The following is a 60,948-nucleotide window of genomic DNA, read 5'->3' as shown; positions in this document are numbered from 1 at the left end:
TCGTAGCAGTCAAGGGGTTAACGGCGGAGCGAAGAGGTTTATCTTCTCTCCGTCGTTAGAGCGAATCTGCGGCTGTGTATTACAGTCGTTGCTCCGCTCCTGATAGCCGTGTCTGCGCGCTGTCACACAGGACGAGAATGCTTGTCCTAATACGCGATGCATCCGCCGCGCAGGACGAGTATTCTCGTCCTGTGCCGGAACTAGTTAAAGTCGCTGAGCTCTTCAGTACGATCCACGCTACTACTAATGATTGTCTGCGGAGATTGCATGGCTGCCTGCTTGATTTTATGCACCTAAGGGTATGTTCACACGGCCAAATTTCAGACGTATACGAGGCGTATTATGCCTCGTTTTACGTCTGAAAATACGGCTCCAATACGTCGGCAAACATCTGCCCATTCATTTGAATGGGTTTGCCGACGTACTGTGCAGACGACCTGTTATTTACGCGTCGTCGTTTGACAGCTGTCAAACGACGACGCGTAAAAATACAGCCTCGTCAAAAGAAGTGCAGGACACTTCTTTGGACGTTTTTGGAGCTGTTTTCTCATAGACTCCAATGAAAACAGCTCCAAAAACGGACGTAAAAAACGCCGCTAAAAATGCGAGTTGGTAAAAAAACGTCTGAAAAGCAGGGTCTGTTTTCCCTTGAAAACAGCTCTGGATTTTCAGACGTTTTTGTTGACTACGTGTGAACATACCCTAATTGCAATGGGTGTGATGGAAACACCTGTACTCAATAATTAGAAGGGGTGCGCTCACACTTGGCCATATACTCTGCCTGGACTTATTCGGAACAGAATGGTCAAATCGTTGTTCGTTGCAGCGATCAGCACAAAATACTGCAGTTTTGTGGTAGTCGCAGCAATAAAATGCAATGTGTGAATATACTCTCAAAGTTTATTCACGCGGGCAGGTTTAGTGTTTTGTTTTTTTTAAACCGCTGCCAAAACATTTGCCGCAAAACTTGCCAGTGTCAATACGCCTTTAATATCGTTTTTGAAGGACACAAGCACTCGATAGTTTACCACACAAGCCACGATATAATGGCTCTATCCTTTATGACACTATGTATAATCAGTATTTTGCTTTTCTGTTCAAATTTAATGAAAAAACATTTGTCAGCTGCAAATTGATCCATATTTATTTGGGTGGACTATGATCGAATGCGAAGTCCATTAAACTAATGTTTAAATAGTTTATTGTATATACACATTAAGTACAAAGACACTGTCAGAGTGATCACCTAAGTGGGACAAAAATTGGCACATACAAGGTATACCTGGTTCCAGTTAAATGCCTCCTGTTAAACTAAAAGCATCTTTAAGGCCCCTTCACATCACGTTTATTGCAATAGGTTTGACATATACGGAGGGAAAGACTTCTGCTGTACACGTTGAACCTAGGCTGTGACGAATGCATTAACAGTGGCATCCGTTACCATAGACTATAATGGTATACGTTAAACAAAGACGTCACAAGAGTTCATGACGAATCCGTTAAACGGATCCCATTATAGTCTATGGGTGCTGGATGCCACTCTAAGGGTATGTTCACACGCTGAGCCAAAAACGTCTGAAAATACGGAGCTGTTTTCAAGGGAAAACAGCACCTGATTTTCAGACGTTTTTTGAGCAAGAAGTGTCCTGCACTTCTTTTGACGAGCTGTAATTTTACAGCTGTCAAAAGACGACGCGTAAATGACAGGTCGTCGGCACAGTACGTAGGCAAACCCATTCAAATGAATGGGCAGATGTTTGCCGACGTATTGGAGCCGTCTTTTCAGGCGTAAATCGAGGCATAATACGCCTCGTTTACGCCTGAAAGTAGGTAGTGTGAACCCAGCCTTAGGCAACCGTCACAGGTATTAGTCAGCCACAGACTAATATGGTCTCCGTTTAACATATAAGTCATGAAAAGTTGTATTCTATTCCATTAAAAAAAAAAACAAAAAAAAAAAAACATACGAGTGTATTCCAGCCCGACGAAGGCCAAAAGGACACACTCCTGCCCTCCCTCGGACTAATGGATACACATATAGCGTGTACACCGGGATGTTTCCCGACGTACACACTAAACAATATATCTGGTTTTGACATACACAAGCTGAAGTGTTAGGGAACATAATTATTTGCAACCCTTTACCATCGTCTCCTAATGGCTCCTGCTGACCGGAGAGCAGGGCTGTCGAGCTGTACACCACACGTCAAAGGGCTGAGAAGCGCTGGCCTCTGGTTCACAACAAAGACCAGGTATGCAGTATATTAGGGAATACAAAATAACGTATGTCCCTAATACTTAAGATTGTGTATTTCCAAATTGGCAGTAGATTGTTGAGCATACAATGTTCTGCTTTATTAATGGAAGGAACTAGAAGCAGGATCTGGTAAAGCAAATTGTACAGTCATAAATTATGTAATAAAATCAAATCTAGTTTTACATCAGTCTCAGTCGGTCAGACTTTCCTCATGTTATGTGGATTGAAAACGGCTTCACTTCATCAACCCTATTCTTATGAACTTGGAACGCCGGAGTGACCCATCGACCACATGAGCACTGTTCGCCATACCAGTTGAAGGAACCCAGTTTGGAGTTACACTTGGGGCAGAGAAGCTGTAAGTATTACAAAAGTAATTTATGCATCAAATACAAAGGATATAGGTAAGAACAAAAAACATGTAAGCTACCTTTAGGTTGGAGTTACACATTGGGGGGGAATTTCTTAAGACTGGCGTTTCATACGCCAAAACGCTGGAGAAAGATGTGCCTAATTAAGATTAGCACGCCTTTTAATAAATTAGGCCCATTTCTGGCTATCCGTGCACCAGAAAGTAAAATCTACAGCAGCTACAAGCTGGTGTAGATTTGCACCAATTTCTTTTCTACTTGTGTAGTGATTTTAAGAAATTCCCACCATTCAGATTTGATGTACTTTTTTAGAACTAGATAAAAAAAATAAAAAAAATAAGAAGTATACGGCTTGGTTAACAAGGCTAATTTTTCTTGGCGGGTCCCGCCGAAAAATCAGCCACAGAGTTATTCCTGCCGTCAGCATGAAGATTTCTAGTTCCATTCTCTTCAATGCGAGGTTTGGGCAGAATCCACCCTAAGATCAGGCAAGACGCTTCTTTTGTCCACTAGCTAAAAAAAATTAGCTAGCGGGAAAAAGAAGCATCCGCCTCCCAATGAAATTAATGGGAGTCAGAATCCGCCGCAAACATTCCTCTGTATAAACATGGCCTAACTATACTTTTGCTTCCTTTTGTATCCATTCTTTGCTTGGACACAAAAACCTGCATTAAAACAGCATCCATCCTCAGAGGTCCTTCACACAGGCTGTCTGGCGGTTAAAACTTCTTGAAAAGACACACGTAAAAATGCATTTTTAGTGGTGTTTTATATTTAGTGTCATTTTTGGACACGCGTTTTGGAAATCTGTGAGCGAAGCCTTTGAGAAAAACACCATACCTAGTGCATGCTGCATTTGGTATCCTGTCGTGTTTAGGATGCACTCCACACCTTGAAACGTCAAAAACATATAAAAGAGCAGAATAAGGCTTAGTTCACATCTGCGTTGGGGTCCCGTTCGGACGTTCCGTCGGAGCTTTCCGTCAGAACGGGACCCTGAACAGACACAAACGGAAACCAGAGGTTTCCGTTTCCATCACCATTGATTTCAATGGTGACGGATGCGGTGCCCGTGGTTTCCGTTTGTCTCTGTTGTCCACCGGACCCGTCGTTTTGCCAGAAAAATAGCGTAGTCGACTAGCATTTCTAACATGGTAATGTTAATAAGGAATTAGTACTTATTTGAAATAAACCTACAAATTAGAGGTTAACATTGCATATGAATGATTGCTTACCCATACGTGCTGTTTGAATGGCTGACAGGTGCCCTCCCGACGCACGTTTCAGCGTGTCAAGCCTTCATCTAATTTGTAGGTTTATTTCAAATAAATACTATTTCCTTATTAACATTACCCTGTTAAGGATCTGTAGATCATCATCATTACATCCTGGTATTGGTCCTACCATTTGCTTCCTGCTGTGTACGATGGACATTGCTCTTTTTATACATATTTACACTCCGTTATAGAAATTAGGCCTTATTTACACGAGCGGATTTCACATTGGGGCAATTCAGACATTCCGTGTTTTTCACGCAGCGCATGCCCACTGCGTGAAACTCACTGCATGTCCTATACTTGAGCGTTTTTTGCGCATCAAGCACCCATTGAAGTTAATGGGTGCGTGAAAATCACGAACATCACACGGACGCACGTTCGTGTGCTGTGCGTGATTCGCACAACAGTTGCTCAAGAAATTAAGAGAAAAAGAAAACCACCACCTTCATTTCATTGATACGTCAAAACCACGTGACATAAGGATGCCATACGTGCAAAAATAACGCAGACACACACCAAACACTGATGACACACGGAACTGCAACGCGCGCAAAATGCTGCGGTTTTTTACATGCGCAAAACGCACACGTTCGTGTAAATAAGGCCTTAGTTTGGCTGTGCTGGGTCTGGTCAATAACTGTGTGACTCAATCTACTTCTATGATTATTTATGTGAATTTATCATATTTTACCATAGACTTTAACTCCTTAACGCCGAAGGACGGATATATTCGTCCTCAGCAGCTGCTAGTTCGATCAGGAGGACGGATATATCCGTCCTGTGATGGCGCGGGTACTGAGACTGTACCCACGCGATCAGCGGCAGGAGCACGGCTGTTATACTCAGCCTGGCTCCTGCTGCAACTGCCGGAATCGAAGCGCGCTCCGATTCCGGCAGTTTAACCCATTAAATGCCGCTGTCAATAGTGACAGCGGCATCTAATGTGTTTGACAGAGGGAGGGAGCTCCCTCTGTCACCCGATCGGCGCCCCCGCAAAGAAATCGCGGGTCGCCGTCGGGTTTCCATGACAGCCGGGGGTCTAACAAAGACCCCCAGGTCTGTCTTCAGCAACTGCCGGTTAGGCGATGCCGGAGGCATGACCTAACAGATTGCCTGTCAGTTTTACACTGACAGGCAATAATGCTTTGGTATACTAAGTATACCAAAGCATTATACATGCGATCGGCACATCGCATAGTGAAGTCCCCTGGTGGGACTTTAAAAAAAAAATGTCAATCAGTTAAATAAAGTTTGTGGAAAAAAATAAAAATAAATTACAGTCAAAATCAAATAAAACTACTTTTTTTGCCCAAAAAGTGGTTTTATTCAGTAAAAGTGTCAAAACAAATCACACATACACATATATGGTATCCCCGCGATCGTAAAAACTTGACCAACAAATTGAACACATTAATTAAACCGCCGCATGAACGGCGTCCAAAAAAACAACGGCAAAATTCTCTCTTTTCTCCCATTCCCCCCATAAAAAATAAAATAAAAGTTAATCTATAAGTCCTATGTACCCCAAAATAGTACTAATGAAAACTACACATTGGCCCGCAAAAATCAAGCCCACATACGGCCACATCGACGGAAAAATAAAAACGTTACGGCTCTTGGAATGCGGCGATGCAAAAACAAGTAATTTTTTTCTAAAAGGCTTTTTATTGTGCAAACGTAGGAAAACATAAAACCTTTACATATTTGGTATCCCCGTAATCGTGCCGACCCATAGAATAAAGTGAACATGTTATTTACGCTGCATAGTAAATGGCGTAAACTTATAACGTGAAAATCAATGCTGGAATTGCTGCTTATTTTCAATTCTCCCCTAAAATAAAGTTAATAAAAGTTAATCGATATATTATAAGCATCTAAAAATGGTACAATTACAAAATACAACTCGTCCCTCAAAAATCAAGCCCTTATACGGCTATGTCGACGGAATAAAAAAAAAGTTACGACTCTTGGAATGCGACCATGAAAAAACAAAAAATAATCCTTGGTCATTAACGTGCAAAATGGCCCGGTCATTAAGGGGTTAAAGTAAAATCTGGCCGCAGCGTTATTTTTTTTTGGGGGGGGGGGGGGGGGGGGGGGGCGATAACGTGCAACAAACGCCACCGAAAACTATAGTAAACACTGTGTGAATCCAGTCTTCTGAAGATGAAGAAATGCATATATATATATATATATATATATATATATATATATATATCTATCCGCTGAGGACACCTGTATTCAGGGGAATACCCTCATCTGCTATCATGCCCACCACAGGTAATTAGTCTATTAAGGGAATGTTGATCATTTTTGCACGGTTGGTCACCTTACTCTTTGATACTATGGTACAATAGGGAGGAGAATCCTAGGTTATCCCTGCTTTTGATGTGCTTATTTAACATTACTACAGTGACTGTGACCTAAATCCTGTTTGGTGTGACCTGTATTCACCTGGGACCGTTTTTACTTATGTTTTTTAATTGTTTTTGTACCATGTACAATTGTAGGGGGGTCATTTTGTCCTCAGAGCGGGGACTAATAAAGTATATATTTTTTGATTTATTTATTATTGATTAGTTCAATAGACAATATTGGTTTTGTGAATTACTATTAGGCTCAATGCTCACGTTGCGTATTTTCCGGTGGAAAATACGCAACAAAAAACCCGCAAGAAATTTGCTGGAAAAGAACGCACCTGAAGGTGCGGTTTTTGATGCTTTTTTCGGCGTGGTTTTTACATTTTGATGCGTAAGTCGCAGCGTTTTCATGATGCATGTTATGGTGCGATTTTCCTCTGCACTAGGCAGATAGCATTCACAAGCGGAAACGCAAGATAAATTGACATGCTGCACATTTTAAAATACGCACCGCAGCTCAATTTACGTGCAGAAAAAAACCTAAAAGTGTAGATGAGATTTCTTAAAATCTTATTTACTTTGCTGGTACTGTATTACACTGCTGATTTGTCGCATGAAAATCTGCGCATCAAATCCGCACGTAATATGCATCATGACTGAATTTAGCTATGCGGATATTGCAGAATATTTAGGAAAATATGTAATGGTTTGCCATATTTTAAAACCTACCTTTTATCAAGTGGTTCTACGAACCCTAAATGACTAAAAAGCCTTTAACTCCCTGTTGCTCTTTATGGTTATCAACCATATAATGTTAAAAAGTAAAAACAAGATCCCTTAAAACTTGTTTATCCCTATTTGTGGGCCGCAGGTTACAGATCAGCGTTGCTCATCATTCCTAAGCCATGTACCCTCTATTAAAATTAATTTCCAGTAACCCCAAGATCCTACACTGTGCTGTACTTACTATAAGCACAGCACGAGGACAGTGTAAAGTACACCTAGAGAAATGGCATGTACCCCATGGGACACGTGTACCACAGGTTGAGAGCGCAGGTGACAGATAAAGGAAAACTGGACAGGAGAATGTACTTTGGGTCCATAAAAAAAATAAACTTTCAAGTCAGATGTGGTTAGTGAGGATGGTGCATGTATGAGTGTTTCTATAAAGCTCCCTACATGTTACATTTTACAAATACAGTATATGCTTCAGCCCAGAATCAATTCAAACTCTAACGTGCTGCCCCTAAATAAGAACACATAAATGGGCTTACAGGTTCTAGCTTTACCTGTCCGTCCATTACTCCCAGAAGAGCGTCCTCCATCCATTGCACTGGCTCCACAAATAAAGAAGTGCACTTTGTAGGGTCTGAAACTTGTAATGCTGCCAGTTTTTTATGAACAAATGCGGCAGGTCCGTCACCTAATGCATGATTCAAGATGCTTCCTGCCCTGAACAACGAACGTCTGGATCAACAGAAAAAACGGATATAGACGGACACAAATACACACATATAGTTAATATGCTTAACCTAAATTACAATACATGAAGTTCATCTAAAAAAATAACTTAATACAAAAGAAAAGCAATTCAATGACATTTAATTAAAGAGGCTCTGTCACCAGACTATCTCCTATTGCATGTGATCGGCGCTGCAATGTAGATTACAGTAACGTTTTTTGTTTTTTTTTAAACGATAATTTTTGGCCAAGTTATGAGCAATTTTATATTTATGCAAATGAGCCTTTCTAATGGACAACTGGGTGTGGTTTCTCTTATTTCCAACTGGGCGTGTATTGTGTTGTTACCAACTGGGCGTGTTTACTTGTTTTACTAGCTGGGCGTTGTGGAGAGAAGTGTATGATGATGACAAGTCTAAAATTACGCGCTGATCAATTTTATAAGGCATCTTAATCCTTGTTGGAGCACCGGTTTCCTGTTCGTGTATCCTGGTATTTGGAACTTCTAGTGTTACATAATAAAATGTTAGCTTCCTACTAGAAGCTTACTGAATAAGTCTTCGGGCTCATTCTGACGAACGTGAATAACGTCCGTGTGCTGCGCATGGAAATCACACGCAGCACACGGACCCATTGATTTCAATGCGGCCGTTCACAGATGCAGGAGTTTTCACACATCGAGAGTGCACTGCATGAAACTTACTGAATGTCCTATATTGGTGCGCTTTCACGCACCTACGTGCCCATTGAAGTCAATTGGTGCGTGAAAACCAAGCACCGCACACGGATGTACATCCGTATGTGGTGCGTGATTTGCGCATCAATTAAATTGAAAAGAATTAAAAAAAAAAAAAAAGATGTGCTTTGCCAGTGCGGGAATAACGCAAGCCACTCGGAAAGCACACTGATGCATAATGCAACACACACGGATCAGATTCACGCACGTGAATCTGATACGCTCGTGTGAATGTAGCTTTAGGGTATGCTCACACGTAGTTTTTTCAGGCGTATTTCTTAGCGTAAACGCCTCAAAATACGCCAAAGTACACTAGCAAAATTCCTACAAACAGCTTCTCATGGAAGTCAATGGGAAATACATGAGGTGAATTTTTACGCTGCTGAATGTAAAAACCGCCTCGTAAAAAGAAGTCTCATAAAAAGAGGCAGCATGTTACTTCTTGAAAAAAAAGCTTAAAAAAAACGCCTTGAAATCAGAGGACGTTTTCCTTTGAAAACCGCTCCGTAATTTTCAGCCACTTCTTTTTCTACGTGTGAACATACCCTTACACATTGATCTCCGTAATCAAACAGTATGCAGTAAGCTTCTCCCGAGCTTATTTGACCACGACACATGAACCACGCCTTTGGCTCTTAAAGTGGTATTTCCAAAATCATAAATGATCACCTATCCGCAGGATAGATGAAAAATTTCTGATCGCTCATGATCCCACCACAGAAACCCCTACTGATCGTGAGAACGCGGGTGCCGAACCCCCAGATCTTCCTCACTGCTCGACCACAGTAAGGGAGGACATTGAATGGAGCAGCGGTCGAGCATGCATGCTGCCACTCTATTCGAAGTCTACGAGAATGACAGAAACGGCAGAGTACAGCGCTCGACTGTTTTCGTCATACCTATACACGGTGAATGGAGCGCAGGGCGCATGGTCATTACCACGATCGGTGGGACCCCAGCGATCAGAAAATGATCAACTACCCTGTGCATAGGTGATAAATGGGTATTCCCAAAATCATAAACCAAGTACAAAAATCTTGGAGCCAAATAATTTTTTGGGGGTCATCAAATTAAATAAAGAAAGCGTTTACATAGTGATTACTATTAAAGGGGGTTTTACTTTCGAGACATTTCTGACATATCCACAGGATATGCCATAAGTGTCAGATAGATGCGGGTCCCACCCATCTCTGGAACGGAGCACCCTAAACCCCGTTCTACCTTTCTGTGCTCTGGCTGACTCGTGTGATTCCCGACCATGAAGAATAAAAAAAGTGTAGCTCTCTGTATCTGACATTTATGGCATATCCTGTGGATATGCCATAAATGTCCCAGATGAGAAACTCCTATAACTCCACTCTGTATGTGCGTACATTTTATAATCCATGTTGATGAAATTTTTTACCTGTATAATATATAAAAACCTAACCTGCATTTTCTGCATCTGAATAAGATGTCTTTAGTTTGACCCAAAGTGGCAGGATCTGAGGCAAAGAATTCACGTGGCACTTTCTGTAATTCTAAAAAGCAAACCAGAGAACTGCGGTTAGTAAAGTGACGCAAATATAGGAGGTTCCGTTCTAATTTTCTCTTTGAATGCCGCAATCAGCCCTTATCACGGCATTCAAGGAGTTAAGGGTAGAGATCAGTGTGTATAACAGCCATTTCCCCGCTACGGATTGCAGGGGCACACTTGCTGTGCCCGCGCAATCAGCATGACGTCTATGCTCGCTCGTCATCATGCGGCAATGTCCTGTCGCTGATGACGAGAATAGACGTCAAGCGTCGGCAACCATTTAACCCCTTAGTGACCACCAATACGCCTTTTTACGGCGGTCACTAAGGGGCCTTAGGCTAGGCTGACGCCTTTTCACGTCAGCCTAGTCTAAGTCCTGCACGGGTCTCCCGTGCAGGCAGGAGCCGGGGCTCTGCTGTCTGATGACAGCTGAGCTCCTGCTCCAACGCCCGCGATCGAAGTTTACTTAGATCGCGGCTGTTTAACCCGTTAAATGCCGCCGTCAATAGCGACCGCGGCATTTAACTTTGTTTACAGAGGGAGTGAGCTCCCTCTGTCACCCATCGGCGGCCCGCGAATGCAATCGCGGGTCTCCGATGGGGTGTCATGGCAGCCGGGGGCTTGATAAAGGCCCCCAGGTCTGCCCTGGACATATGCCTGTTAGCGCCGGAGGCACGTCCTAACAGATTGCCTGTCAGATTTACACTGACAGGCAATAATGCTCTGGTATACGAAGTATACCAAAGCATTATAGCAGCGATCGGAAGATCGCACAGTAAAGTCCCCTAGTGGGACTAATAAAATAAGTTATCAAAGTGAAATAAAGATTATTAATAAAAAGTACAGTAAAAAAATAAATAAAACAATTTTTCTCCATAAAAAGTGGTTTTATTTAGTAAAAGTGTAAAAAAAAAAAAAGTACACATATGTGGTATCGCCGCGACCGTAATGACTCCATTAATTAAGGTAATATGTAATTTAAACCGCAAGGTGAACACCGTAAAAAAAAAAAAAAAAAAAACCATGGCGAAATTGCAATTTTTTTCCATTGCCCCCCAAAAAAGTCATAAAAATGAATCAATAAGTCCCATGCACCCCAAAACAGTACCATTCAAAACTACATCTTGTCCCGCAGAAAACAAGCCCAGAAAATCACTACATTGATGGAAAAATAAAAAAATTACAGCTCTTGGAAAGCGACGATGCAAAAACAAATAATTTTAGTTCAAAAGTGTTTTTATTGTGCAAAAGTCGTAAAACATAAAAAAACCTCTACATATCTGGTATCGCCGTAATCGTACCGACCCATAGAATAAAGGTAACATGTTATTTACGTCGCATAGTGAACGGTGTCAATTTAAAAACGCATAGAACAATGGCGGAATTTCAGGTTTTTTTTATAATCCCCCCCAAAAAGGTTAATAAAAGTTAATATAAAAATTATATGTACCCAAAAATGGTGCCATTAAAAAGCACAACTAATCCCGCAAAAAACAAGTCCTCATACAGCTATGTAGACGAAAAAATAAAAAAGTTATAGAAAAACGAATAAAATAGCTTGGTCATTAGGGCCTAAAATGGGCTGGTCACTAAGGGGTTAAAGAGTAATTTTCATCTTGGGTTCATTTTATTTTATTATTTTATGAAAATTAAACCTATTTAGGCTTTTCCTGGCTTCTTTTGGCAGCTCCACGTTTTCTGGATGCAGGCGGGTTGTGGAAGATACACTCCCGTTAGTGTTACAAATCTGTAGCTTATTTTAACTTGCGCGCTCCAAATTCCACAGCAGTGCAATTTTTTATCTAAGTCCTAGTCCCTGACTGTACACAGAGGTGCAGGTCTTGTTAGAAGATAGAGCTCTGATAGGGTGTATTCTCATGTGTTGCATGGATTTTGGCTACGCAGTACACTACCGGTGCCAATCAGCACATGAGAATACACTTACTCTAACTGTAATCAGTACCTGAACATCCATCACATGACACACGAAAGGGGCAGCCGTTTTACCGCAAATCAGTGCAGTTTTGTAAAAGTTTACATAGTTTGAGGGTAAAACGATGTTCTTACCATGATGGTTCCCATTTGACAGCAAGCAGAGATTAGCAGTAGTGAGGAATTCAAAGTATATTGGAAAACTGTATAAAAGTTAATAATACAAAGAATTACTACAGTGTCCTGATAATGAATACACATGAAATCCAGCCTGGACGTCATGTGTACTCAGAATCCTGACACTTCTGACTCTTTTCTGTGAGATTTACAGCAACGGATACGAAATCTCGTTTACCTCGTAATCTCGCGAGATTTCATATCCGTTGCCGGAATCTCACAGAAAAGAGTCAGAAGTGTCAGGATTCTGAGTACACATGACGTCCAGGCTGGATTTCATGTGTATTCATTATCAGGACACTGTAGTAATGTTAGGGCTTGTGTATGTAGCTGCACATAGTGATATAACTATATCGCTAGTGCAGTGTAAATGAATGGAGAGGAGTGCATGATGCCGATTGGTCAGCGTCATACACTCCTCTGTACAACGCCCACTTGGTCGAAAGTAAAAGTACGCCCACTTGGGCATTAAGAAAGCTCATTAGCATAAACCAAGATCGCTCCTAACGTTGTGAAAATAGATCGTTTTTTTAAATAAAAAGCATTACTGTCACCTACATTACAGCGCCCATCTCCTTATATAGGAGACAGGGCACTTATAATGTGGTGACAGAGCCTCTTTAATGATACCTACTATTTTAATCTAATATGTACCTCCGTTGCTCTCTACATATGTTATCTATTATTAACCCCTTCCCAACATCCGCCGTCTATATACGGCGCACATCGGGTGGGGGAAAATGAAGCGGGCCCACGGGCTTGAGCCCGCTCCATAGAACGAGTATGGGTATTCTGGGTAACGCACGGGATCCCTCTCGCTTAACCCGTTAAATGCTGCGGTCAATAGTGCAGCAGAATTTAAGTGAATAGAAACAGGGGGGCGGCCTCCTGCAACGTTCCAACGGCCCCTACGTCACACGTCGGTGAGGTGCCGTTGGTTGGCACGGCAGCCTGATGAAGGCCCCCATGTTTGCCATCCTTGTACTCCTATGAAGCCCTACGTCTCATAGGAGAGCGTCAGTATCACGATATACCGCGATATAATAGTATTGCAGTATATCATGCAAGCGATCGCTGGTTCATGTCCCCTAGGGGGACAAGTAAAAAACAGTAAAATACGTTTTTTTAAATAAAAAAATAAAATAAATAAAATCCCTTTTCCCATCTTCTCTCAAGCACAATTTAAAAGAACACACATAAAATTTAAACCGCCAAAATAGTACAAATAGAGACAACAGCTTGCCCCGCAAAAAATAAGCTCCCATACCGCTCAAGGGGGAAAAAAAAGACAAAAAAAAAAAGTTATGACTACAATTTTATTTTTAACAATCAGTTTTTCCCTTGTACGAGTATTAAAAAACAAACAAAAAACAACAACTAAATTTGGTATCGCTGTAATCGTATCGACCCACAGAATAAGGCTAACATGCCGTTTTTACCGCACAGTAAACGCCATAAAAGCAAACCCCCCAAAAGATTGAGGAATTGCTGTTTTTTTCCTAATCCACCCCACAAATATATATATTTTTTTACAGTTTCCCGCTACATTATATTGTACAATAAATGGTACCGTGGAAATCTACAACTCGTCCTGCAAAAACAAGCCCTCATATGGCTCAATCGATATGTGGTGTTTAGCCATCTTGATACTCTCTTCATATTGGCATTCAGAGCAGAAAGGTCTGCCGTTGAGGAGGAGAAAGTTGTTAGTAAAGACACCTGGAGTTGATGCATGTGGGACACCGTCCAGACCATAAGCAACGCATCGTAATGGAGTCAATCAAAGCTTCCCCTTCACAGTACAAAAATGCACATTGGAAGATGTTCGTTGCAGTTTAATGATTTTTCAGGCAGGCTGCCATTCATTTTACCACGTAATAAAGCAATTCTTATATTGTCCTGCTCTTCTGTTAACATAGACTTTCACTTTGCTTTTTCCCCAAGGCCCATATAAAGTTGCGCATATTAAGTAGTAGTGGTTAAAGAGAACAACTAGTAATATGCAAATACGTTCTTTTCCAACGCTAAAAAATAAAATCCCTCCTAGTATTTACCGGGGTATTTCTGGGTCAGCTTCAGTAAGCGGTACTGTTTGTAGCTCGCACTGCTGATATCCACATCGCAACCCATTTCTTCAAATATTGATAGCTGGTTAACAAACTCCTCAAGGATTCTGAAAGAAACGTATAAACCCAATCATCAGTCTGGAAAACGTGTGTCATGAAATGTAGAAACATCAAAGTTCTTTTTTAGGCTATTCAATACAGGTTTGATTTTAAGACAAATAGACACAAGTCTACACGAGAGGTGCCCAGCGGTCACAGGTGACTTCTGCAGAACTGAATTGCTTCCGTGTTTCTGGCTCAATATGGAGCTGGCTCTGCTCATGTTCAGTCAGGGCTGTGACAAAGGCTGGTTAACATAGCCATATTTTTGTCCTGGAATCTTTTGTATGTATTTTGCCACCCCATCCCATTTTTTAGATAGATAGCCTTGTGAAAGTACCCCCCCCCCCTTCTTGATGTTTTTCCTGTTTTGTTGCATTACAACCTGGAATTAAAATGGTTTTTAAATTTGATTTTATGTAAGAGAACGGACAAAAACGTATACAGTGGAATGACAAAAAAATATCTTGTTTAAAAATACAAAACACACAAAGAACTTAAAAGCTGTGAGTGCGTATGTATTCACCCCGTTTTCTATGAAAACCCCAAACGAGGTCTAATCAAACCAAATTACTTCAGCCGTTACATCATTAGTTGAATACGATCCCCCTGTGTGCATTCAAAGTGTCACATGTCAGTATAAATACCCCTGTTCTGAAAGACCCTTGAGTCTACAACACCATTAAAGAGACTCTGTCACCAGATTATAAGTTGCCTATGTCCTACATAAGGAGATGGGCGCTATAATGTAGGTGACAGTAATGCTTTTTATTTTAAAAAAAACTATCTGTTTTCACCACTTTATTAGCGATTTTAGATTTATGCTAATGAGTTGATTAATGCCCAAGTGGGCGTGTTTTTACTTTAGACCAAGTGGGCGTTGTACAGAGGAGTGTATGGCGCTGACCAATCAGCATCATGCACTCCTCTCCATTCATTTAGTTAGCGCAATACAGGGCAATTCTTGAAGAAAACCTGTTTCAATCTGCCTGAGATTTGAGAATGGGACGGGGGCTTACCTTCCAGCAGGACAATGACCCTAAGACTGGGGCTAGACTTCTGTTTTGTAGTGAACGATAAATAGATGTCCATAGGAACGCACGGAGTAGATTTAAAATCTCTTCAAAATCGCTCCTGACAAGCGATTTGCTAGCGTTTTTGTTTTTTTTAATCGCTCCATGCTGGGGTTTCGGAGCTGTACTCTTGTCTGGAGCGATTTTGAAGAGATTTCCAAGCTGCTCAATGAATTCCTATAAGCAGCGATTTATTTATTTTTTCGTTAGATCAGTAGCCCTAGCTTAACCCGTTAGTGACCGGCCCATCGTGTTTCTACGTCGGTCACTAACGGACTTTATTCCGATGCCATAGACTTTTTACGTCGCGGCATCGGAATAAAATAGCGCCGCCGGGGGGAGGTTTAGCTCCCTGCTCTCAGCTGCCGGAGGTAGCTGAGGGCTTGGAGCAGTGACTGGGGACCGCTGTTTGCGGTCCCCATACCGGCGACCGCCGTTACAATAAATGTGCTGATGCAAATGAGATAAAAAAAACTGCTTCTTAGGCCCCCTGCTGCCACCGATCGTGTCCCCCGTCCCCGTCCCCCGTCCCTAACTGCCGGGAAAAAAGAAAAATGGCGCACGCATGCGCTGTCAGTCTAAGGCAGCTATTCTGCCTGTAAATAGAAACTGATCAGGGACCCTGATAATTGGTCCCTGATCAGATGGTCACTGTGATATACCTATCACAGTGACCATAGTGCCATATTTTCACAATACAGCACAGGATTTGTGCTCTTTCCCTCCCTCCTCTCACTGTAGTTGATCTGTGAGAGGAGAGAGGGAAATACTACACAAATCTTGTGCTGTATTATACTGTAAAATACACCACATACGTACTCGCCAGTGTTCCGATATTGTCCGTAATCACCCCAGATTACCGGTAATTACTTGTTATCTCCGTAATTTTTTTTTTTTTCGCTGAATTAGTTTTAGTTGCTGTAATTAACTGCGGTTTACCGTATTTTTTTCAGTTAGTGTTGTGTCTATATTATATTAAAAAAAAAAAATACAAAAAAAAAAAATACAAAAAAAATGTACTTGTTAGTTTAGTGTTAGAAAATAATGAACCGCTGAAGCCGCAGAATGTTCTCTGCAGAGCAGGCGTACACCTTGCTGTGCTCTAGCGGTTCCGGCAGTGATACGGACACTGCATCAGAAGCAGAACTTGGCTCAGAAAGCGACAAGTTCTGCTTCTGCCACTGGACCCCCCAGCCCTATGGTGGTGGACGCAGCGGTCACCGGTGAAGCGTCAGGAGCCGGGCCTAGTACTGCAGTCCCTCCCGCAATGTGGGATCCTGCAGTTTCTTTCTCGCCCCAAATTCCGCCATTTACAGCGACTCCAGGCATCAACTCTGATGTCACAAATTTTACCCCCTATAATTTTTTTAATTTGTTTATAGGCGATCAGGTCCTGGAACTAATTGTCCAGCAGACAAATTTATACGCCAGGCAATTTGTCACCCAAAATCCAAGCTCTTACTATGCCAGAGGATGGATCCCCACAACAGTCTGTGAAATGAAACATTTTTTGGGAATTACACTAAATATGGGGATAGTAAAAAAACCTTCTATCTGCTCCTACTGGGCTACTAGCGCTATCCATAGCACCACTGTATTTGCTGCGGTCATGACCCGAACGCGCTATGAGACTCTAATGCGCTTCATGCACTTCTCAGACAACTCCCAAATCCCCCCAAGAAGTGACCCAGGCCATGATCGCCTCAACAAGTTGAGACCCCTCAGAGACTTATATGCAAGTCATTTTGCATTAAATGGATACTAACTTTTCAAACATCTTATGCTGCTTTAATAGTATACCTGACATATCAATTTTGAAATTCACTTACTATTTAAAACTTTTTTGTTTTATCCATGCTAATTCTGTGTGAAGTTACTGCCACTAGGTGCCTCCCATCCTGTAATCTGCTGTCCACCCCCTGTTGTAAAGAAAAATCCGTCCCTAGTTACAGAGCAGAATTGACGGACTGCAGAAAGTATGGGTTTGTCTCTTCATAGAATGCCAATAGAAGTCTATGGAGAGGGGAGAGAAAGGCGAGGGAGAAGAGGGAGTCAGATATAGACATGCTGCCTATACAAGTCTACGGAGGGGGAGCAGGAGCAGTGTGAATAGGATACAAACAGACATGCTACAGCTTCCTGGTAAGTGCTAGATCTCACTCTAGTGCTGGATTCTCAGCTACATGCTATAGATAGAGAGGAGAGTAGGATTGTCCTATATGTGTGCTGTGTATAGAAGACGATAGCTCTGCCCGCTAGCTCAGAGAAAACTGGGAAAAAGACAGAGCCTGCAGAGGGGAGAGCTGCTAAAAAAAAAATGCAGAATGCAAATCATATAATGGACAGAAATAGTGTTTTTCCCTTATTTACACACATGACATTATTCTGAAAAGTTAGGTACGCTATAAGGAGTTAAAGGGAACCTAACCCTTTTTAACACCTTCCAGACATCCGCCGTATATATACGGCGGGCTCACAGGCTGGGCCCGCTCTGTAAGTTGAATGTGTCAGCTGTTTAACCCCTAACCCCCTGATCGTGTAACCCCTTACATACCATGGTCAAAAGTGACCGAGGCATCTAAGCCTCCAGAAACAGGGAAGTGGCCCCCTGTGACTTTGCATCAAACCCCCGTACTGCCATGGACAGTTGGCAGCACAAGACAGCAGCCACAGTGTTTGTGTGACCATGAGTGTTATCATTTCCTGCAGAGCGGTGTTCACTAAAAAAAAAAAAAAAACGTTTGTAGACCGAAAACAATAATTACTTACTGGTAATTGTTTTTTTGGAGCTCATGACAGCACCCATGCGAGGAGACCACCCATCCTAGGACAGGAAACCTGAGGAGATAAAAAGGTTCACACCCCCTCCACACCTCAGTGATTTGCAAGAAAGGAAGTACCCGGAGGAGTGAAAAAAAAAAAGTTCAAATGTTTCTTGAAAGATAAAACAAGAGGCAGAGATGAAAGTTATAGCCCTATACTGCCTAGGCCAGACCCTGACCTATAGACCTCCACATGGAGGAAAGGATAGAGACTTAACAGACTCTCTGTACCAAATAAAATCTATAAGGGAAGGAATATATAGGGTGCGGTCATGAGCGCCAAAAACACAATTACCGGTAAGTAATTACTGTCTTTCCATTGCTCGTGACAGCACCGATGCGAGACTGGACTAGTAGTCATCAGGGAGGGACAACAGCCTGCAGGACTTTGCTACCAAAGGAAGAATCTGCTCCAAAAAGAACCTGCGGACGATCATGTCTTAAAAAAAAAAAAATGGTATGTGGAGAAATCCACGTAGCTCCCTTACAAATTTGAGAAAGAAAGGCTCCTGCTTTCTCAGCCTAGGAAGTGGCCACAGACCTGGTTCAATGAGCTCCAAACCCACCAGTGGAGGAAGAGATAAGGATACATAAGCTAAATGTATTGCCTGCCAATGGATACTGTAGAAGCCTTACTACCTCTACGAGGTCCCTGAAACTGTAGGAGAAGATTTTCATCTTTCCTCCAATGAGATGTAACCTCTAGATATCTCTGAAGACATCTCTTGACATCCAGGCAGTGGAATCTTTCTTCCTGAATGTTCCCTGGGTCAGGAAAGAAGGAAGGTTGAATGACATCCTGGAAGGAAGGAGGGGAGAGGTTTAATGATCACCCTGTCATCCATTCCCTTAGTATAAGGGGGGTGAGCTGAAAAAAAGTCTGCATCTCAGAAATCCTCCTGGCAGGAGTAATGGCCTTAAGGAAAGTACATTTTATGATTAGTATTCTGATAGAAGTATTTTCATTAAAAAAAAAAAGGGACTCAATGCTGTGATCTGGACCTTCAGAGTAATGGGTCTATGTAGTTTGTCTATACCTACCTGTAGGAAGTCTAGAATGACTGGTATGTTAGGATCTGTCAAAGGGTCTTGTTCTGAACCTACAAACTTAGTAAAGGTGTTCCAAACTCTCAAGTAGAGGATAGATGTCACTTACTTCTTACTGGCAAACTGTGTCTACAACCTTGCCTCAAATACATTTTCTAGAGATAATTAACCTCTCAAATTCCATTTCATCTATTGAAGTTCGTTGAGATGGAAATGGGACCCTGAAAAAGAAGGAGGAGCTACTGATAGAGACATGAGCCAAGGGAACCAGGCTCTCCTGAGCCACCTTGGAGCAATCAGAGTCACTGCAGCTGTGTCTTCCCTGATATTCTTTAATACCCTGGGAAGCAGACAATGGGGTGGGAAGGCAAATCTCAATTCCTGACCCCAGGAATGACAAAGAGTCCACAGCTAGAGGATGATCTAGAGGGTTCATAGAGTAAAATTTCCCTACTTGCTTGTTCTCTCTGGTGGCAAAGAGATCCATCAGAGCAAGACCCCATCTGGAAACAATCTGCGTAAAAATATCTCTGTTCAAGCACTACTGGTCTTGCCTGATTCTGACTGCTAAGGAAGTCTGCAACATAATTGTCTGAATACATTCGGACATCCTTTCCCTGTAATAGGTGACCCTGCTTTATGGCCATCAGTCTCTTGAGATTTGAGGAGGAAGAGCTGGTCAAAAAATCCCATCTTCCCTGCCAGAGATCCTCTCCCAAGTGAGCCCCTCAACCCCGTGGACTTGCGTTTGCGGTGAGGCTGACCAGGTTGTGAACCGACCAGGGCATCTCAGACTGGAGATTCTCTACCTTTGTCCACCACAGAAGAGAGTCTCAATTTGGTGTCCAAAGAGAGGTAGGAACCACCCCAATAGTCAAGAATCTCCCCCTGAAGAGCCCACCTTTTTGCTGGGTTAGCGAAGGTCATAAGGCCTAGAATGGACATTGCTTTCCGGAGGGAGCACTGGTGGGAAATAAAGAGATTTATTACCCTGTTCTTTAGGGACTGGACTTTGATCGGGGAGAAAGCACTTCTGACAAGTGGAGTCTAGCTGAATTCCCTAAAGAAACCCTTGATTGTGGAGGGGGCTAGAGCTGATTTTCTCCCGGTTTATATTTGACCCCAGGTCCCAGAGGGTAGGAGCAGAGGAGTTGACAGTGGTTGGTCAAAGATTGGTGACAGGACAAAAATCAGTCGAAAGTCTAGATAGGATACTACAAATAACTCCTAGATTCTGACAAAGGCTGCTATTTCTGAAATTACCTTTGTGAAAAATCCTGGGGCCCTGAGAGACCCCAAAGGGAAGAGCCTTGTACTGGAGCTGGAGAAGGCTTCCATTTATCCAGACAGCCAGCCTTAAAAACCTCTGGGGGGACGCACGCATTGGTATATGGTAATGCACATCCTCTAGGTCTAATGTGGCCATTACACAGTGGGGAAACAACATACTGATAGTTGAAGCAATAGTTTACATTCTGAATCTTTTGTATGTTAAAAACTTGTTTAGGGACCGGAGGTTGATAACCCTGATACTTGCCATTGTTTCTTTATTAGAAATAGGGGAGGGGGGATTAAAAACCCTTCCAATCTCTGCCGGGGAACCGGGACTAGCACCCTCTTCTGATTCAAGGATTGGACTTCCTCTAGTAAGGCCTGTCTCTTGAAAATATCTGTTGGATTTTTTGTTGGGATAAACTGTCCCCAGGGAGAGAGAGAAACTCTAGTCTGAAAACCCTCTCATATACTCTCTAGTGCTCAGGGGTTGGTTAAGAGGTTTCCCCAGGCCTGAGAAGAAAAAAAAAAGAGAGAGAGCCCCCCCCCCCCCCCCCACCCCCCCGAGGCCTGACGTCATTGCTGACTGGTTTTATTTTTTATCCTGCTGGGAAAAAATAAACCTTTTACACTTTTTGTTAAAGGGAACCTTCCTTCCCTCGGAGGGTCTGGATCTATTTCAGAAAAAAAATAACCTGACTCCCAAAGGAAGCGAGAGAGTTCTCTTGGGTTCTTATCTTTTAGGTGTAGCTCTAATTGCCCCAACCAAACCATCATAGACCTAGCCACACAAGTGGCAGCAATATTAGGTCTTAAGGCTACCTGTCGAAGATTCCCAGGACCTCCTAAGGTATGTATCTGCTTTTCTATCCATGGGATCCCCTAAACTCCCCAAATATTCAAAAGCAGAGGGCCCATTTTCTCGACACTTTAGCTACTTGAGCATCCACACTAGGGACCTTATCCCAAGTAGCGGAGTCCTTTTCAAAAGGGATATTTCCTTTTTATGGAGGAAGGAATGAAGAACTTCCGGTCAGGATTCTTCCATTCTCTGTAAATGAGGGCTTTCACATTCAGATGTACTGGAAATACCCTTTTCTGTCTAGGAACTAATCCATCAAACATTAAATCTGACATGGATTTAGAGGATTCCTTGACATCCTCTAACCCCTTTGTTGTCCTTACTGCTTTTAGCAAATGTTCGGTATCTTCTGCCTGGAAGGCGGTACTACCAGACTGTTCTTCATCAGATGAGTCTGATTCAGAGGCTACTTCGCCCTCATCTGAAGCGGAGCCAAAGAACCCATCAGCAATAAAGGGAGCAAAGGGTGCACCTGAGGCACTAGCCTGAGAACTCTTCTTCTTAAAAGCTTCCAATGAAGAAGCTGCTTCATGCTTCACAATTTGTTTGATACTGTCTATTAAAGAAAGCGCCTGCTCAGCAATGACCCTATCCAGGCAGACTTGACAAAGGGCTTTAGAGTAAGAAGATCATAAAGACTTTTTACAAATTCCTCAAGTCCTGGCTTTACTAGAGCTGGACTTTTGACCACTTTAGTAGTCTATAAAAATACAAGGCATAGAGAGAAACCATTAAGATAATGGAAAAAGCATCTTACCAAATGTTCAGTGGATCCCATCATCCCACAGGACAAATACCAGACTCGGAGGCCTGGGGGCATCTGATGGGTCAGCGCTTCATGAATGGACATTGCCAGTATCAGGCATGGTGATTCACCACTGTGATGTCTCTGGTTTTACAGCTCACAGTGATTATAGGCTGAAAGCCTAGTTTTTGCAGAGGACCTGCAGGAGCTGGCTGCCTCCCTGCTGCCTATTTATATAGCGCCCAGCAGCACTGTGATACCTCCCACCTGTTACCGGCACGTCGGATGCCACTGGAAGTGATGTCAGCCAAACCGGAAGTGCCGTCAGCCAAACCGGAAGTGCCGTCAGCCAAACCGGAAGTGCCTGAGACGCATCCCAGACAGTCCAGCCCACACTGAGAATCCTACCTGCCCACAGCTTGTTTACCACTCTTCCTTCCAAGAAGGAAAGAGTCACCGGACAAGCATGCTGCCCGACCTAGCCGCAGTAGACATAAACAGACAGGAGGCAGCACACAGGGAAGCGGACTAGGTAAATAGGCTGCGTTTTACAACGACTTATTCCATACCAGGAAAGGAAGGCAAATTCATTTCAACTTCCAGTCCTCAGCCCCAGGTGAGAAGATAAATCAAAAAATTAGATACATATCTCTAATGGGAGCAGAAGCTCCCCAGGACAACCTATCCGGAGGACAGGAAACCGGAAACGGAGGTGTGGAGGGTGTGTGAACCTCTTTATCTCCTCAGGTTTCCTGTCCTGAGATGGGTGGTCTCCACGCATGGGTGATGTCATGAGTGACGGAAAAAGTGATGGATGACTTTATGCATTAGCCATAGTTTGTCACGGTAAAGTTATTGATGGGCCATCATAAATATGCCATTCTACACACATTTTTGTTTAGTGAAAACTATGCAAGAATATAGAATTGCATTAGTAGAGCTGTTCCATTGCGTGAATCAAATTTGTATGTTCTCCCTGTTTGTGTGGATATCCTCCGGGTACTTTGGTTTCCACACACACACACACTTTAAAACATTCTAAGGCCTTGTTCACACAGTGCAGATTTGATGCAGATTTTGCATGCATTTTTTTTCTCTGTACAGCGCAGTGGAACATGTTGGAACTATATAAGCAATAGGAAATAAATAAAAACCATTAATGTCCTTCACTTCTGTATTATATATATATATATATAAATTAGCATTTCAAGTATTACTTTTTGGCAGCCGTCTTTGAAAACAAGTTTGAGAGACGATAGCGTGCCTGTGGCTAAACATTTGGGGAAAAAATTATTTGCCAACTACCACTATTTCAGTAACATTATATTCTCATCAGGGATCATGCATGCAGGCACGCAGCCAGTACAGCAGTGCATGGAGGCCGTACTGTTTCTAAGGGCTTATTAAGACCAACGTATAATACGTCCGTGCTACGAGCATCGCACAGACCTATGTTAGTCAATGGGGCCGTTCAGACAGTCCGTGATTTTCACGCAGCGTATGTACGTGCTTTTCTGTTTACAAACATAAAAGCAGAGTGTCATAATTATGCCAGCTGCGTGAAAATCACGCAGCCACGCATCATATGCTGATGACACACGGACATTTTTCGGACCTTTTGCGCGTGCAAAACGCAGCAACTCGTGTGAATCCGGCCTTAGTGAGGAGTTGCATGACCTCCAAATCTTCATAGATATTCTTCTCTAGAAGTAATGATTCTAGGAGATAAGACCTCTGCACATAGAGTCTGATACAGCATGGCAAAAAAAATAATTCTGTAGGATTTGTGGAAATCAGACAGGAAAACTATGTATGTCTTCACATGAAATCAGAAGCAGACTGCGATCTACAGTAGAGGCCTCAAGGACCTCCATGTCAGACCTATTACAGTTTGGTACAAAATGGAACCATAATACGGCAGTGTGCATGAGCCCTTATACTGTGTTCAATATCGCAATGCATGTCAAAGTCTCCAGCAGAACCTACTTAACATCAGATTTTTTGTCTTGAAGTCTCCGGTAAGCGTCTTCAAACGTACATCTTGTGCTGTTCATCATGTAAGCTGCAATAACGGCAGCACTTCGGCTTACTCCAGCATGGCTGTTAAAAGAAAAACATGTACTGTGCGGTTAGCGTTGAAAAGATTACAGAGAAAGTACTAAAACTGACTATTGTCCCAAGTGGCTAAGGCTTGGTTCACACCAACGTCATGGCTTCTGTTTAAACAGGATCTGTGACAGATGTGGTAAATCCATTATAATCCGGTTGACAGATCTGTTACGATAAAAAAAAAAAAATTACACCATTGGCATATAACGGGTCTATCAAGTTTCCAATAGTTTTACTGGATAAAACAGCACAGCCTGTTACCCTATGCGGACTGTCACAAAGCAGTGGAAACCTGATGGAACGGAACATTGGTATCACAAGAGCCTAGAAATTCACATAAAAATCACATTTGTATACTTTGTGACACACAAAAGATCTTTTTTATTTGCAACGAAGTAATGTGACTTTAAAATTTTGTCTTAGAGTTCGCCACAGTTTTTTACGGCCGATTTGACATACGTTTGTGTGAAAAAAGCCTTAGACTAAATCCAGATTGTAAAAGGTATTCACTTGTAAGGGACAACGCTGCAATGCGGCACCTCTGAGGATTGTACCTGACAGCCCATACAGCAGATGTGTGATCTGAAATGGTATTATCTAAATGCCAGACTAATACGTTTTTGAAGTCTGATGTGCACGAGAGGTATGATGGAAGCAAAATTCTAAGTTTATAAAACTATATTTGGCAAAAAAACACAAATAAAATTTCTCAACATTTTAAAAGGGTTTTGCTATAAAATAATAAGAGCTTTAATAAACTGCAGTAATGATTCGGATTATGTTTACAATCCTACATAACAATATGTCATCCATAACCCCTAAGGACGCAACCACTTTTGGACCATATGACAGAGCCTCATTATTTAAATCTGACATGTGTCACGTTATGTGGTAATAACTCTGGAATGCTTTTACCTATCCAAGCGATTCAGAGACTGTTTTCTCGTGACACATTGGACTTTATGTTAGTGAAAAAATTTGGTCGATAAATTCAATATTTATTTGTGAAAAACACCAAAATTTAGAGAAAATTTGCAAACATTTGCATTTTTCTAAATTAAAATGTATCTGCTTGTAAGACAGATAGTTATACCACACAAAATAGTGACTAGTTAACATCCCCCATATGTCTACTTTATGTTTGCATCATTTTTTGAACATCCTTTTATTTTTCTAGGACGTTACAAGGCTTATAAGTTCAGCAGCAATTTCTCAAATTTTCAAGAAAATGTCAAGCGCCTATTTTTTTAGGGACCAGTTCAGTTCTGAAGTAGCTTTGAGGGCCTTATAAATTAGGAACCCCCACAAATCACCCCAAAACAGCATTTAGAAAGTTTCTTAACCCTTTATGCGTGTCACAGGAATTAAAGCAAAGTGGAAGGGAAATATGCAAATTTCATTTTTTTTGCAAAAATCCCATTTTAATCAATTTTTCCTGTAATACCAAAGGTTTTTACAAGAGAAACAGAACTGAATATTTATTGCCCTGATTCTTCTGTTTTTAGAAATATCCCACATGTCGCCCTAGTGTGCTACTGGATTGAAACACAGGCCCCAGTAGCAAAGGAGCACCAAGTGGATTTTTCGGCCTTCCTTTTCTTAAATATATTTCAGAAACCATGTCAGGTTAGAAGAGGTCTTGTGGTGCAAAAACAAAGAACCCCCCCCCCAAAAGTGACTCCATTTGGGAAACTACACCCCTAGAGGAATTCATCTAGGGGTGTAGTGATAATTTTGACCACACAGGTATTTCATAGATTTCATTAGATTTGGGCAGTGAAAATGAAAAATTACATTATTTTTCAATAAGATGTAGCTTTACCTCAGAATTTTATGTGGTAATAAACCACTGTATGAATACACATCAGGACTCAGAAGGGAAGGCACGCCATTTAGCTTATAGAGCGCAGATTTTGCTGGTTTGATTTCTCGGCACCATGTAGCATTTGTAAAGCTCCTAAAGGTACCAGTACAGTGGTAACCCCCCAAAAGTGACTCCATTTGGGAAACTACACCCCTAGAGGAATTCAACTAGGGGTGTAGTGAGCATTTTGACCCCCAAGGTGTTTCATAGATTTTAATTAGAATTGTGCAGTAAAAATTAAATTTTTTTCCACTAAGACGTAGCTTTAGGTCAAAATGTTTCATTTTCTCATCAAATAAAGGAGAAAAAGCACCGTAACATTTGCAAAGCAACTTCTCCAGAGTACGGCAATACCCCATATGTGGTAATAAAAGGGCTCAGAATGGAAGGAGCGCCATTTGGCGAGCAGATTTTGCTGGATTGGTTTTTCTGCTCCATGTTGCTTTTGCAAAGCCCCTTGGGTACCAGTACCGTGGAAACTCCCCAAAAGTGACTCCATTTGGCAAACTACAACCATTGAGAAATTCATCTAGGGGGGTAGTGTGCATTTTGACCCCACAGGTGTCTCATAGATTTTATTACAAATGGGCAGTGAAAATGAAAAATTACATTATTTTCCAATAACACGTAGCATTAGTTCAAAACTTTTCATTTTCTCAACAAATAAAAGAGAAAAAGCACCCCAACATTTGTAAAGCAACTTCTCCAGAGTAGGGAAATACCCCACATGTGGTCATAAACTGCTATTTGGACACACAGCAAGGCTCTAAAGGGAAGGAGCACCCTTTAGTATTTGGAGTGGAGATTTTACAAGATTTGTTTTTTTACACCATGTTGCATTGAGCTATAGTACCAATACAGTGGTACTCCAGGAAAAGTTACCCCATTTTGGAAACTAGATCCCTCAAAGAATTGTTCTAGGGGTGTAGTGAGCATTTTGACCGCACAAGTGTTTTGCAAAAATGAGTAAACAATAGATGTTGCAGATTGAAAATTGCTGTTTTCCACAGATATTCCATTTCAGTGCCCAATGTGTTGTGCCCAGCTTGTACCACCATAGACACACATCCCAAAAATTGTTAAGCGGGTTCTCCAGAATACAGTAATACCCCATATGTGGTCATAAATTGCCGTTTGGGCACACTGCCAGGCTCAGTTGGACCACCATTTGTCTTTTGAAGCGCAGATTTTGCTTGGTGTTTTACTGGTATTTCAGCTTATAATGTGGTGGCATATGTGAGCTGGGCGGAGTACATCAGGGTATATGTAAGCTGGGTGGAGTACATCAGGGTATATGTAAGCTGGGTGGAGTACATCAGGATATATGTAAGCCGGGCGGAGTACATCAGGGTATATGTAAGCTGGGCGGAGTACATCAGGGTATATGTAAGCTGGGCGGAGTACATCAGGGTATATGTAAGCTGGGCGGAGTACATCAGGGTATATGTAAGCTGGGCGGAGTACATCAGGGTATATGTAAGCTGGGCGGAGTACATCAGGGTATATGTAAGCTGGGCGGAGTACATCAGGGTATATGTAAGCTGGGCGGAGTACATCAGGGTATATGTAAGCTGGGCGGAGTACATCAGGGTATATGTAAGCTGGGCGGAGTACAACAGGTCATAATAGGATGATGTAATAATGGGGAGAATGAATAATCCATGGATTGGTGTGGTACGCTTTGAACCAATCCTTTATGCACAGGCCGGGATTATTGGGTATTATACAGAATATCTGCGCTCCAGTATTGCCTAATCTTTGACTTCTTCACTAGCCCTATAAGCAGCACAAGGCCCTAAAGTTTCCTCATCTCTGCTGCGTCTACGGGGTCCACCTGTGGGGTCCAGCAAATGACAATGTGAGGTATTTAGTGAAATTCTACTGGACCTAAAAAATGAGTCTGGGCCGTCATTTAACATAATTTTACATCATTGCGTTTAGAGAGTCATAACGTGTTATTTTTCCGGTGACGGAGCTGTGCGAGGCGCGTTTTTTGTGGAACGAGCTGTAATTTTTATTGGTTCCATTTTGGGGTACATGCAATTTTTTTTTATCACTATTTATTACATTTTTTGGGAGATGAGGAAACCAAAAAAAAGCCATTCTAGCACGTTTTTTTTTTTACAGTGTTCACCTTGCAGTATAAACAACATGTTAACTTTATTCTGCGGGGCGATACGATTACAGCGACACCAAATTTATATAGTTTTTTTACGTTTCACTACGTTCCCACAACAAAAATACTCTTTTCTAAAAAAATCATGTTTTAGTGTCGCCATTTTCTGACAGCCATTACTTTATTTTTTAGTTGATATCGCTGCGTGAGGGCTTGTTTTATGCGTGACGAACTGTAGTTTCTATTGGTACCATTTTGCGTTATTTGCAACTTTTTATTACATTTTTTTTGAGACAAGATGACCAAAAAATAAAATGCTGTCATTGTTTTTTATTAAAAATTTTTACGGTGTTCACCGTGCGGTAGAAATAATGTGACATTTTTGTAGATCAGGCCGTTCCGAACGCGGCGAAACCTATTATGTATAGTTTTTTTTTCATGTTTTCATTTTTTTTCTAATAAAGGAGTTGATCAGGGAAACAGGGCAAGTGTTGTTTTTATTAGTTAAAACTTTTATTTATCTTTCTTTCACATTTTTTACTTTTTCTTTTACACTGACCTGGGGACTTGAAGATCTGGTCTTCTGATCCCCTGTACGATACATTGCACTACTTATGTAGTGCAGTGTATTGTAACGGTCATTTATTATCTGACAGTTAGCCTATTAGGTCCTGCCTCGGGCAACCTGGAAGCCTAGCAACGGCTTCCTGGTTGCCATAGCAACCATCGCCATCCGCGATCTATCACGGGGGGGGGGGGGAGGTCCGGGGGGTACAGAGGGAGCTCCCTCCCTCTGTCAACCACTTCAATGCAGCGGACGCCATTGACAGCCGCATTGAAGGGGTTAAATGGCTGCGATCATCGCAGCGGGATGTCAGCTGTGTATGACAGCTGACAGCCGCTGAAGATAAAGCGCGCACAGCTCCTGTGCTCGCTTTTTCTACAGGGCGTGACTGTACGCCCGTTTGCGGGAACGCAGTTTGTATCTGGACGTACAGTCACGCCCAAAAGCGGGAAGGGGTTAATGACGACATGTCACTTTACATGACTGAGGTGCCCCAACACCATAGTGAAATAATTATGCAACGCTTGACACAGTTAGGGTATGTTCACACGCAAACTCAAAAATGACGGAAAATACGGAGCTGTTTTCAAGAAAAAACAGCTCCTGATTTTCAGTCGTTTTTTAAGCCACTCGCGATTTTCACTGCGTTTTTGGAGCTGTTTTCTATAGAGTCTATGAAAAACGGCTCCAAAAACGTTCCAAGAAGTGACCTGCACTTCTTTTTCGCTGCCTTTTTTTCCGCGACTGTTTTTCAAAACGGGCGCGTAAAAAAACGGCCAGTCTGAACAGAACGCCGTATTTCCCATTGAAATCAATGGGCAGATGTTTTGGAGGCGTGTTTTTCAGGTGCTTACGGCCCGAAAAACGGCCGAAAATAGGCCGTGTGAACATACCCTCAAGTTACACGTTACTACTATGGATGAAAGACCACCACATAGGATCGTAAACAGTGAGAGGTGAAGCAGCACGCAAACATGCAGTGCAAGAATGGCACACAATTGGTATGATAAGTATACTGAAAGTTGATTTTTTTTTGTACCATTGTTTGGCCACATGAGTCAGGTGGTTTATCCCAGAAAGTCCTGCCTAACACTGAACCACTTAGACTAAGTACAAAATGGATGCGCCAATCTGCAACAAAATGTGCATGTGAAATCTGCGGCAGAATCTGCACAGAAAAAATAATTGACACGCTATGGATTTGCAAAACCCATCCACATGTATTGTACGTTACTGCGGATTTTCAGTGCAGAAACAGCACAGATCTGCTTCATGTGAACTGGTCTTTACCAGCACCATTCATGTTAATATCAGTTATGGCTGGAGTTCCTTTCACATGTTACTTACCAATGCACCAGCACACATGATCCCGGCTTCTCCAGAGCATCTTTTAAAAACGCTAAACATTCAGGCAAACGGCTTAGAAGATCTGCACTGGAATCATCCAAAAGATGAATAAACTTCTTATGAAAGGAGTGTTGTAGGTCTTTTAGCTCAGTGCTGTCTACGGTCAGTATATGAGTAATTCCAGCCTCCTGTAAAGACTGCACGTCAGTAGCATCACTGACACTGCCAACATACAGACCTGGCAGAACGAAAATCATCTTGTAGCAACAATTCAGAGAACAAGAGAGTAACCTGTGAAAAACTGAAATTAAAAAAAGTGTATATTTAGTAAAGAGAGATAGAAGTTGTAAAGGGTTATAAGACATGCAACATTTATTTTTTAGTAGGGCTGGAAATTAAATAAAACCAAAAAAATACCTATCCTTGCCCCCGGCAATCCAGCGAGGATGCTCCGATGGTACTCCCGGTGGTTGTTTACATGCAGGTAGCATATGGCCACTGCAGCCAATCAGAGGGCTCAGCAGTCATGTGTGGTATTTTTGGCATTATGCCAGAAATATGATCATTTACCACTGAGCCTCGCTGTGCCCTCTGATTGGCTGCAATGGTTACATGCTACGTGTAAACAACCACCAGGAGTGGCGCCAGAGCGTCAGCGCTGGATCGCCACAAGGATAGGTGAGTATTGCTTTTTTGGTTTATTTCATTTCCAGCCCCTTTTATTAAAAAAAAACAAAAAAAAAAAAACAAAAAAAAACACACATCCCGTATAACCCTTTTAATATATATATATATACATAGCTTAAGAATATAGTTCTAATTACATTTTATTTATTTTTTTATCAGGGGTTCCACGGGGCTCTCTCAATCTGCAAGGATATGCTTGCAGTCAAAAATACCGGAACCCATTAATGTCAATTGGGATTGTAAGGATTTGCATAGATGTCATAGCTCCATTATAATCGGAAGCCATGACGCTAGTGTGAACAGAGCTTAAAGGCTCTGGACACCTTTAAACATTTTTTTCTTTATAGAATGTACTTAGACCAAATGCACACATTGCGGATTTGCGTGCAGCAAATCTGCAGTGTAATACAGTACCAGCAAAGTCTATGAGATTCCAGGTAACCTCATGTCCACGCTGCAGTATTTCTTGGGACGTAAATTGACCCGCGGTGCATATTTTCAAAACCGCATGTCAATTTATGTCGCAATTCCGCTTGCAAATTCTATCCCTGTAGTTCTAGAATAATACATAGCAAAGCCCGCAGCATGAAAACGCAGCTATTTATGCAGAAAAACGTAAAAAACGCACTGAAAAAAAAACATTTAAAAAAAAGCACCTTTTTCCTTTGAATTACTTGGTTTCCTGCGGTTTTGCTGCGTATTTTCCACAGCAAAATCCGCAAACGTGTGCATGTTGTCTTAGAAGAAAAAAAAAAAGGCACAGATTTGCAATTGGTTTTAACCCCTTAACGACGAAGGATGGATACATCCATCCTATGCAGGAGCTAGTTCCCGCATAAGGACGGATATATCCGTCCTCTGATCATGTGGGTACTGCCAGTGTACCCACGCGATCAGCAGCACGGCTGTTATACACAGCCTGGCTCCTGCCCCAATTGTCGGAATCGAGGCGCGCAATTCGCGCAGTTTAACCCATTAGATGCCACTGTCAAAAGCGACAGCGACATCTAATGTGTTTGATAGAGGGAAGGAGCACCCTCTGTCACCCCATCGGCACCCCCGCAAAGAAATCGCGGGGTGTCGTTTGGTTTCCATGGCAGCCGGGGGCCTAACAAAGGTCCCCAGGTCTGCCTTCAGCAAATGCCATGCCAGTTTTACACTGACAGGCAATGATGCTTTGATATACTAAGTATACCAAAGCATTATATCTGCAATCTAAAGATCGCAAAGTAAAGTTCCCTGGTGGGACAAAAAAAAAAAAAAGTTAAATAGTTAAATAAAGTTCATGAAAAAAAATAAAAATTGATTAGTAAAAATAAAACCAAAAAGTGCTTTTATTTAGTAAGGCTATGTTCACACGGGGTCTTTTGCCGAGTTTTTTGACGCGGAAACCGCGTCGCAAAACTCGGCAGAAACGGCCCGAGAACGCCTCCCATTGATTTCAATGGGAGGCGTCGGCGTCTTTTTCCCGCGAGCAGTAAAACTGCCTCGCGGGAAAAAGAAGCGACATGCCCTATCTTCGGGCGCTTCCGCCTCCGACCTCCCATTGACTTCAATGGGAGGCAGGAGAAAGCGTGTTTTCTGCCCGCGGCGCTCAATGGCCGCGGGCGAAAAACGGCGCGATCATTGCTATTCACACGGAGTATTTTGGGGGAGGAATATCTGCCTCAAAATTCCGTTTGGAGCTTTGAGGCAGATATTCCTCCCCCAAAATACTCCGTGTGAACATAGCCTTAAAGTATCAGAACAAATAACACATATAAGATATCGACGCGATCGTAAGGACTCGAAAAATAAAACACATTACTTAAACCGCCGGATGAACGGCGTCCAAAAAAAAGGCTAAATTATTTTTTTGCTCCCATTCCCCACATAAAAAATAAAAGTTAATCTATAAGTCCTATGTACCCCAAAATAGTACTAATGAAAACTACACCTTTCCTCGCAAAAATCAGGCCCACATACGGCCACATTGACGGAAAAATAAAAAAAGTTACGGCTCTTGGAATGCGGCGATGCAAAAACAAGTACATTTTTCCTAAAAGGCTTTTTATTGTGCAAACGTAGGAAAACATAAAACCTTTACATATTTGGTATCCCCGTAATCGTGCCGACCCCTAGAATAAAGTTAACATGTTATTTACGCTGCATAGTAAACGGTGTAAATTTATAATGTGAAAATGAATGCTGGAATAGCTGCTTATTTTCAATTTTCTCCTAAAATAAAGTTAATAAAAATGAATCCATATATTATAAGCATCTAAAAATGGTACAATTACAAAATACAACTCGTCCTGCAAAAACAAGCCCTTATACGGCTATATAGACGGAATAAAAAAAAAAAAGTTACGACTGCTGGAATGCGACCGTGAGAAAACAAAAAAGTATCCTTGGTTATTGATGCGCAAAATGGCCTGGTCATTAACCCCTTCTTTTGGATGCCGTTCATCCGGCGGTTTAATTTATGTGTTAATTTTATTGTTCGAGTAGTTACGATCGCGGGGATACCAGTTATGTGTATGTGTGATTTGTTTTGACACTTTTACTAAATAAAACAACTTTTTGGGGAAAAAAAAGTGGTTTTATTTTATTTTGACTGTAAGGGTATGTTCACACGGCCTATTTACGGACGTAAATCGGGCGTTTTTGACCCGAATTACGCCCGAAAATAGCGCCGACAAACATCTGCCCATTGAAAGCAATGGGCAGACGTTTGTCTGTTCACACGAGGCGTATATTTACGCGCCGCTGTCAAAAGACGGCGCGTAAATAGACGCCCGCGTCAAAGAAGTGACCTGTCACTTCTTTGGCCGTAATTAGAGCCGTTATTCATTGACTCCAATGAATAGCAGCGCTAATTACGCCCGTAATTGACGCGGCGTTCAAGCGCCTGCACATTACGGGGATGTTTTCAGGCTGAAACATCCCCGTAATTTCAGCCGTAACGGACGCCCTCGTGTGAACATACCCTAATACATACATATATATTTTTCATAAACTTTATTTAACTGCTTTACATTTTTTTTTTTTTTTTAGTCCCACCAGGGGACTTCACCATGCGATCTGCTGATCGCTTATATAATGCTTTGGTATACTTAGTATACCAAAGCATTATTGCCTGTCAGTGTAAAATTGACAGGAAATCTATTAAGCCATGCTTCTGGCACTTCCTAAGGGTATGTTCACACAGTGTTTTCTGACGTTTTTCGGGCCATAAACACCCGAACAATGGCCGAAAAATCGAAAGCAGAACGGCTCCAAACATCTGCCCATTGATTTCAATGGGAAAACGGCGTTCTGTTCCGACAGAGCGTTTTTCGCAATGTTTTCTACGCGTAAAAAAACGGCCACGTAAAAGAAGTGCAGGTCCCTTCTTGGGACGTTTTTCATTGACTATCAAAAAAAGCTCCAAAAACGGCCGTAAAAAAAAGTCTGAAAATCAGGAGCTGTTTTCGCTTGAAAACCGCTCCGTATTTTGAGACGTTTTTGAGTTTGTGTGCGAACATACCCTAATAGACAGTTGCTGAAGGTAGACCAGGGAGGTTTTGTTAGGCCTCCGGCTGCCATGGAAACCCAACGGTGCCCCGTGATTTCTTTGCAGTGCTGCCAATAGGGTGACAGAGGCATCTCCCTCCCGCTGTCAAACACATTAGATGCCGCTGTCACTATTGACAGCGGCATCTAATGGGTTATAACAGCCGTGCTCCTGCCGCTGATCTCGTGGGTACAACGGCAGTATATGGACAGTGAAGTTAGGGACTTCTCCTGGAGCGGAATCCCCGGCCACAGCTTCAGCCGAAGCTGTGGCCGGGGATTAGGGATTCAGCTCCTACAGGGAGCAACAAAATACCCTCCTCCTCACATGCACTTCTCACTGTGAGGAGAACAGAGCGAGCGGCAGAATTCACAGCAGTCACTCGGATCATGTATGAATAGCCCTATTTGGGGTCTATTGTTCCTACTGCGGGAGTTTTAAAAACAGATGAATTTCATCTATCAATTTTTTGGGTAAAACCCACTAAAAACACCCAGTGGAAGGTCACAGGATCCCCCAGTCCCCATTTTCACTTGATTTCAGAGTATGGAGAGCTTTGTCTGGTGCCTCGGCTTCTTTGCATTGGTTTCTGGCTTTTTCTCTGCTATTTTTGACTTGCTACCATGTCCTCACAACAATTGAACTGTGAACTGCAGCTTTGGCTGATTTCTTGTCAATTCGGACAGTAACCACAGATGTTGAACGAAGAACTGAGCAGGGTTTAAAAGGTGGCAGGGCTCTGCGAGAGACCAGGGACAGGGTAGATAGGAGACAGGCCAGTTTTACTCGAGTAGGGACAGAAGTCTGAGGAAGGGGCTCTTTGTGGGGTTAGGATATGCCCAGGGCACTGAGCGTATCAGACAGGGATTACAAAAGATGGCAGGGGGTGCACAGAAAGTAGTAGGAGTACTATGGGGAACGGAAAGTGGCAGTCTCAAGGGGTGCAGGGCACACTGAAGAGGATTTAGAATTTTATGTGTAGTGGGGGGCACAGATAGTGGCAGAGGCTCTGTGGGAGGAGGGGGAGAGGGGCATCTAAGGAGGCAGAGGTCAAGAGGGGGACCCAGGGAGGAGAGTGTAGGTGAAACCAGGGCCGTATTTAGAGTTGATGCTGCCAAAGGCACTTTTATTGCTGATGTGTTACGAATTGTTTATTTTATGTGGTTTTTTTCCCAGGTCGGGTTGTTGGACTACTTCGGATTCAAGGACTACTTTGATGACGGCAGTTTTTTTTTTTATTCTCAATCTTTTTTTTAATGTCTGTTTTTTTAAACGATATTAGTACTGCCTTAGTAATGGCCGCTGGCTGATTGTAGTGTTCATTACTAAGGCAGGGCTTCGTGTTAACCGGTGAGAAGGCCAACACTAACCCCCCATTATTACCCTGGTACGCACCGCGACCAGGGGTACCAGAAAGAGCCAGGTATGACCCAGTATCCGACCATCCGTAGAGATGGGCAGGTACTGGGCCGGCCACAGGCTGGTATTATAAGGCTGGGAAAGCCCAAAAACCGTGGCCCTTCCCACCCTGGTAATGTTACCCTTCTGCTGCTATGTTGTAGCTGGCTCGTTATGAAAAATAGGGGTGTCCCCCATTTTTCTTAACCAGTTAAAATAAAATAAAAAATAAAAAAAATCGGCCATGTGAATAGCCTCATTGGGGTGAAGTTTTTAATGCAATGGACGGCCGTTAAAAATAATAGCCGTCACACAGCCGAGAGAAACTGTAGCAGGAACAGAGCTTTACCAGAGGTGCAAAATGTCCAAACCCCTGGCAGCAAAAGGATTAAACTAAGCGACCAAAGAAGCCATTTCTCCGACTGGAAAACGGTTGGTAGAGACAGCGGTGAAACTTCAGGACTTTCATAACCTATGGAAATGATAGTTCACAAAACATTTGTCAGTGGAGGTTTGAACAGAGACTCCCACCAGTTACCAGAACAGGCAGTTTTATCCCCCATTGCTCAGGCAAGGTCTCTCCCCACCAAAATGAATGGAAACGACAAAAGTATCCGGTCAATAGGTTATACCACAAAGGTAATCCCTCCACCACAATGATGAATAGAGAACTACATCTAGAATACCTTCACAGCGCATGCGTCATATTCTGGACACTGTTAACCAATTAACCGGCACGTCGCATGTTCTGCTGTAACGCTTCCATTAACACCAGACAAGAGGCGGATGAACAGGACGGTCTATACGTGCGCCCACAACTCACCCACAGCAGCTACATCACCCTCCCAAACAACCCGCGGCTCTCACATGGCATTACCAGCCCTGAAAAGTCGCAGCCAGAAGCGCTCCTGTCACACGCCACTTCTCATCACGTGACGAGCATTGTCAGCCACAGGATTGGACAGAGCGCGGTCGCATTTAGAACGGAGGTACTCCTGGTTTCTGTGACGTAGAATTAAAGTTTTTGTTTTTTTTTGCAACGCATCCGCTTTAGGGGCGTGGCTTTGAGGATTACACCACATTAAGGGCGCGGTTTAGAGGATTACATTGGCAATGATAAGGGTATGTTCACACGGCCTATTTACGGACGTAATTCGGGCGTTTTTGCCCCGAATTACGTCTGAAAATAGCGCCTCAATAGCGCTGACAAACATCTGCCCATTGAAAGCAATGGGCAGACGTTTGTCTGTTCACACGAGGCGTATATTTACGCGCCGCTGTCAAATGACGGCGCGTAAAGAGACGCCCGCGTAGAAGAAGTGACCTGTCACTTCTTTGGCCGTAATTGGAGCCGCTATTCATTGACTCCAATGAATAGCAGCGCTAATTACGGCCGTAATTGACGCGGCGTTCAAGCGCCTGCACATGCCGGTACGGCTGAAATTACGGGGATGTTTTCAGGCTGAAACATCCCCGTAATTTCAGCCGTTACGGACCCCCGCCGTGTGAACATACCCTTAGGGTATGTTCACACGGCCTATTTACGGACGTAAATCGGGCGTTTTTGTCCCGAATTACGCCCGAAAATAGCGCCTCAATAGCGCTGACAAACATCTGCCCATTGAAAGCAATGGGCAGACGTTTGTCTGTTCACACGAGGCGTATATTTACGCGCCGCTGTCAAATGACGGCGCGTAAATAGACGCCCGCGTAGAAGAAGTGACCTGTCACTTCTTTGGCCGTAATTGGAGCCGCTATTCATTGACTCCAATGAATAGCAGCGCTAATTACGGCCGTAATTGACGCGGCGTTCAAGCGCCTGCACATGGCGCTACGGCTGAAATTACGGGGATGTTTTCAGGCTGAAACATCCCCGTAATTTCAGCCGTTACGGACCCCGTAACAGACTGAGAGCTACGTAATGGTAAGAGCAGAGTTCACAGCAGCACTGAATCTGCACGCTCATCTCCTGAAATACTCTGTGCTGCCTTAAACTCTGTGGACAGGTCAGGATCCTGTTTCTTTTAAATGCTGTTAGGGAACCCGCTCGATCCACTATATAAGGCTGCGCTACAGTGCAGCATTTAAAAGAAACAGGATCCTGACCTGTCCATCGAGTTTAAGGCAGCACAGAGTATTTCAGGAGATGAGGGTGCAGATTCAGTGCTGCTGTGAACTCTGCTCTTACCATTACGTAGCTCTCAGTCTGTTACCTCTCCTCCACTCCTGTCCTCAATAACACCTTCACATGATTGGCAAGTCACCACGTAATGGTAAGAGCAGAGTTCACAGCAGCACATAGTATTTCAGATCTTGTGCGGGGTGCTGCTGGAGAACCCGCTCGATCCACTATATAAGGCTGCGCTACAGTGCAGCATTTAAAAGAAACAGGATCCTGACCTGTCCACAGAGTTTAAGGCAGCACAGAGTATTTCAGGAGAGGAGCGTGTGATTGGCTGCAGAGGCCGCTGCAGCCTGTGATTGGCTGCAGAGGCCGCTGCAGCCTGTGATTGGCTGCAGAGGCGGTCACGTGGGATGAAGCGTCATCCCTGGAGGCCGGCCTTCTGACGTCATCCTGACATGCGTGACCGCCACTACAGCCTGTGATTGGCTGCAGCGGCGACATGGATGAAACGTCATCGCTGGAGGCCGGACAGGAGGAATGTAAGTATGAACGTATTTTTTATTTATTTTTATTACATTAAAATTTTATTTTCCGCGCGCCGAGCATGTACTGTCAAGGTTGCTGAAAGAGTTAGTGCAGCCCATTAACTCTATCAGTACCCTGGACAGTACCATGCTCGGCGCACGGAAATTACAGGTTCGGTCAGAACTAGTTCGGTCCGAATCGAACTTTTTCTTGAAATTCGGCGAACTAGCCGAACCGAACTTTTCATAAGTTTGCTCATCTCTAGTAGACAAATACTTTTTCCAGATTTGAATAAGTGGTGTTTAAAAGGGTTAAATGACTTTGGGCCACTCATTTCACACTGCCCTCTGTAGATAATACCACACACTGCCCTCTGTAGATAATGCCAAACCCTGCCCCCTGTAGATAATACCACACACTTCCCTCTGTAAATAATGCTACACACTGCCCCCTGTAGATAATACCACACACTTCCCTCTGTAAATAATGCTACACACTGCCCTCTGTAGATAATGCTACACGCTGCCCCCTGTAGATAATGCCACACACTCCCTCTGTAGATAATACCACACACTTCCCTCTGTAAATAGTGCCACACACTGCCCCCTGTAGATAATGCCAAACACTGCCCTCTGTAGATAATATCACACACTTCCCTCTGTAAATAGTGCCACACTTCCCCCTGTAGATAATGCCAAACACTTCCCTCTGTAGATAATGCTTCATACTTCCCACTGTATATAGTACCACACACTGCCCTCCGTAGATAATACCACACACTTCACTCTGTATATAGTGCCACACACTGCCCCCTGTAGATAATGCCAAACACTGCCCTCTGTAGATAATACCACACACTTCCCTCTCTAAATAGTGCCACACACTGCCCCCTGTAGATAATGCCAAACACTGCCCTCTGTAGATAATATCACACACTTCCCTCTGTAAATAGTGCTACACACTGCCCTCTGTAGATAATGCCAAACACTTCCCTCTGTAGATAATGCTACATACTTCCCACTGTATATAGTACCACACACTGCCCTCCGTAGATAATACCACACACTTCACTCTGTATATAGTGCCACACACTGCCCCCTGTAGATAATGCCAAACACTGCCCTCTGTAGATAATGCCACACACTTCCCTCTGTAGATAATGCCAAACACTGCCCTCTGTAGATAATATCACACACTTCCCTCTGTAGATCATGCTACACGCTGCCCCCTGTAGATAATGCCAAACCCTGCCCTCTGTAGATAATATCACACACTGCCCTCTGTAGATAATGCCACACACTGCCCTCTGTAGATAATACCACACACTTCACTCTGTATATAATGCCACACACTGTCCCCTGTAGATAATGCCAAACACTGCCCTCTGTAGATAATGCCACACACTGCCCTCTGTAGATCATGCTACACGCTGCCCCATGTAGATAATGCCAAACACTGCCCTCTGTAGATAATACCACACACTTCCCTCTGTAAATAATGCTACACACTGCCCTCTGTAGATAATGCTACACGCTGCCCCCTGTAGATAATGCCACACACTCCCTCTGTAGATAATACCACACACTTCCCTCTGTAAATAGTGCCACACACTGCCCCCTGTAGATAATGCCAAACACTGCCCTCTGTAGATAATATCACACACTTCCCTCTGTAAATAGTGCCACACTTCCCCCTGTAGATAATGCCAAACACTTCCCTCTGTAGATAATGCTACATACTTCCCACTGTATATAGTACCACACACTGCCCTCCGTAGATAATACCACACACTTCACTCTGTATATAGTGCCACACACTGCCCCCTGTAGATAATGCCAAACACTGCCCTCTGTAGATAATACCACACACTTCCCTCTCTAAATAGTGCCACACACTGCCCCCTGTAGATAATGCCAAACACTGCCCTCTGTAGATAATATCACACACTTCCCTCTGTAAATAGTGCCACACACTGCCCTCTGTAGATAATGCCAAACACTTCCCTCTGTAGATAATGCTACATACTTCCCACTGTATATAGTACCACACACTGCCCTCCGTAGATAATACCACACACTTCACTCTGTATATAGTGCCACACACTGCCCCCTGTAGATAATGCCAAACACTGCCCTCTGTAGATAATGCCACACACTTCCCTCTGTAGATAATGCCAAACACTGCCCTCTGTAGATAATATCACACACTGCCCTCTGTAGATCATGCCACACACTGCCCTCTGTAGATCATGCTACACGCTGCCCCCTGTAGATAATGCCAAACACTGCCCTCTGTAGATAATGCCACACACTTCCATCTGTAGATAATGCTACATACTTCCCACTGTATATAGTACCACACTCTGCCCTCCGTAGATAATACCACACACTTCACTCTGTATATAGTGCCACACACTGCCCCCTGTAGATAATGCCAAACACTGCCCTCTGTAGATAATGCCACACACTTCCCTCTGTAGATCATGCTACACACTGCCCCCTGTAGATAATGCCAAACCCTGCCCTCTGTAGATAATGCCACACACTTCCATCTGTAGATAATGCTACATACTTCCCACTGTATATAGTACCACACTCTGCCCTCCGTAGATAATACCACACACTTCACTCTGTATATAGTGCCACACACTGCCCCCTGTAGATAATGCCAAACACTGCCCTTTGTAGATAATGCCACACACTTCCCTCTGTAGATCATGCTACACGCTGCCCCCTGTAGATAATGCCAAACCCTGCCCTCTGTAGATAATATCACACACTGCCCTCTGTAGATAATGCCACACACTGCCCTCTGTAGATAATACCACACACTTCACTCTGTATATAATGCCACACACTGCCCCCTGTAGATAATGCCAAACACTGCCCTCTGTAGATAATGCCACACACTGCCCTCTGTAGATCATGCTACACGCTGCCCCATGTAGATAATGCCAAACACTGCCCTCTGTAGATAATACCACACACTTCCCTCTGTAAATAATGCTACACACTGCCCTCTGTAGATAATGCTACACGCTGCCCCCTGTAGATAATGCCACACACTCCCTCTGTAGATAATACCACACACTTCCCTCTGTAAATAGTGCCACACACTGCCCCCTGTAGATAATGCCAAACACTGCCCTCTGTAGATAATATCACACACTTCCCTCTGTAAATAGTGCCACACTTCCCCCTGTATATAATGCCAAACACTTCCCTCTGTAGATAATGCTACATACTTCCCACTGTATATAGTACCACACACTGCCCTCCGTAGATAATACCACACACTTCACTCTGTATATAGTGCCACACACTGCCCCCTGTAGATAATGCCAAACACTGCCCTCTGTAGATAATGCCACACACTTCCCTCTGTAGATAATTCCAAACACTGCCCTCTGTAGATAATATCACACACTGCCCTCTGTAGATAATATCACACACTGCCCTCTGTAGATCATGCCACACACTGCCCTCTGTAGATCATGCTACACGCTGCCCCCTGTAGATAATGCCAAACACTGCCCTCTGTAGATAATGCCACACACTTCCATCTGTAGATAATGCTACATACTTCCCACTGTATATAGTACCACACTCTGCCCTCCGTATATAATACCACACACTTCACTCTGTATATAGTGCCACACACTGCCCCCTGTAGATAATGCCAAACACTGCCCTCTGTAGATAATGCCACACACTTCCCTCTGTAGATCATGCTACACGCTGCCACCTGTAGATAATGCCAAACCCTGCCCTCTGTAGATAATGCCACACACTTCCATCTGTAGATAATGCTACATACTTCCCACTGTATATAGTACCACACTCTGCCCTCCGTAGATAATACCACACACTTCACTCTGTATATAGTGCCACACACTGCCCCCTGTAGATAATGCCAAACACTGCCCTTTGTAGATAATGCCACACACTTCCCTCTGTAGATCATGCTACACGCTGCCCCCTGTAGATAATGCCAAACCCTGCCCTCTGTAGATAATATCACACACTGCCCTCTGTAGATAATGCCACACACTGCCCTCTGTAGATAATACCACACACTTCACTCTGTATATAATGCCACACACTGCCCCCTGTAGATAATGCCAAACACTGCCCTCTGTAGATAATGCCACACACTGCCCTCTGTAGATCATGCTACACGCTGCCCCATGTAGATAATGCCAAACACTGCCCTCTGTAGATAATGCCACACACTTCCATCTGTAGATAATGCTACATACTTCCCACTGTATATAGTACCACACTCTGCCCTTTGTAGATAATACAACACACTTCACTCTGTATATAGTGCCACACACTGCCCCCTGTAGATAATGCCAAACACTGCCCTCTGTAGATAATGCCACACACTTCCCTCTGTAGATCATGCTACATGCTGCCCCCTGTAGATAATGCCAAACCCTACCCTCTGTAGATAATATCACACACTGCCCTCTGTAGATAATGCCACACACTGCCCTCTGTAGATAATACCACACACTTCACTCTGTAGATAATGTCACACACTGCCCTCTGTAGATCATGCTACACGCTGCCCCCTGTAGATAATGCCAAACACTGCCCTCTGTAGATAATGCCAAACACTTCCCTCTGTAGATAATGCCACACTCTTCCATCTGTAGATAATGCTACATACTTCCCACTGTATATAGTACCACACACTACCCTCTGTAGATAATACCACACACTTCACTCTGTATATAGTGCCACACACTGCCCCCTGTAGATAATGCCAAACACTGCCCTCTGTAGATAATGCCACACACTTCCCTCTGTAGATCATGCTACACACTGCCCCCTGTAGATAATGCCAAACCCTGCCCTCTGTAGATCATGCTACACGCTGCCCCCTGTAGATAATGCCAAACACTGCCCTCTGTAGATAATGCCACACACTTCCATCTGTAGATAATGCTACATACTTCCCACTGTATATAGTACCACACTCTGCCCTCCGTAGATAATATCACACACTGCCCTCTGTAGATAATACCTCACACTGCCCTCTGTAGATAATGCCACACACTGCCCTCTGTAGATAATGCCACACACTGCCCTCTGTAGATAATGCCACACACTGCCCTCTGTAGATCATGCTACACACTGCCCCCTGTAGATAATGCCAAACCCTGCCCTCTGTAGATCATGCTACACGCTGCCCCCTGTAGATGATGCCACACACTTCCCTCTGTAGATAATACCACACACTGCCCTCTGTAGATAATGCCACAGACATCGCTCTGTAGATAATACCACACACTTCCATCTGTAGATAATACCACACACTGCCCTCTGTAGATAATGCCACAGACTTCCCTCTGTAGATAATGCCACACACTTCCCTCTGTAGATAATGCCACAGACTTCCCTCTGTAGATAATGCCACAGACTTCCCTCTGTAGATAATGCCACACACTTCCCTCTGTAGATAATGCCACACACTTCCCTCTGTAGATAATACCAAACACTTCCATCTGTAGATAATACCACACACTGCCCTCTGTAGATAATGCCACAGACTTCCCTCTGTAGATAATGCCACAGACTTCCCTCTGTAGATAATGCCACACACTTCCCTCTGTAGATAATACCAAACACTTCCATCTGTAGATAATACCACACACTGCCCTCTGTAGATAATGCCACAGACTTCCCTCTGTAGATAATGCCACACACTTCCCTCTGTAGATAATACCACACACTGCTCTCTGTAGATAATGCCACAGACTTCGCTCTGTAGATAATACCACACACTTCCCACTGTAGATAGTGTCACACACTTCCCTCTGTAGATAGTGCCCCCTGTAGATACTGCCACACAGCCCCCTGTAAGTAGTGCCACAAAGCCCCCTTGTAGGTAGTGCCACTGCCACCTTGTAGATAGCATCCCCCATAGATGGCACCCCCCCCCCCTTGTAGCTAGCGCCACTGTAGCTCCCTGTAGGAGCGGAATCCCTTTAGCCGGGATTCCGCTTCAGGAGTTGCCCCTGATGTCACTGTCCATATATTGATACATTAGCAAAAAGTTGAATTGCTTAATTTTTCCCTATGGTTCCTCAACATGATTTTTGATATCAAACACTATGATGTTAACACCAGTGTGTGTTGGACCCAATTGACTTCTGGGTTGCGGTTCAGTCATCGTCACAGGTAAAATAATGCTGCGTACATAATAATTGTAACTGGAAGTTTTGACGGAGCCTCTAACCCAAATGTTACCCGAGTCTTACCCATTCATAACTAAAAATCTGTTCAAAAGTGTATCGGACACTCATTGAAGAGTATCTATCACCAGTTCTAAGTACCCAAATGCAATATCTCATCTGACCACCCTTAGCATTTTGGTGTTAGTTTTGTCAAAATCGGTTCAGCCATTCCAGAGATGTAAGCCCCATAAGTTATATGCAGCCACGGGGGCGGTAACAATATTCTTTCTCCTGGGGCGGTGTTTCTGTGTGCAGAGAAAGAATATTGCTACCGCCCCCATGGCTAGTATAGCCTAACACCAAAATGCCAGAATATCAGATTAGATATGGCATTTGGGTACTCAGAACTGGTGACAGATCCTCTTTAAAGAGTCTCTGTTGTAGATTTCTCTCATAAATGGTAGAAATAACGCTCAATATGCCGCACTAATCCAGTAAAATATTGAACGCAACAAAGAAAGCATGAGAGACTCCATTATAGTAAATGTAGTGCATCTGGTATAGGTCGTGTCCCTCATGTGACAAATTTGGAACCGCTGTCATTTTAACTAATCTGTGCCTATGGGGAAACAGAAAAATGTAAATGAGAACAAAGACGAAACCCAGTCAAACTTATTCAGGTCAACGAAAAGGGTCCATCTTCTCAATTTGTTACCAGCTTTCATGCCCACAACATGTTCGGGCCAGGCTGAACGCTACTGAATATGATAAGGGGCATCCCCCTCTGTATGTTAGCAGTGTCAGATCAGTGACCCAAAGTCATTTTATCCTTTTTTTTTATCACATTAATTTTTATTGAATAAAATAGAGACTTTCCAAAATCAGTGAAATTTAAATGATGAGTTACATTCATAAAATACGTAATAAAACATTTAAACATTTCGACAGTTTCGCAATCTTCTGCAATCCAGTTTTACATAAAGAAAAAGATCTGGATACAGTTATCGACATCTGCAATAATGTTAATCCTTTAGCCCAAAGGAGACAAACATATTAGTGATCTGTTCATTGACGTACAGTAATGACTTGAAATCCACATATTCCAGTTATTATCAAACAGGTTTTTCTTATTCAAAGAGGAAGCAATCATGGATTCAAACCAGAAATTATTGTTTATCCCTTGTATGATCTCCGACTGAGTAGGAATTTCGTCAGATTTCCAATATTGCGCAATTTTGGACCTTACTACAATTATAGTATGTAGAATAACCGTTCTATGTGTACGTTCAAGTTTGTCTACATCCATAGCTAGGAGAGTTAAAGGAGAGTCTAAAATTATCGGATATCCACATAAGGAAGACAAAAATTTACCTATTCTCTGAAAAGCTAGGATAGGGGGGCAATCCACATGTGTTACATAGTTCCTATTTCATTGCATCTCCAGCAAGTATTTGAGACTTTATAATACCTAAAAAGTTTAGAGGGGGTAAGGTACCATCTGTCCAAAAGCTTTCTAGCGGTTTCAATATGGTTGGTATATCTAGACATAGAAGAGATAGACGAAAATGCTAAATTCAATAGATTTTCTGAGATTATATTTAAAACATGTTCCCATTTACGTACACTACCGTTCAAAAATGTCCATATTTTTGCAAGAAAAGCACAGTTTTTTTCAATGAAGATAACATTAAATTAATCAGAAATACACTCTATATATTGTTAATGTGCTAAATGACTATTCTAGCTGCAAACGTCTGGTTTTTAATGCAATATCTACATAGGTGTATAGAGGCCAGCAACCATCACTCCAGTGTTCTAATGGTACATTGTGTTTGCTAACTGTGTTAGAAGGCTAATGGATGATTAGAGAACACTTGAAAACACTTGTGCAATTATGTTAGCACCGCTGTAAACAGTTTTGCTGTTTAGAGGAGCTATAAAACTGACCTTCCTTTGAGCTAGTTGAGAATCTGGACCATTACATTTGTGGGTTCGATTAAACTCTCAAAATGGCTAGAAAAAGAGAGCTTTCATGTGAATCTCGACAGTCTATTCTTGTTCTTAGAAATGAAGGCTATTCCATGCGAGAAATTGCCAAGAAACTGAAGATTTCCTACAACGGTGTGTACTACTCCCTTCAGAGGACAGCACAAGCAGGCTCTAACCAGAGTAGAAAGAGAAGTGGGAGGCCCCGCTGCACAACTGAGCAACAAGACAAGTACATTAGAGTCTCTAGTTTGAGAAGTAGACGCCTCACAGGTCCTCAACTGGCAGCTTCATTAAATAGTACCCGCAAGACGCCAGTGTCAACGTCTAAAGTGAAGAGGCGACTCCGGGATGCTGGCCTTCAGGGCAGAGTGGCAAAGAAAAAGCCATATCTGAGACTGGCTAATTAAAGGAAAAGATTAATATGGGCAAAAGCACGCCTTCCAGCAAGGCAAACGTAATTTCGCGAGATTACGATGTAAACGAGATTACGTTTGCCTTGTTGGAAATCTCACAGAAAAGATTCAGACGTGTCAGGATTCTGAATACACATCACGTCCTGGCTGGAGGTGATGTGTATTCATTATCAGTACACTGCAGTAATGTTATAGTGTTTGTATGTAGCTGCACATAACGATATAGCTATATCACTAGTGCAGTGTAAATGAAAGGAGAGAAGTGTATGACGCTGAATGGTCAGCGTCATACACTCCTCTGAAAAACGCCCACTTGGTCTAAAGTAAAAACACGCCCACTTGGGCATTAAGCAACTCATTAGCATAAATCTAAAATAGCTAATAAAGTAGTGAAAATAGATAGTTTTTTTTAAATAAAAAGCATTACTGTCACCTACATTATAGCACCCTTCTCCTTATGTAGGAGATAGGGCACTTATAATGTGGTGACAGAGCCTCTTTAATATCAGTTTATCGCATTGGGAGATGTTACCCTTGGAAGTAGAATTGGAAGTTAGCCTTTTGTAGAGGAGTGAGCATGTAGAGGAGAGAGGGAGGATATAGAGATGAGGCTGCATGTCTGATCTGCAAGTATTTATTAGAAGTCATGTTTATGTATTGAATATGTCTGCGCAAGATCTTCAAAGGACATGAATAAGTCATCTTTCCATAAATCTGATAATATATGTACTGTAGAACATTGGATATCCAGTTTGATATGTCAAGATCCGGTACATGAGTTATAAAAATTGCAACAGTTGATGTACTGTATTATAATCTGCTGTGAACAGGCCAGTTTAAGATACTAAATTATTCCATAAGTCCATAATTGCTCTAATAGTGGGATGTGTGGATTTTACACGAGTACCGAACAAAGAAGAGGCAGTAAGAATATCAGATATAGGCAACTTTCCTAGTAAATAGGATTCACTGATACCCATAATTTTGAAAACTCTTGGGACCATAATGATTTAAGCTGTTCCATAATAGAGGCTCGATAATATTGTAATACCGATGGACATCCCAAATCTCCCTCCATAGGCCTAAAAAGGATTTCTGATTTAACTCTCGGTTTAGTTTTACCCCAAATGAATGTCATTAATGTGGATTGTAACTTCATAAGATATGTAATAGGTACACATATAGGAACATTTCTAAAAACAATAAATTCTTTTGGGGAGAGTTAGCATTTTAATTGCTGCAATCCTGCCCAACCAAGTTACCCCATGATGTTTGTAATTGTGCAGATTTTCCTAAATAGCTTTTTGTAAAGGTAAGTAATTGTGGCTCAAAATGCATGACACAGGGAACGTTAGATTAATTCCTAAACATGGAAGGGTTCCCTCAACCCAATTGAAATAAAAAAAATTCTTGAGAAAATTAACTGTCTTTTGAGGAAGGCCCATGTTAAGTATTTGGGATTTAGTTATATTAATTTTATAATAGGACGCTTTACTAAATTCCAAAATAACCTTTTCAATTTCCGGGAGGGACACCAATGGAGAGGAGCACATTATTATAACATCGTCTGCAAAAAGGCTGTCACGATCTAGGGGTATGTGAACCCACTAGGCCATAGCGGAGAGGCTCACAGTCTATGAAAAAGTCTGTACAAATTCGTAGCACAGGGGTACCTGAAATAGTCCAGATGATGGCAGGGGCTCTGACACGGATGGTAGTAGGTGCTGCAGGTTGCGCCAGACATGGCGGATGACAGCAGGTGCAGTAGGTTGCGCCAGACGTGGGGGATGACAGCAGGTTGCGCCAGATGTGGCGGATGACAGCGGTTGCAGCGGGACACGACTCCAATCACTAAACAGGCTCAGGAACAATTACACAGCACTGGATACAGGTAGCAGGGCACGGGAAAAATGGGAACACGACAACACTAACAAACCATTTGCAAGACTAACATGGGAATTACAAACAACGCTCAGGCAAGGATCAAAAGGGCAGGGCCTTTTTTATAGTTCAAGGTGATCTGAGCATAATTAATTACATATGCGCGCGCTGGCCCTTTAATGCCGGGAACCAGCGGGCCTCTAGTGAACACTGTGGGACAGAGCAGACGCATGAGCTGACATCCCTGGGGAGGGAGACGTCGGCAGGAAGAGAAAGATCTGCGGGAGGCAGGTAAGTGGAGGTCGCGGTCCGTGGCAACGAATGCCGATGTGTTGTTCATAGGTACCTATGGATATACCTTTATTCAAGCTAGATGTTATAATCTTTTCGGCCAGAGGTTCCATGAGCAGGGCAAAGATTAGTGGGGAAAGATTACACCCCTGCCTAGTACCATTCGTGATTGTAAAACGTGAGGACAGGATGGCAGCCGTATACACTGCTGCAGATGGGCCAGAGTAAAGAGCTAAAATAGCTCGACCAATTGGACCTATAATGCCTATCTTATCTAAGACCGATTTCAAGTATCCCCAATGTACCCTATCAAAAGCCTTCTCTGCATCAAGTGATAGAAGCAGAGAAGGTAATTTATGCACTTCGACAAAGTGTAGAAGGTTAATGAATCTCCTGGTATCAGGAGATTTATTAATTTTAAGTTGCTTAATAACCGTTTGGATTTCTAGTAGTGAAAAGAGCGAATTAAGTTTAGTTAATTGATCAGTTGATATTAATAATAAGTTTACAGATTTTAAGAAATTATCAATGACCTGTTGAGAAGGTTGAATAGTGTCTGGATCAGTGTTTAAGTTGTACAAGTTACCATAGTATTCAGCAAAGGAGTTCGGTATTTCTTGAGGATTCAAGACTTTTTCCCCTGACGTATTAAAATATATTCTTAAGATAAAAAGGGGGGATAAAAAAGAGAAAAAAAAAAAAGAAAAAAAAAGAAAAAAACGGCGCTCCTCTAAGGTGATATCGTTCTGGTATTTGTAAGATATTGAGTAACTTAATGAATGGAGCTCACCTTGGTGAGTTGTGCAATGTCGCCAGCACAACTTAACTTTGTAGCTTGTACACGCTTGATCACACTGTGCTTGCCTCTGGAGCCATAACCGCATGGGGTGAATTCGTGTCAGGAACTCCTCTCCTTGCGGTTTTGAAGTAATGCAGATTAGGAAGAAAAAGCTGCTCCTCTGAACGGGCGCTCAGGTGTGGATTGTACTGATATCTTCACAAAATCGTCAGGGTGTATTTTCAACTATTTTATTATTAAAAAAGAACAATATAAAATTTGATTGCTGCAACGCGTTTCAACCACGCACTGTGGTCTTCATCAGGCATATAAATTTGGTTACAATACATCATCTTATATACTTGTATCATATGCTTCACTTCCAGGTTAAACTGGCAAGGTGAAGGTTCATCATGGGTGTTTCAGCACAGGTGTGTGTATGTTTTTTCCTCAGACTGATTTTCTCTTAATTGCTATTTCTCCTCTTTTCTACCTTTTAACCAACTATTTTCTGCCAAATGGTAGATATTCTTAGCTTTAGTGTAAAAGAGGATTGATTTTTTGTATACATATATATATATATATATATATATACACACACATATATATATATATATATATATATATATATATATACACATGTCCACATGCAGGTGACCGTATATTTCAAAGAAATCATCATCGTCCGCGTATTCTCGCCGCTGACAGACAGTGTGAGTACTCTTAGTTTCTTTGATAATTGTGTTTATTCTTTTTGATAGTTTTGATGCTATCCTTTATTCTAACTAAGATAATTGTATTACTGGTAAAAAATGCTTCTAGTTTCATTGCTGTTCGTTTGAATCTAATTGTCGGGAGCCAGGCGCTCCTGTTTTTTATGTATATATATATATATTTAATTTTAAGAAGAGAAATATTCCCATTATTATTTATTCTTTGTAGGTGTATCACACTCAATCTTATCCTTATCCTATCAAAAAGAATAAACACAATTATCAAAGAAACTAAGAGTACTCACACTGTCTGTCAGCGGCGAGAATACGCGGACGATGATGATTTCTTTGAAATATACGGTCACCTGCATGTGGACATGTGTATATATATATATATATATATATGTGTGTGTATATATATATATATATATATATATGTATACAAAAAATCAATCCTCTTTTACACTAAAGCTAAGAATATCTACCATTTGGCAGAAAATAGTTGGTTAAAAGGTAGAAAAGAGGAGAAATAGCAATTAAGAGAAAATCAGTCTGAGGAAAAAACATACACACACCTGTGCTGAAACACCCATGATGAACCTTCACCTTGCCAGTTTAACCTGGAAGTGAAGCATATGATACAAGTATATAAGATGATGTATTGTAACCAAATTTATATGCCTGATGAAGACCACAGTGCGTGGTTGAAACGCGTTGCAGCAATCAAATTTTATATTGTTCTTTTTTAATAATAAAATAGTTGAAAATACACCCTGACGATTTTGTGAAGATATCAGTACAATCCACACCTGAGCGCCCGTTCAGAGGAGCAGCTTTTTCTTCCTAATCTGTATTAAAATATATGGTATTTTGGCTTTTAGAGTTCTGTTCTTAAACTTATTAGCTAGCATTTTCCCAGCTTTATTGCCTAGCCAGTAGTAACGCATCCTAGTTCTCCTCAGGGTGTATTCACATTTATGGTATAGCAGTTGGTGAAGTTGACTTCTCAACTGTTTCAGTTCTAAAATCAAGACTCTGAACACTGCAGATTTGTTAACCCCTTCCCGCTCCTGGACGTACTATTATGTCATGGCAGCTGTATCGTTCGCGCTCCATGACCTAATAGTACGTCTCGGGAGTAACGGCCGTTTCGGCCGTCCTCCCGAAACATACAGGAGCTGTGACAGCTGCTGCCTTGTTCAGCAGCTGTCACAGCTACAGCGGGGACCGATCGCTGTGTCCCCGCTGATTAACCCCTTAAAAGCCGCGTTCTATAGAGATCGCGGCTTTTTAGGGGTTAAGCTGCCATCGCCGGCCTGCTACGCGATAGCGGCCGGCGATGGTGACTATGGCAACCGGACACCAAACAATGGCGTCCGGCTATGCCATAGACGGAAGCCTAGTGGGTCCTGACAACGTCAGGACCCACTATGCTTGCTGTCAGTGAGTAGCTGACAGTTCTAATACACTGCACTACGCGTGTAGTGCAGTGTATTAGAATTGCGATCAGGGCCTCCTGCCCTCAAGTCCCCTAGTGGGACAAAGTAATACAGTAAAAAAAAAGTTAAAAGAAGTTGTGTAAAAATAAGAAAATAAAAGTTTTAAAAGTATTAAAAGTAAAAATCCCCCTTTTTCCCTTATCAGTCATTTATTATTAATAAAAATATATAAACAAACAAATAAACTATACATAATTGGTATCGCCGCGTCCGTAACGGCCTGAACTACAAAATTATTTCGTTATTTATCCCGCACGGTGAACGCCGTAAAAGAAAATAATAATAAACCGAACCACAATCACAATTGTTTGGTCACTTCACCTCCCAAAAAATGGAATAAAAAGAGATCAAAAAATCGCATGTACCGAAAAATGGTACTGATCGAAACTACAGTTCGTTACGCAAAAAATAAGTCCTCGCACGGCTTTATTGATTGAAAAATAAAAAAGTTCTGGCTCTTAGAATAAGGTAACACAAAAAGTGAATGATTGTTTACAAAACGTATTTTATTGTGCAAACGCCATAAGACATAAAAAAACGATAAACATCTGGTATCGCCGTAATCGTATCGCCCCGCAGAATAAAGTGAATATGTCATTTATAGCGCACAGTGCACGCAGTAAAAAAAAAAGAATAAAAAAACAATAGTAGAATTGCTGTTTATTAGTCACCACGCCACCTAAAAATAGAATAAAAACTGATCAAAAAGCCGCATGCACCCCAAGAAAACTACAATGCATTCCTCAAGGAGTCTAGTTTCCAAATTGGGGTCACTTTTGGGGGGTTCCCAATGTTTTGGCACCACAAGACCTCTTCAAACCGGACATGGTGCCTAATAAAAAAGAGGCCTCAAAATCCACTAGGTGCTCCTTTGCTTCGGAGGCCGGTGCTTCAGTCCATTACCGCACTAGGGCCACATGTGGGATATTTCTCAAAACTGCAGAATCTGGGCAATACGTATTAAGTTGCGTTTCTGTGATAAATCCTTTTGTGTTATAAAAAAAAATGGTATAAAGAGGATTTTCTGACAAAAAAAATATGTAAATTTCACCTCTACTTTGCTCTAAATTTCTGTGAAACACCTAAAGGGTTCATAAACTTTCTAAATGCTGTTGTGAATACTTTGAGGGGTCTAGTTTCTAAAATGGGGTATTTGATAGGGGTTTCTAATATATGGGCCCCTCAAAGCAACTTCAGAACAGAACTGGAACATAAATAAATGAGGCAATACTTCGCTTCTTACATTATACTGATAATGAGCCGTGCCCACTCCGAGATGACCCCAGTTTTGACCGTTTGTATAAACGGAGACCCCTATTAGACCGTTCCAGTGCCCGGTTTTCCCAAGCATTCACCCCCGAGAAGTGTATTTCTATTGATGAGTCCCTGGTACATTTTAAAGGGAGGGTTCAATTCCGGGAGTACCTGCCGGGTAAGAGGGCAAGGTATGGCGTGAAGATGTATAAGCTGCGAGAGTGCATCCGGGTATACCTACAGGTTTAGGCTATATGAAGGAAAGGCCACCCCCAAACCAGACTGCATCCTGGACTACAATAGGTACATGGGAGGTGTGGACTTGTCAGATCAAATCCTGAAGCCCTACAGCGCCATGCGGTGTGGTATAAGAAGCTGGCCGGGCACATCATACAGATGGCATTGTACAATGCGTACATGCTACGTCGATGTGCAGGCCAGACGGGAACTTTCCTGGAATTTCAAGAGGTGATTATCAAGAACCTAATCTTTAGGGACCAAGAAGGGGGGGCACCCAGTACTTCTGGAAGCGGGGCCACACGCATCGTACCAAGGCGGCAACACTTTCCAGGAGAAGTTCCCCAAACTGGCAAGAAGGGAAAAAGTCAAAAGAGGTGCAAAGTCTGCTATAAGGGATGACATAATATATCAATGTGACACGTGTCCCGAATAACCAGAGCTCTGTATGAAAGTCAGTTTTAAAATTTATCATACATCCCTTGGTTTAGAATTTACCCCAATTTTACTTACCCTGATGCACTCCGCACAGCTTATCCCCCCTCGTCTTTCCCCTCTGAGCCCTGCTGTGTGTCCAGGCAGCTGATAACAGCCACATGTAGGGTATTGCCATACCCGGGAGAACCCACATTACAGTTTATGGGGTGTAGGTCTCTGGTCAAAATGCTCACTACACCTCTAGATGAATGCCTTAGGGGTGTAGTTATTAAAATGGGGTCACTTCTTGCGGGTTTCAACTGTACTGGTACCTCAGGTGCTTCTGCATACATGACTTTGCACTAGAAAATCCCCAGTAGGCCAAATGTTGGTCCTTTCCTTCTGAGCCCTCCCATGGGCCCAAACGGCAGTTTATCACAACAAATGGGGTATTGCGGCACTCAGAACAAATTGTGCAACAGAATGGGGTATTTTGTTTCTTGTGAAAATAAGAAATTTTCAGCCAAAACTATATATTATTTGAAAAAAATAATTTTGTTTTCATTCCCAGACCAATTCAAATAAGTTCTGTGAAAAAACTATGGGGTCAAAATGGTCACAACACCCATAAATGAATTCCTTGAGGGGTGTAGTTTCCAAAATGGGGTCATTTGTGGTTGGTTTCTATTGCTTTGATACCTCTGGGGCTCTGCAAATGCGACATGGCACCCGAAAACCAATCCAGCAAAATCTGGACTCCAAAGAACACACAGCGCTCCTTTCCTTCTGAGTCCTCCCATGGGCCCAAACGGCAGTTTATCACCACAAATGGGGTATTGCCGCACTCAGGACAAATTGGGCAACAAAATTGAGTATTTTATTTCTTGTGAAAATAAGAATTTTTGAGCTAAAATGACATATTATAGGAAAATATATATATTTTTTTAATTCCCAGCCCAATTCAAATAAGTTCTGTGAAGAAACTATGGGGTCTAAAAGGTCACATTACCCATAAATGAATTCCTTGAGGGGTGTAGTTTCCAAAATGGGGTCACTTCTGATGGGTTTCCGTTGCTTTGATACCTCTGGGGCTCTGCAAATGCGACATGGAACCCGAAAACCAAACCAGCAAAATCTGTACTCCAAAGAACACACGTCGCTCCTTCCCTTCTGAGGCCTCCCATGGGCCCAAACGGCAGTTTATTGCCACAAATGGGGTATTGCTGCACTCAGGAGAAATTGGGCAACAAAATTGAGTATTTTGTTCCCTGTGAAAATAAGAAATTTTGATAAAAAATTACATCTTATTGGAAAAAATGTCATTTTTTTAATGTCACAGCCCAATTGAAATAGGTGCTGTGAAAAAACTGTGTGGTCAAAATGCTAACAACAACCATAAATGAATTCCTTGAGGGGTGTAGTTTCCAAAATGGGGTCACTTTTGGTGGGTTTCCATTGCTTTGATACCTCTGAGGCTCTGCAAATGCGACATGGCACCCGAAAACCAATCCAGCAAAATCTGGACTCCAACAAACATATAGCGCTCCTTTCCTTCTGAGCCCTCCCATGGGCCCAAACGGCAGTTTATCACCACAAATGGGGTATTGCCACACTAAGGACAAATTGGGCAACAAAATGGGGTATTTTGTTCCCTGTGAAAATAAGAAATTTTGATCACAAATGACATTTTATTGGAAAAAATTAAATTTTTTTCATTTCACAGCCCAATTCAAATACGTGCTGTGAAAAAACTGTGCGGTCAAAATGGTAACAACAACCATAAATGAATTCCTTGAGGGGTGTAGTTTCCAAAATGGGGTCACTATTGGGGGATTCCTACTGTTTTGGCACCTCAACACCTCTTCAAACCTGGCATGCTGCCTAAAATATATTCTAATAAAAAAGAGGCCTCAAAATGCACTAGGTGCTTCTTTGCTTCTAGGGCTTGTGTTGTAGTCCACGAGCGCAGTAGGGCCACATGTGGGACATTTCTAAAAACTGCAGAATCTGGACAATACATATTTAGTAGTGTTTCTCTGGTAAAACCTTCTGTGTTACAGAAAAAAAAATGAATAAAATTGAAATTCAGCAAGAAAAATGAAATTTTCAAATTTCACCTCCACTTTGCTTTAATTCCTGTGAAATGCCTGAAGGGTTAAAAAAAACTTTCTAAATGCTGTTTTGAATACTTTGAGGGGTCTAGTTTTTAAAATGGGGTGTTTTATCAGGGTTTCTAATACATAGGCCCCACAAAGCCACTTCAGAACTCAAGAGATACCTTAAAAAAAAGGCTTTTGAAATTTTCTTAAAAATATGAGAAATTGCTGTTTGTTCTAAGCCTTGTAACGTCCAAGAAAAATAAAATAATGTTCAAAAAACGATGCCAATCTAAAGTAGACATATGGGAAATGTGAACTAGTAACTATTAAGGGTGGTATAACCGTCTGTTTTACAAGCAGATGCATTTCAATTCTGAAAAATTCTATTTTTTCAAAATTTTCTCTAAATTACACTGAATATATCGACCAAATTTTACCACGACCATGAAGCCCAATGTGTCACGAGAAAACAATCTCAGAATCGCTTGGGTAGGTTTAAGCATTCCGACGTTATTACCACATAAAGGGAAATATGTCAGATTTGAAAAATGGGCTCTGAGCCTTAAGGCCAAAACTAGGCTGCGTCCTTAAGGGGTTAAGATCCACAAGTCTTTTAATGTTAGACAATAGTTCTTGTGTTCTAGCTTGGATCTGGAACAGATGGATAATGGGACTATCGTCTGAACAGAAAAAGATCTTAGGGCTGGTTTAAAATGTGTTAGTAATTGTTTGTGGAGTAATGTGTGATGTCGACTGATTTTGATGCGGGGCATTCCTCTCTGTTTGTTGGCAGTGTGAGATCAGTGGCCCAAAATCATTTAACCCTTCAAAAACACCAGTTACTTATTCAAATCTTTAAAAAATTATACATTTGCGTACTTTGAGGCGAGCTTTCATGCCCATAACTTGTTCGGGTCAGTCTGAACTCTAGATGCAGGCCATTCCTCTCTGTATGTTGGCACTGTGAAATGTGTGGCCCAAAGTCATTTAACCCTTTAAAAATGCCAGTTACTTATTCAAATCTGGAAAAAGTGTCCATCTACCCACTTTGATGCCAGCTTTCATGCATAGAGACTGTCTGGGCCAGGCTGATCTCAACTGATTTTGATGCGTGGCATTCCTCTCTGTATGTTGGCAGTGTGAAATGAGTGGCCCAAAGACATTTAACCCTTTAAAAATACCAGTTACTAATTTAAATCTGGAAAAAGTGTCTGTTTACTGTCACGATCGTGGGTATGTGAACCCACTAGGCCGCAACGCCGTAGCGGAGTAGCAGCTGGCCAAACAACCTAGTACAATAGTACCTTTAATAGTCCAGACAGTAATGAAGGCTTGTAGACACCAGACGTGGTGTATATCAGCAGGCGTGACCAGTGGCACAACACGACTCCAACAGGTTAAGGCACAGGAACAAATATAGCACTGCATACCATATACAGGTAGCAGGGCACGGGAACAACGGGAACAGGATAACATTAAGGGACCATTTGCTAAGACTAACATGGGTAAACACAACAACGCTCAGGCAATTAATGAAAGGGCAGATCCCTTTTAATAGTCCAGAGTGATCATGGGCTAATTACAGATTTTCTTCATGTGTGTGCACTGTCCCTTCAAGGCCAGGCACGAGAGTGCGCGCGCACCCTATGGGAACTAGTGCAGCGATGCGGAAGTGAGTGTCGGCGTTTCTCAGGAGGGAGATGCCGTCCATTACTCACTTGTCCATCGCGGCTGTCGGGGGGCAGGTGTCACGAAGCGGGTTAGTGGACCCACTAGGCCGTACCGCCGCAGCGGGGAGGCAGCTGGCCAAACAACAGGACACCCCAGAAATACAATGTCCCGCACAAGGGTACCTTAATAGTCCAGATGGTGGCCGCAGCTCTGGCACAGATGAGATGGGTGCAGCAGATGGCGCCAAACGTGGCGGATGACACAGGAGCCGCAAGTTGCGCCAGACGTGGCGGATTCCTCCGGACATGGCAGATAACACAGGACGTGGCGGATTCCTCCGGACGTGGCAGATGACACAGGACGTGGCGGATTCCTCCAGACGTGGCGGATTCCTCCAGACGTGGCAGATTCCTCCAGACGTGGCAGATTCCTCTGGACGTGGCAGATGACACAGGACGTGGCGGATTCCTCCTGACATGGCAGATTCCTCTGGACGTGGCAGATGACACAGGACGTGGCGGATTCCTCTGGACGTGGCAGATTCATCTGGACGTGGCAGATGACACAGGACGTGGCAGATTCCTCTGGACGTGGCACGACTAGATACTAGGGCAAAGCACGGGGCACAGGAGCGGGGAACAAGGTACAGGTAACAACAGGAACGGGAAACACTAAGGGACCATTTGCAAGACAGACTGGGAAAACTAACAACGCTCAGGCATCGAACTAGGGGGCTGGACCCCTCTTATAGCCCAGGGTACTCACGGGTCAAAGGTCGTTCAAGATGTCTGGTGCGCGCGCTGCCCCTTTAAGAGCGGAGACGAGCGTGTGCGCGCACACCCTGCGGGCTCCGGCGAAGGTGAGTGGATGCAAGCGCTGGCGTCTCCTGAGGAGGAGGCTGGGGCCAGCGCTTGCCGAGTCACGGCTGTCAGCGGGAGGCTGGAGCTGACAGCCCGCAGCCACGGACGTTACAGTATCCCCCCTCTTACGCCCCCTCTTCTTGGGACCGGAGCGAGAGAGAAACTTCTTTAGAAGAGTAGGGGCATTGAGGTTCTCCTCTGGCTCCCAGGACCTCTCTTCGGGACCAAACCCCCTCCAATCCACCAAATACAAGGTCTTTCCTCTCACTCTCTTGGTGGCCAAGATCTCCTTTACCTCAAAGATGTCTGAGGAGCCGCTGGGAGCAACCGCAGGGCTGGGAGTCTTGGAATAGCGGTTTAGGATCACAGGCTTCAGGAGGGAGACGTGGAAGGAGTTGGGAATCCTGAGGGTAGGAGGCAGCCGAAGCTTGTAGGCGACAGGGTTGATCTGCTGCAGGACCTCGAATGGTCCAAGGAACCTGGGAGCGAACTTGTATGAAGGGACCTTCAAGCGAATGTTCCGAGAGGACAGCCAGACTTTAGTCCCCGGAAGATACTGAGGCGGCTCTTTTCTCTTAATATCTGCCTTTCGCTTCATGCGATCTACTACCAGCAAAATAGAGGACCGGGTCTGTTGCCAGATTTGCAGGAAGTCCCCATATGCAGAGTCAGCAGCGGGAACCTGAGATGAAGTCGACACAGGGAGAGGGACTCTGGGATGTTGACTGTACACGATGTGAAATGGAGTGGAGGTGGTGGACTCACTTGTGTGGTTGTTGTAAGAAAATTCGGCCCATGGTAGAAGCTGTACCCAGTTATCGTGCTGTGAAGAGATGAAATGGCGGAGATAATTTTCCATGATCTGGTTGATCCTCTCAACTTGCCCATTGGATTGGGGGTGATAGGCAGAGGAAAAGTCTAATCTCACATCCAGGAGATTACAGAGGGCTCTCCAGAACTTAGAGGTAAACTGAACCACCCGGTCGGACACAATGTGAAGAGGCAAGCCATGCAAGCGGAAGATGTGCTGAATGAAGAGACTTACCAGACGAGGAGCAGAAGGTAGGCCGGTCAGCGGGATAAAATGAGCCATCTTAGAGAACCGGTCCACCACCACCCAGACAGTGTTACATCCTGCTGAGGGGGGAAGGTCTGTGACGAAGTCCATCGCAATGTGCTGCCAGGGGGCATTTGGTACAGGCAGAGGTTGAAGCAGGCCGGCAGGCTTGGAGTGAGTCACTTTGTTAGAGGCACACACCGTGCAAGCAGAGACAAAGTCCAGAACATCCTTAGGTAGCGTGGACCACCAAAAGTGACGAGCAATTAGGTCTCGGATTTTACGGACACCGGCGTGCCCAGCAAGTTTAGAACTATGTCCCCAGCGGAGAACTCTACTCCTGTCCGCCAACCGAACAAAAGTCCTCCCAGGAGGGATGTCTCTAACCTGCAGAGGATTAGCAGTGACGATGCAGGACGGGTCTATGATGGTCTGGAGGGACTCCACCGTGTCTTCCGTCTCAAACGATCTGGACAGGGCATCGGCCCTCACATTCTTGTCCGCGGGACGGTAGTGGAGCGCAAACAGAAAACGGGTGAAGAACAGCGACCACCTGGCTTGACGAGGATTAAGTCTTTGAGCGGACTGAAGGTAAGTGAGGTTCTTGTGGTCGGTGAAGATCAGGATGGGGTGAGCAGCGCCCTCCAGAAGATGTCTCCACTCCTCCAGAGCCAATTTGATGGCCAGCAGCTCCCGATCTCCAATGGAGTAATTGCGCTCAGCAGAAGAAAACAGTCTAGAGTAGTAGCCACATACTACTGCCTTTCCTTTGGAGCTCCTCTGGAACAGAAGTGCACCTGCACCGACAGAGGAAGCGTCCACTTCCAGTGAGAACTGCCGAGATACGTCAGGATGATGGAGGATCGAGGCTGAAGTGAAGGCACTCTTCAGGCTATTAAATGCAGACTCTGCCTCTGGAGTCCACACCCTTCTTGGTAAGGGTCGAGATGGGAGACGTCAGAGAAGAGAAGTTAGGAATAAACTGCCGGTAGAAATTGGCGAATCCCAGGAACCGCTGTATGGCCCTCAAGCCTTGGGGACGTGGCCACTCCAGGACAGCCTTCACTTTCTCAGGATCCATCTTGAGGCCTTGATCCGAGATGATGTAGCCCAGGAAGGGCAGAGAACTCTTCTCAAAGACGCACTTCTCCAGCTTGGCGTATAAATGATTCTCCCTCAATCGTAGTAGAACCTGACGAACATGCCTCCGATGAGTCGTCTGATCTGGGGAGAAAATCAAAATATCATCGAGATCAACAAC

General features: G+C 43.1%; 1 protein-coding gene across 6 annotated transcripts; it reads right to left on the bottom strand.

Annotated features, from left to right (window-relative positions):
- Positions 1-2,078: 2,078 nt before the first annotated feature.
- Positions 2,079-36,693, bottom strand: DUSP12 (dual specificity phosphatase 12). Of its 6 annotated transcripts, none has more exons than XM_075833473.1 (7): positions 36,381-36,693; positions 30,075-30,375; positions 24,060-24,173; positions 14,142-14,260; positions 9,892-9,982; positions 7,540-7,732; positions 2,079-2,613 (listed from the first exon to the last, which is right to left on the bottom strand). In XM_075833473.1, exons 1-7 carry the CDS (start codon positions 36,391-36,393, stop codon positions 2,467-2,469), a joined length of 978 nt encoding a protein of 325 aa, XP_075689588.1. In that variant the 5' UTR covers positions 36,394-36,693; the 3' UTR covers positions 2,079-2,466. The 6 variants fall into 6 exon arrangements, with proteins under 6 accessions (XP_075689588.1, XP_075689591.1, XP_075689590.1 ...); XM_075833476.1 differs by having other exon boundaries at positions 36,518-36,693; XM_075833475.1 differs by having other exon boundaries at positions 36,562-36,693.
- Between the last annotated feature and the right edge of the window lie 24,255 nt (positions 36,694-60,948).

This window comes from Rhinoderma darwinii, chromosome 7, assembly GCF_050947455.1.
Source record: "Rhinoderma darwinii isolate aRhiDar2 chromosome 7, aRhiDar2.hap1, whole genome shotgun sequence".
Classification (NCBI taxonomy): Eukaryota; Metazoa; Chordata; class Amphibia; order Anura; family Rhinodermatidae; genus Rhinoderma; species Rhinoderma darwinii.
The sequence above is the reverse complement of the archived record's forward strand: the minus strand, read 5'-3'. Positions and strand labels throughout refer to the sequence as shown.

Coding starts and splice junctions, on each gene's coding strand:
- DUSP12 (XM_075833472.1), bottom strand. CDS start 36,257: ATGGGGGATAAAACTGCCTGTTCTG. Junction 14,261..24,059: donor GACAAAAAATCTGATGTTAA/GTAGGTTCTGCT, acceptor CGTTTCTTTCAG/AATCCTTGAGGAGTTTGTTA. Junction 7,733..9,891: donor TTCAGATGCAGAAAATGCAG/GTTAGGTTTTTA, acceptor CTGTTGATCCAG/ACGTTCGTTGTTCAGGGCAG.